Below are 72,089 nucleotides of genomic sequence, written 5' to 3'. Positions count from 1 at the left end.
TGAAGAATCACTCCAAAGTTCCTATCTAGCAGATAACATAAGAATAAATTGTTTGTAGGGTACGAAACCACCTCAAAGCTATTCTTTCCGTTTGATCTATTCAAGAGTTCGTACTAAAATAACACAAAGCTATTCTTTCCGTTCGATCTATCGTAGAGTTCGTACTAAAATAACACCAAAGAAAATTCATATTCATAATACTCAATCCAACACAAAGAACTTCAAAGAGTGCCCCAAGATTTCTACCGAAGAAACAAAGACAAGAACGTGCATCAACCCATGCATAGATTACCCCAATGTCACCACGGGAATCCGCGAAGTTCCAAAACATATATCAAGTAAATCAATACGATACCCCATTGTCACCACGAGTATTCAATTGCAAGACATATATCAAGTGTTCTCAAATCCATAAAAATATTAAATCCGATAACAACGAAATCTCAAAGGGAAAAACTCAATTCATCACAACAAGATAGAGAGGGTAAAACACCATATGATCCGACTATATTAACAAAGACCGCGATACATCAAGATCGTGACATCTCAAGAACACGAGAGAGAGAGAGAGAGAGAGAGAGATTAAACACATAGCTACTGGTACAAACCCTCAGCCCCGGTGGTGGACTACTCCCTCCTCATCGTGGTGGCTGCCAGGATGATGAAGATGGTCACCGGAGATGATCCCCCCTCTGGCAGGGTGCTAGAAAGGGTCTAGATTGGTTTTCGGTGGCAATAGATTCTTGAAGCGGCGGAACTTCTGATCTAGGTTAACCCCGAGGGTTTCTGGAATTTATAGGGTAAAGAGGGGGTGTGGGAGGCCACCGAGGTGGGCACAACCCACCTGGGCATGCCTGGGCCCCCAGGCACGCCCTGGTGCATTGTGCCCCCATCGGGGCACCCCCAGGTGCTGCTCTGGCCCATCGGGAGTCTTCTGGTCCATAAAAAATCTCCAAAAAGTTTCGCGGTGTTTGGACTCTGTTTGATATTGATTTCCTGCGATGTAAAAAACAAGCAACTGGCACTGGGCACTGGATCAATAGGTTAGTCCCAAAAAATGATATAAGGTTGCTATAAAATGATTGTAAAACATCCAAGAATGATAATATAACGGCATGGATATTTCATAAATTAAAGATATGTTGGAGACGTATCATCTACCTACGCCTAGGTTACAAGCAAACTTGGCAATATTATGAGCCTCAAAATTAAAGTTCCTATGCTCAAAAATAAAGGAACTGGAATTGAAACTATTACAACAGCTTAAAATTTCATGTACTATGGTCGCGTTTGGACCTCCCGTACCCTTGGTAATATCATTAACCACTTCTTGGCAATCCGATGCTACACAAATATTTTGGACGACGAGATCATCTGCTAGTGATAACGCTTCACGACATGCAAAAGTCTCTAGAATTAGAGGGTCATTGATGCCTCGAAAGACCACAACCGAAGATCCCAAGTATTGGCCCGTTTGATCTCTGTAGAATGCCGCGATGGCTCCTCCATGTTGTGATCTTACCATAGCAGCATCGACATTAATCTTCACAGAACCATTGGGTGGGGGTAGCCATCGTTTAGGCTGAGCCCGTGGGAGTGCTCTTGCCTCCCTACGTCCCTAACCATTGTCAAGCTGGCCCAGTTCTGAAATAAAGTTGTCCACAAAGCGAATAGTTTGTTGAGGGCTCTGAAATAACGACTCGTACATTACCTTGCATCTTGCGTGCCAAATTGACCACAGGGGTGACAACCATCCGTGTGAAGCTCGCTTGATCAAGTTCATCACTGATCTCAAAAAGCCAAAGTCTTGCATTAGGTTCTGCATTAGCTGTCATGCGTGAGATAAGATCGTCGTCGGTCAGCGCCCATATGCACTTGGACATAGTACAAGAGACTAGGGCATGTCTCCATGAATCTTGACAGCCACAAAGCGGACAAACGTCCTATACTGACATGTTGTGTTTCTTCAAGACATCAGTGGTAGGAAGTGAGTGGTGTGCATGTCGCCATAGGAAGATTCAAACTTTGGACGGTACCTTCAAATTCCATAAAGAGCTCCATGAATTTTCATCCCTATGAGTGTTAGATGATCCACCTTGTCCGTCAAACCACTCCTCCCGTTGTAGTTTCGTCTTGAGTAAAAACTTGTATGCTGAAGACACTAAGAACTTCTGATGTAGGGTGGAACTCTATACGGTCGATCTTTCATGAAACGAGCGGATCCCAACTATGAACACGAAGAACACGAGGGGAAACACGAGGGAAAACACGAGAGAATCACTCAAACCAACAAGATTAGGTCACACATATGCTAGATCCAAGTACACATAGAGATCACACGGTCCAAATCCAACAAGAGACAATACATAGGGTAACCGATTCTTCTCCGTGAGAAGGTCTTGAGGTCTTCCCGTTAGGGGTCTTGAATCCAAGTGGATCTTCTCCGAAGAGGTGTCGGTCCTCACGGTGGAGTAGATCCAGATGGATGAGCGAGGCTCTATCTCACATATGAGCTATCAGAGGGAGGAGGAGTATATATAGTCTAGGTGGGCGATGGGTACATGGGCCTCGACCCTTACACTGTGCGCAGACAAGGAAGGTCGGATGTCCGGGCTTCATGAGATGCCAGATGTCCGGGCTGGCGCCGGATCTCCGGGCGGTCGGGGCTGTCCTTGACGCTCTCTGGATAGGCGGGGTCTGGATGTCCGGGCTAGGGGCCGGATGTCTGGCGGCTCGGGAAGAGCCGGATGTCCGGGCTGACGTGGTTCAGCTTTGGGTGCGTTCGGTGATGGGCGCCGGATTTTTGGGCGAGGGCCGGATGTCCGGGCTGAGGCCGGATGTCCGGGCCCTATAGACTTGGTCGTTGGTCCATTGCTGCAGGCGACACCTCCAGGGGCCGGATGTCTGGGATCATGACCGGATGTCCTGGACCTGGGAGCTGTTCTTGACTCCTTCTGTTGGTTCTCATCTTCCGTGAACTTGGAGACTTGTCCGTCTTCACGTGCATCTTCGGGAGGGTCCTCTTGGTACCTGATCATGCGCAACATTCCGGACTTAGGTAGTAGCCATGTCTCGACTGGATCATATGTGATATCGCTAAGGAAGGAAGTCACCTCGGTCTCGAGAGCTCTAGCTCTAGCTCGTGTCATAGGTCCTCTTGGCACTTGGTGAGACGATGGTAGGTCCATGGGGATGACCATAGGATGCTCCGCATCATCTCCCCTCCCTTGGGAAAGATCCGACCTCGGATCGAAATCTTCAACACCATGGTAGGGAGAGAGATCTTTGACATTGAAGATGTCGCTCACGGAGTACTTGTCGCATGGGATGTCGATCTTGTAGGCGTTGTTGTTGTAGCGTGCAAGCACATTGAAGGGTCCATCGGCTCGTGGTAGAAGTTTGGACTTGCGTTCGTTGGGGAAGCGGTCCTTGCGAAGGTGTAGCCACACAAGATCTCCTATGTTGAATATCATGGGTTGCTTGTTGACGTTGAGCTTGGTCGCGAGTCGTTGTATTTGGCTCTCGATGGTGTGCCTTGTATCTTCATGCATCTTCTTGAGGTAGTTCACTCAGGCACTTGCGTCCATGTTTGTGCGCTCTTGTAGTGGTAGAGGAAGAATGTTCAATGGGGACAGCAGGTTGAAACCGTAGACCACCTCGAAGGGGGACTTGCCGGTAGTTGAATGTCTTGCACGGTTGTAGGCGTACTCGGCGATGGGTAGAAACTCCTCCCACTCTTTGATGTTCTTCTTGATTAACACGCGGAGAAGAGTGGAGAGCGTGCGGTTCGTCACCTCCGTTTGGCCGTCGGTGTGTGGATGGTATGCCGTGGAGAATAGTAGCTTGATTCCGAGCTTTGCACATAAGGTCTTCCAAAAGTAACTCAAGAACTTGACGTTGCGGTCCGAGACAATCATCTTTGGCACTCCATGTAAGCGCAATATTTCTGTAACGCCCCGAGACCGATGTGCCAGGTGTCTTCCAGTTATTCACTATTTTTTCCTTGTCATTTTCTTGCGTGTCATGCATTTCATATCATGTCATCAAGTGCATCGCATTTGCATACATGTTCGTCTCATGCATCCGAGCATTTTCCACGTTGTCCGTTTTGCATTCCGGCGCTCCTATGTCATCCGGTGTCCCTTTTTACCTCTTTTCGTGTGCGGGTGTTAAACGTTTTCGGATTGGACCGAGACTTGACAAGCGGCCTTGTTTTACTACCGGTAGACCGTCTGTCAAGTTTCGTGCCATTTGGACTTCGTTTGATACTCCAACGGTTAACCGAGGAACCGTAAAGGCCTCGTGTGTTTTGCAGCCCAACACCCTTCCAAAGTGGCCCAAAACCCACCTAAACCTCCTCCATCCTCTCGGTCGTTCGATCACGATCGCGTTGCCGAAAACCGCACCTCATTTGGACTCTCCTAACTCCCTCTACCTATAAATATGTGCTCTCCTCTGAAATTCTTGCGCAGACAAAACCCTAGCACCGCTCTTCGCACCGCCGGACAAAACTCCCCACCGCGCCGGACATCTCCGCCGCCCCGCAGCCACCTCACTCCGGCGAATCGCATTGCGCCATGTCAGCCTCGCCGCTGCCTCGCCCAACCACGGCGCGCCACCTCACCGCGCCTCTCTCTCCTCCCCGCCACGGCCCGTGGGGCCCAAGGCAGGCCCGCCCGGGCCCGGATCCGCCCGCCGCCACCCGAGGCATGCGCCGCCGCCTAGCGCCTTGCTCCGCCACCTCGCCGGCGCGGCTCCACGCCGCCTCGTCGTTCGATCGCCATCGCCCCGCCGCCACCGACCCTCGTCGCCGGCGCCGACCATTGCCGCCTTGCTCCACCGGCCTCACCGAGAGGAGTCGCCGAGGCAACGCTGGCAAGCGCGCCGCCGTCCTCCGTCCGGTCGCCATACGCCATCGCCTCCTCCTCGCGCTTCGCCGGAGTGATCCCGGCCGGATCCACCGCGGGGTGGACGAGATCCACCCGCGCGGCCATCCAAACGCCCTGTCTCAGATCTGCACCGAGCCATCCCGTACCACTCCGTCCATTATCCCCGAGAGGTCTAAATTTCACTAAGTCCCCCAGTTTTCAGTATTTTGGGCATCTTCATCGCATCATAACTCTGCATCCGTGGCTCCGTTTTTGGGCGTGTAGCATATCAAATTGTTCGTCTCGATGAGTACTTCATTTCATTCCATTGCACCATGTTCATTTGAGCTCATCTTGATGCCCTAAATGTTGTTGCAAGAGTGCTAGTTTATATTAGTTTCAGATTCTTATCAGTAATTGGACTTCTGTCATTTTTGCCATGATTAATGTGTGCCTCCTATGAACTTGAGCCCTACATGAGTTTTTAAGTATGCCATGCCATCTTTACAGGGGTGTATGCCATGTATTTTTTGTGATCCTTGCGGTGACTAGCACAAGCATGCAAAGTAGCTCTCGTGATGTTGCTGATTTCAGGGACTTAGAAATCTTCTAAGTCTTTGCCCTGTTATTATTTTTATGCCATGTATTCATGTTGCTACAGAGTGATCCAGGCCTCTTTTGAGCATGATCAGTAAGGATGTTTTGTAGATATTGTTGTGCTCTATCCATCCATGTCTTTGTTTGCAATTATGGAGCACTCTAGCTTGACTCAATCGAGCTCTACTTTTGCTATAAAATATTCCTGGCAGATTGTTTACATGTTAAGCAATTTTTGCCGAGGTTGTTGTAGTTGATCCATGCATGCTATGAAGTTGTTATTGCCATGTTTATCTTCTATGCCATGTCTACTTGCTGGGTGTATGCTTAGTTTGTCATGCAATGCCTTGTGGTGAGTGCATCGAGCTCGTAAACATGCCTACTTAATATATGTTTTGCCATGTTCCAGTTTTCTACTAAATCTGAATCTGTTAACGATAATTGCTATGTTCACATGGTTGCCATTGTATTTTCTGATCCCTTCTGGCTTAGGTCAGTAAGGGACTTTTGTTGTATGCTTTGAGTAGCTTAATGCCATGCCTTCTTTGCCATGATATGTTCCTGTAGCATATTGTTATCTTGCTCTTAACATTGCTTCCTGATGTTACATTTCTGCCATGTTGTTTTTTCACTAAGTCTGTAACCTGATGTCTTTTGCACTTTTGCCATGCTTGTTTGAACCTGCTATTGAGTGAATTAGCCGTAGCTCAATGTTCATCTTTTGTCAAACATCTTGAGTGGATCCCTGCAATGTGCTTTGTTGTTATGTTAGAATGTAGTAGCTTGTTGTTCTTGATGCATTTAGATGGCCTCGTGCTGTTAATCGCAGCTTTGTGCCATATTTGTTTTGCTTGCCATTTGCAAACCGTGCATCCGATTCCGGTGATCTTTATATCGATTTCAACCGAAATCAACTCATATTTCCAGCGGCACTCTTGGTTTTCCAAGTTGAGGACTGATTCAATCTTTCCTTTCCGAAGCATGCTTATGCATCGCATATCACATCCCGCATAACATGCCATGTTTTTGCATCATGTTGCTTGCGCATTGCACCGTGGTTGATTGTTGTTCCCTTTGCTTGTGTTCTTGCTTTGGGTAGAGCCGGGAGACGAGTACGTGATCGAGGAACCCATTGAGTACGCTTACGAGGATCAAGCTAACGTCAACTCGGAGAACTTTGCAGGCAAGATGACCATACCCTCGAAATCACTTCTATCTTTGCTTGCTAGATGCTCGCTCTTTTGCTATGCCTATGCTATGATACCTACCACTTGCTTATCATGCCTCCCATATTGCCATGTCTAACCTATAACCCACCTTGTCCTAGCAAACCGTTGTTTGGCTATGTTACCACTTTGCTCAGCCCCTCTTATAGCGTTGCTAGTTGCAGGTGAAGATTGGAGTTTGTTCCTTGTTGGAACATGTTTATTGTTGGGATATCTTATTATATCTTGTCTACTTTAATGCATCTATACACTTGGTAAAGGGTGGAAGGCTCGGCCTTATGCCTGGTGTTTTGTTCCACTCTTGCCGCCCTAGTTTCCGTCATATCGGTGTTATGTTCCTTGATTTTGCGTTCCTTACACGGTTGGGTTATAATGGGAACCCCTTGACAGTTCGCCTTGAATAAAACTCCTCCAGCAAGGCCCTACATTGGTTTTACCTTTTGCCACCTAGCCTTTTCTTCCCTTGGGTCGGCCAACCCAAGGGTCATCTTTATTTTAACCCCCCCCCCCCCCCCCCCGGGCCAGTGCTTCTCTAAGTGTTGGTCCAACCTGAGCGATGTCCGGTGCCCCCTGGGCAACCAGGGTCTATGCCAACCCGACGTCTGGCTCATCCGGTGTGCCCTGAGAACAAGATATGTGCAGCTCCTATCTGGATTTGTCGGCACATCTGGGTGGCTTTGCTGGTCTTGTTTTACCATTGTCGAAATGTCTTGTAACCGGGATTCCGAGCCTGATCGGGTCTCCCTGGGAGAAGGAATATCCTTCGTTGACCGTGAGAGCTTGTGATGGGCTAAGTTGGGACACCCCTGCAGGGTTTTGAACTTTTGAAAGCCGCGCCCGCGGTTATGGGCAGATGGGAATTTGTTAATGTCCGGTTGTAGAAAACCTGAAACTTAACTTAATTAAAATGCATCAACCGCGTGTGTAGCCGTGATGGTCTCTTCTCGGCGGGGTCCGGGAAGTGAACACGGTGTTGGAGTTATGCTTGAACATAAGTAGTCTAGGATCACTTCTTGATCATAGATTCTCGAACGTGCTTTGCCTTCTCTTCTCGCTCTCATTTGCGTAAGTTAGCCACCATATATGCTAGTGCTTGCTGCAGCTCCACCTCATACCTTTTCCCTACCCATAAGCTTAAATAGTCTTGATCGCGAGGGTGTGAGATTGCTGAGTCCCCGTGACTCACAGATTACTTCCAAAACCAGTTGCAGGTGCCGATGATACCGTGCAGGTGACGCAACCGAGCTCAAGGAGGAGCTCAATGAAGATCGTGTTTGTTATGTTGTTCCGTTTCAAGTTGATCAGTAGTGGAGCCCAGTTGGGGCGATCGGGGATCTGTAGCATTAGGGGTAGTCCTCTTTTATTTTGGTTCCGTAGTCGGACCTTGATTGTATCTGGATGTTGTAATGCTTTATTCATGTATTGTGTGAAGTGGCGATTGTAAGCTAACTATGTACCTCTTTTCTTATTCAGTACATGAGATGTGTAAAGATTACCCCTCTTGCGACATTGCCTTCAATGCGGTTATGCCTCTAAGTCGTGCTTTGACACGTGGGAGATATAGCCGCATCGAGGGTGTTACAATTTCCCTACAAAAAGATTTGTAATATGTGAAGCATCGTCTATCTTGTTGCATGGTATGCCATTTTAGAGAATCGGTCCACAAAAACAAAGACGTAATACTTTCCGTTTCTAGTTCTAGGCAAACCAAGGACAAAATCCATGCTAATATCTTCCCATGGTTGATATGGAATTGGAAGGGGCATGTAAAGACCATGGGATTGAGCTTTATACTTAGCTTTGCGACATGTATAGTATCGGTTGGTGAAACGGAAGACGTCGCGGAACATCTTGGGCCAAAAGTAGTTCTTGGAGAGTGTAGAAAATGTCTTGTCGCGTCCAAAGTGTCCCATTAGTCCTCCACCATGAGATTCTTGCAAAAGCAACAAACGAAGAGAACACACGGGGATGCATAGTTTGTTAGCTCTCATAAGATAACTATCTTTGATGTAATAGCATGCCTAAGATGTATGCGTCAAACATTTGGCATATGGAATAGCAAAAGTGGGATCATGCGCATATAAGTCTTTCTATGTGCTCAAAACCAATGACATTCAATTCAAGTTTGGTGACAAGCATGCATATGCGGGAAAGAGCGTCCGCCACAACATTTTCCTTACCTTTAATATACTTGACGACAAAAGGAAATGACTCAATGAACTCACTCCATTTAGCATGATGCTTGTTCAACTTAGTTTGACCCTTAAGGTATTTAAGCGTTTCATGGTCGGTATGGATGACAAATTCATGAGGGCGAAGATAATGTTCCCATTCATGCAAAACTCGCACTAAAGCATATAGCTCTTTGTCATAGATGGGGTAATTGAGTTGCGCTCCGGAAAGTTTCTCACTAAAGTAAGCTATGGGGCGCTTCTCTTGTGTTAACACACCTCCTATGCCATTACCACTAGCATCGCAATGAATTTCAAATGGTTTGTCAAAGTTGGGTAATGCAAGCATGGGAGCACGAGTAAGCAAATTCTTGAGCTCATTGAATGTGTTATCTTGAGATGGTCCCCAAACAAAGGGTGCATTCTTCTTACTCAAAGCATATAAAGGAGATGCAATGGTGCTAAAATCCTTAACAAATCTACGGTAGAAACCGGCTAAACCAAGGAAGCTACGCACTTGTTGCAAGTTGGTTGGTTGGGGCCAAGTTTAAATAGCATTGATCTTAGATTCATCAACATGAACACCCTTAGAGGACACAACAAAACCCAAGAAAACAAGATTATCAACACCAAAAAGGCATTTGTCCATATTAGCATAAAGGAGCACTTTCTTGAGGGTTTGCAATACGGTCTGAAGATGGGTGACATGATCTTTGAGGGATTTGCTAAACACAAGAATATCAGCAGAGTAGACCACAACAAATACACCAATATAGGGTCGAAGAACAAAATGCATGAGTCGCATGAATGTACCGGGTGCTTCGGATAAACCCATTGGCATAACAAGCCATTCATATAAGCCAAATTTGGTCTTAAATGCGGTTTTCCATTAATCACCTTCTTGGATGCGTATTTGATAGTAGCCACTTTTAAGATCAATTTTAGAGAAAATTGTGGCTCCGCTAAGCTCATCTGGCATATCATCTAGGTGTGGAATAGGGTAACGATGATGCACGATAATAGCATTGATAGGATGACAATCGGAACACATGTGAAATGTACCATCTTTCTTGGGAACAAGGATTACCGGGACAGCACTGTTGGGGAACGTAGTAATATCAAAAAAATTCTTATGCACACACAAGAACATGGTGATGCATAGCAACAAGAGGGGAGAGTGTTGTCTACGTACCCTCGTAGACCGTAAGCGGAAGCATTATGACAACGCGGTTGATGTAGTCGTACGTCTTCATGATCCCACCGATCCAAGTACCAAACACACAACACCTCCGAGTTCAGCACACGTTCAGATCGGTGACGTCCCACGAACTCACGATCTAGCAGAGCTTCGAGGGAGAGTTCCGTCAGCACGACGGCGTGATGACGGTGATGATGATGCTACCGACCAGGGCTTCGCCTAAGCACCGCTACGATATGACCGAGGTGGATTATGGTGGAGGGGGGCACCGCACACGGCTAAAAAGATCAACTGATCAACTTGTGTGTCTCTGGGGTGCCCCCCTGTCCATGTATATAAAGGAGTGGAGGAGGGGGGAGGGCCGGCCCTCTATGGCGCGCCCTGGAGGAGTCCTACTCCCATCGGGAGTAGGATTCCCCCCTTCCCTAGTTGGACTAGGAGAGAAGGAAGGCGGAGAGAGGGGGGAAGGAAAGGGGGGCGCCCCCCCCTCCTAGTCCAATTCGGACCAGAGGGAGAGGGGGCGCGCGGCCTGCCCTGGTCTCCTCTCTCTCTCTCCACTATGGACCAATAAGGCCCATACACTTACCAGGGGGTTCCAGTAACCTCCCGATACTCCGGTAAAATCCCGATTTCACCCAGAACTATTCTGATGTCCAAATATAGGCTTCCAATATATTAATATTTATGTCTCAACCATTTCGAGACTCCTTGTCATGTCCGTGATCATATTCGGGACTCCGAACTACCTTTGGGGCATCAAAACACATAAACTCATAATACTGATAGTCACCGAACGTTAAGCGTACGGACCCTACGGGTTCGAGAACTATGTAGACATGACCGAGACACATCTCCGGTTAATAACCAATAGCGGAACCTAGATGCTCATATTGGCTCCCACATATCCTACGAAGATCTTTATCAGTCGAACCGCATAACAACATAAGTTGTTCCCTTTGTCATTGGTATGTTACTTGCCCGAGATTCGATCGTCGGTATCTCAATACCTAGTTCAATCTTGTTACCAGCAAGTCTCTTTACTCGTTCTGTAATGCATCATCGCGCAACTAACTTATTAGTTACATTGCTTGCAAGGCTTATAGTGATGTGCATTACCGAGAGGGCCCAGAGATACCTCTCCGACAATTGGAGTGACAAATCCCAATCTCGATCTATGCCAACTCAACAAGTACCATTGAAGACACCTGTAGAGCACCTTTATAATCACCCAGTTACGTTGTGACGTTTGGTAGCACACAAAGTGTTCCTTCGGTATTCGGGAGTTGCATAATCTCATAGTCATAGGAACATGTATAAGTCATGAAGAAAGCAATAGCAATATACTAAACGATCAAATGCTAAGCTAACGGAATGGGTCAAGTCAATCACATCATTCTCTAATGATGTGATCCCGTTAATCAAATGATAGCTCATGTCTATGGCTAGGAAACTTAACCATCTTTGATTCAACGAGCTAGTCAAGTAGAGGCATGCTAGTAACACTCTGTTTGTCTATGTATTCACACATGTACTAAGTTTCCAGTTAATACAATTCTAGCATGAATAATAAACATTTATCATGATATAAGGAAATATAAATAACAACTTTATTATTGTGTCTAGGTCATATTTCCTTCAGTATCCCACTTGCACTAGAGTCAATAATCTAGATTACACAGTAATGATTCTAACACCCATGGAGTCTTGGTGCTGATCATGTTTTGCTCGTGAGAGAGGCTTAGTCAACGGGTCTGCACCATTCACATCCGTATGTATCTTGCAAATCTCTATGTCTCCCTCCTTGACTTGGTCGATGATGGAATTGAAGCGTCTCTTGATGTGCTTGGTTCTCTTGTGAAATCTGGATTCCTTTGCCAAGGCAATTGCACCAGTATTGTCACAAAAGATTTTCATTGGACCCGATGCACTAGGTATGACACCTAGATCGGATATGAACTCCTTCATCCAGACTCCTTCATTTGCTGCTTCCGAAGCAGCTATGTACTCCGCTTCACACGTAGATCCCGCCACTACGCTTTGCTAAGAACATCACCAACTGGCAGCTCCACCATTCAATATAAATACGTATCTGGTTTGTGACTTAGAGTCATCCAGATCAGTGTCAAAGCTTTCATCAACATAACCATTTACGACGAGTTCTTTGTCACCTCCATAAACGAGAAACATATCCTTAATCCTTTTCAGGTATTTCAGGATGTTCTTGACTGCTATCCAATGATCCATTCCTGGATTACTTTGGTACCTCCCTGCTAAGCTAATATCAAGGCACACATCAGGTCTGGTACACAGCATTGCATACATGATAGAGCCTATGGCTGAAGCATAGGGAACATCTTTCATTTTCTCTCTATCTTCTGTAGTGGTCGGGCATTGAGTCTGACTCAACTTCACACCTTGTAACACAGGCAAGAACCCTTTCTTTGCTTGATCCATTTTGAACTTCTTCAAAACTTTATCAAGGTATGTGCTTTGTGAAAGTCCAATTAAGCGTCTTGGTCTATCTCTATAGATCTTGATGCCCAATATATAAGCAGCTTCACCGAGGTCTTTCATTGAAAAACTCTTATTCAAGTATCCTTTTATGCTATCCAGAAATTCTATATCATTTCCAATCAACAATATGTCATCCACATATAATATTAGAAACGCTACAGAGCTCCCACTCACTTTCTTGTAAATGCAGGCTTCTCCAAAAGTATGTATAAAACTATATGCCTTGATCACACTATCAAAACGTTTATTCCAACTCCGAGATGCTTGCACCAATCCATAGATGGATCGCTGGAGCTTGCATACTTTGTTAGCATCCTTTGGATCGATAAAACCTTCAGGTTGCATCATATACAACTCTTCTTCTAGAAATCCATTCAGGAATGCAGTCTTTACATCCATTTGCCAAATTTCATAATCATAAAATGCGGTAATTGCTAACATGATTTGGGCGGACTTAAGCATCGCTACGGGTGAGAAGGTCTCATCATAGTCAACTCCTTGAACTTGTCGAAAACCTTTTGCAACAAGTCGAGCTTTGTAGACAGTAACATTACCGTCAGCGTCAGTCTTCTTCTTGAAGATCTATTTATTCTCGATGGCTTGTCGATCAACGGGAAAGCCAACCAAAGTCCACACTTTGTTCTCATACATGGATCCTATCTCAGATTTCATGGCCTCAAGCCATTTTGCGGAATCTGGGCTGATCATCGCGTCCTCATAGTTCGTAGGTTCGTCATGGTCAAGTAACATGACTTCCAGAACAGGATTATCGTACTACTCTGGTGCGGATCTTACTCTGGTTGACCTACGAGGTTCGGTAGTAACTTGATCTGAAGTTACATGATCATCATCATTAGCTTCCTCACTAATTGGTGTAGGAGTCAGAGGAACAGATTTCTGTGATGAACTACTTTCCAATAAGGGAGCGGGTATAGTTATGTCATCAAGTTCTACTTTCCTCCCACTCACTTCTTTTGAGAGAAACTCCTTCTTTAGAAAGGATCCATTCTTAGCAACGAATGTCTTGCCTTCGGATTCGTGATAGAAGGTGTACCCAATAGTCTCCTTTGGGTATCCTATGAAGACACATTTCTCCGATTTGGGTTTGAGCTTATCAGGTTGAAGCTTTTTCACATAAGTATCGCAGCCCCAAACTTTAAGAAACGACAACTTTGGTTTCTTGCCAAACCACAGTTCTTAAGGTCGTCTCAACGGATTTAGATGGTGCCCTATTTAACGTGAATGCAACTGTCTCTAAAGTATAACCCCAAAATGATAGCGGTAAATCAGTAAGAGACATCATAGATCGCACCATATCTAGTAAAGTACGATTACGACATTCGGACACACCATTACGTTGTGGTGTTCCAGGTGGCATGAGTTGTGAAACTATTCCGCATTGTTTCAAATGAAGACCAAACTCGTAACTCAAATATTCTCCTCCATGATCTGATCGTAGAAACTTTATTTTCTTGTTACGATGATTTTCCACTTCACTCTGAAATTCTTTGAACTTTTCAAATGTTTCAGACTTATGTTTCATTAAGTAGATATACCCATATCTGCTCAAATCATATGTGAAGGTGAGAAAATAACGATACCCGCTGTGAACCTCAACATTCATTGGACCACATACATCAGTATGTATTATTTCCAATAAACCTGTTGCTCACTCCATTGTTCCGGAGAACGGCGTTTTAGTCATCTTGCCCATGAGGCATGGTTCGCAAGTACCAAGTGATTCATAATCAAGTGATTCCAAAAGTCCATCAGAATGGAGTTTCTTCATGCGCTTTACACCAATATGACCTAAACGGCAGTGCCACAAATAAGTTGCACTATTAATATCAACTCTGCATCTTTTGGCTTCAATATTATGAATATGTGTATCACTACTATCGAGATTCAAAAAGAATAGACCACTCTTCAAGGGTGCATGACCATAGAAGATATTACTCATATAAATAGAACAACCATTATTCTCTGATTTAAATGTATAGCCGTCTCACATCAAACAAGATCCAAATATAATGTTCATGCTTAACGCTGGCACCAAATAACAATTATTCAGGTCTAAAACTAATCCAAAGGTAGATGTAGAGGTAGTGTGCCGATCGCGATCACATCGACTTTGGAACCATTTCCCACGCGCATCGTCACCTCGTCCTTAGCCAATCTTCGCTTAATCTGTAGTCCCTGTTTCGAGTTGCAAATATTAGCAACAGAACCAATATCAAATACCCAGGCACTACTACTAGCATTTGTAAGGTACACATCAATAACATGTATATCACATATACCTTTGTTCACCTTGCCATCCTTCTTATCCGCCAAATACTTGGGGCAGTTCCGTTTCCAGTGACCAGTCCCTTTGCAGTAGAAGCACTCAGTCTCAGGCTTAGGTCCAGACTTGGGCTTCTTCACTTGAGCAACAACTTGCTTGTCGTTCTTCTTGAAGTTCCCCTTCTTCCCTTTACCCTTTTTCTTGAAACTAGTGGTCTTGTTGACCATCAACACTTGATGCTCCTTCTTGATTTCTACATTCGCAGCCTTTAGCATTGCGAAGAGCTCGGGAATTGTCTTATCCATCCCTTGCATGTTATAGTTCATCACGAAGCTCTTGTAGCTTGGTGGCAGTGATTGAAGAATTCTGTCAATGACACTATCATCTGGAAGATTAACTCCTAGTTGAATCAAGTGATTGTTATACCCAGACATTTTGAGTATATGTTCACTAACAGAACTATTCTCCTCCATCTTGCAGCTATAGAACTTATTGGAGACTTCATATCTCTCAATCGAGGCATTTGCTTGAAATATTAACTTCAACTCCTGGAACATCTCATATGCTCCATGATGTTCAAAACGTCGTTGAAGTCCCGGTTCTAAGCCGTAAAGCATGGCACACTGAACTATCGAGTAGTCATCAGCTTTGCTCTGCCAGACGTTCATAACATCTGGCGTTGCTCCTGCAGCGGGTTTGGCACCTAGCGGTGCTTCCACGACGTAATTCTTCTGTGCAACAATGAGGATAATCCTCAAGTTACGGACCCAGTCCATAGTTGCTACGATCATCTTTCTACTTAGCTTTCTCAAGGAACGTATTAAAATTCAACGGAACAATAGCACGGGCCATCTATCTACAACAACATAGACATGCAAAATACTATCAGGTACTAAGTTCATGATAAATTAAAGTTCAATTAATCAAATTACTTAAGAACTTCCACTTAGATAGACATCCCTCTAATAATCTAAGTGATCACGTGATCCATATCAACTAAACCATGTGCAATCATCACGTGAGATGGAGTAGTTTTCAATGGTGAACATCACTATGTTGATCATATCTTCTATATGATTCACGCTCGACCTTTCGGTATCAGTGTTCCGAGGCCATATCTGCATATGCTAGGCTCGTCAAGTTTAACCCGAGTATTTTGCGTGTGCAAAACTGGCTTGCACCTGTTGTATGTGAACGTAGAGCTTATCACACCCAATCATCACTTGGTGTCTCGGCACGACGAACTTTCACAACGGTGCATACTCAGGGAGAACACTTATACCTTGAAATTTAGTGAGAGATCATCTTATAATGCTACCGTCGATCTAAGCAAAATAAGATGCATAAAAGATAAACATCACCTGCAATCAATATAAGTGATATGATATGGCCATCATCATCATGTGCCTTTGATCTTCATCTCCAAAGCACCATCATGATCACCATCGTCACCGGCGCGACACCTTGATCTCCATCGTAGCATTGTTGTTGTCTCGCCAACTATTGCTTCTACGACTATCGCTACCGCTTAGTGATAAAGTAAAGCAATTACATGGCGATTGCATTTCATACAATAAAGCGACAATCATATGGCTCCTGCCATTTGCCGATAACTCGGTTACAAAACATGATCATCTCATACAATAAAATCTAGCATCATGTCTTGACCATATCACATCACAGCATGCCCTGCAAAAACAAGTTAGACGTCCTCTGCTTTGTTGTTGCAAGTTCTACGTGGCTGCTATGGGCTGACAAGAACCGTTCTTACCTACACATCAAAACCACAACGATATTTCATCAAGTATGTGATGTTTTAACCTTCACAAGGACCGGGCGAAGACACACTCGATTCAACTAAAGTTGGAGAAACTGACACCCGCCAGCCACCTGTGTGGGAAGCACGTCGGTAGAACCAGTCTCGCGTAAGCGTACGCGTAATGTCGGTCCGGGCCGCTTCATCCAACAATACCGCCGAATCAAAGTGTGACATGCTGGTAAGCAGTGTGACTAGTATCTCCCACGACTCAATTGTGTTCCACTCGTGCATATAACATCTACGCATAAACCTGGCTCGGATGCCACTGTTGGGGAATGTAGTAATATCAAAAAAAACATCCTACGCACACGCAAGATCATGGTGATGCATAGCAACGATAGGGGAGAGTGTGGTCTACATACCCTCATAGACCGTAAGCGGAAGAGTTATGACAACGCGGTTGATGTAGTCGTACGTCTTCACGATCCGACCGATCCAAGTACCAAACACACGACACCTCTGAGTTCAGCACATGTTCAACTCGGTGACGTCCCACGAACTCATGATCCAGCAGAGCTTCGAGGGAGAGTTCCATCAGCACGACGGTGTGATGATGGTGATGATGATGCTACCGACGCAGGGCTTCTCCTAAGCACCACTACGATATGACCGAGGTGGATTACGATGGAGGGGGGCATCGCACACGGCTAAAAAGATCAACTGATCAACTTGTGTGTCTTTGGGGTGCCCCCTGGCCACGTATATAAAGGAGTGGAGGAGGGGGGAGGGCCGGCCCTCTATGGCGCACCCTGGAGGAGTTCTACTCCCACCAGGAGTAGGATCCCCCCCCTTCCCTAGTTGGACTAGGAGAGAAGGAAGGGGAAGAGAGGGAGGAAGGAAAGGGGGGCGCCGCCCCCCTCCTAGTCCAATTCGGACCAGAGGGAGAGGGAGCGCACAGCCTGCCCAGGTCTCCTCTCTCTCTCTCCACTATGGCCCAATAAGGCCCATACACATAACGGGGGGTTCCGGTAACCTCCCGGTACTCCGGTAAAATCCCGATTTCACCCGAAACTATTCCGATGTCCAAATATAGGCTTCCAATATATCGATCTTAATGTCTCGACCATTTTGAGACTACTCGTCATGTCCTTGATCATATCCGGGACTCCAAACTACCTTCGGTACATCAAAACACATAAACTCATAATACCGATCATCACTGAACATTAAGCGTGCGGACCCTACGGGTTCGAGAACTATGTAGACATGGCCGAGACACGTCTCCGGTCAATAAACAATAGCGGAACCTGGATGCTCATATTGGCTCCCACATATTCTATGAAGATTTTTATCGGTCAAACCGCATAACAACATACGTTGTTCCCTTTGTCATCGGTATGTTACTTGCCCGAGATTCGATCGTCGGTATCTCAATACCTAGTTCAATCTTGTTATTGGCAAGTCTCTTTACTTGTTCTATAATGCATCATCCCGCAACTAACTCATTAGTTGCATTGCTTGCAAGGCTTATGGTGATGTGCATTACCGAGAGGGCCCAGAGATACCTCTCCGACAATCGGAGTGACAAATCCTAATCTCGATCTATGCCAACTCAACAAGTACCATTGGAGACACCTGTAGAGCACGTTTATAATCACCCAGTTACGTTGTGACGTTTGGTAGCACACAAAGTGTTCCTCTGGTATTCAGGAGTTGCATAATCTCATAGTCATAGGAACATGTATAAGTCATGAAGAAAGCAATAGCAATATACTAAATGATCAAATGCTAAGCTAACGGAATGGGTCAAGTCAATCACATCATTCTCTAATGATGTGATCCCGTTAATCAAATGACAACTTGTAAAGGCATATTTATCCCTTAAGTAGTTTTGGTGATTGTTGACAATACGCTTGCGGACTAATCGTGTGCACTAAGTGTTTCAGGTGATCTAATATAAGGGCACTTTGCGATTGTTACCCCTCGAGGTCTTCTCTTTGGACGGATTATTTTCCTTCGTTTCTTTTCGGTGGAATTGAGTCGTAGGGATAACCGTACTATCAAGAGGGGATCCGTTTCGAAAGAGCTTTGGTGGAATCATCATGTACACATTTTCCTTGCACCCACGCTGTCTTCCTGCTTGTTGGAGTTTCCATGTTGTGCAAAACAAGGGGTGCCTTGTGCTAAGCAGTAGTACCGCGGCCAGGGCGGTAGTACCGCCTATTGGCGGTAGTATCGCTTGTTAGTGCCGCTGGTACTACCGCTCTTGCTGTGGTCTTGAATTTTTCGTGTCGGGTTTTCGTATAGGAGCACGCATGGGGCGGTAGTAGGGACGGCAGTAAGGTGCAGTACTACCGCCCTGACCTACTTTTGCTCCACTGTCGCTCTGCTCGCTGCCCTCCCCTGTTTTCCAGTGGCTGTAGGAAGTGGCAGTACTGCCTATAGGCGGTAGTACCGCTCTCAGGGTGGTAGTATCGCCCTAGTGCGTGTACTTCTTCCTCCTGAGTCCTGTTTGCCCGTCTGCCTGCTTGCCATAGCGGTAGTGCCACCGTGGCAGCGGTACTACCGCTCCAGCAACGGTAGTACCGCCCAGATGCGGGTTGCGGGCTGCATAACGGTTGGATGTGTCCCCCACAATATAAAGGGGTCTTCTTCTCCAAGAAGATTCACCTCTTCCATCCCCAAACTCCATTGTTGCTCCAAGCTCCATTTTCGGCCGATCTCTCTCCCTAGCCAATCAAACTAGTTGATTTTCTAGGGATTGGTTGAGAAGGCCCGGATCTACACTTCCACCAAGAGAAATTTGATTCCCCTCACTAATCCCTTGCGGATCTTGTTACTCTTGGGTGTTTGAGCACCCTAGACGGTTGAGGTCACCTCGGATCCATAGTCCATTGTGGTGAAGCTTCATGGTGTCGTTGGGAGCCTCCAATTAAGTTGTGAAGATTGCCCCAACATTGTTGGTAAAGGTTCGGTCGCCGCCTCCAAGGGCACCAATAGTGGAATCATGGCATCTCGCATTGTGTGAGGGCGTGAGGAGAATATGATGGCCCTAGTGGCTTCTTGGGGAGCATTGTCCCTCCACACCGCTCCAACGGAGACGTACTTCCTCTTAAAGGGAAGGAACTTCGGTGACACACCCTCGTCTTCACCGGCTCCACTCTTGGTTACTTCTTACCTTTACTTGTGCAAGCTTATATTGTGTTGCATCTCTTGCTTGCTTGTGTGCTTGTTGTTGTTGCATCATATAGGTTGCTCACCTAGTTGCATATCTAGACAACCTACTTTGATGCAAAGTTTAATTTGAGAAAGAAAAGGCTAAAAATTGTTAGTTGCCTATTCACCCCCCCCCCTCTAGTCAACTATATCGATCCTTTCACAACTCATGTACATGGCTAGGAAACTTAACCATCTTTGATTCAATGAGCTAGTCAAGTAGAGGCATACTAGTGACACTCTGTTTGTCTATGCATTCACACATGTACTAAGTTTCCGGTTAATACAATTCTAGCATGAATAATAACATTTATCATGATATAAGGAAATATAAATAACAACTTTATTATTGCCTCTAGGGCATATTTCCTTCAGGCACAAGGGCTCAGACTTTCTCGTACATGGTTGTTGTTGATGAGTCGTTGTACTTGTTGTTGGATCTCCTTAGTTTCCTCGGGGTTGACGCGGTAGGGAGCCTTGTTAGGAAGGGGTGCGCCGGGGATGAGGTCGATTCGGTGCTCGATCCTCGTAGTGGTGGTAGACCTGGAGGTAGCTCGTCGGGGAATACGTCTTGGAATTCCTGCAATAGAGAAGATAAAACTAAACGTAGATTGTGAGAGGTGTTAGCTTTTGGTGCCTCGTCCTTGCACAAAAGTACATAATGCATGACACTTGATGGGTTCTCACACACTTCTCTCATCTTGCGTTTGGTGGCAAATAGGACTAAGTACTTCTTGTTGCTCATCGTGGAGGCACTCAATTTGGGCTTGTGGCGCTCACTCTCTTTTTGGTGGCTCACTCTCTCACTATTCTCTCCACGATGGGTGGCTTGCTTGTCGGCGATCACTTGGCTTGGAGACATAGGTCGTAGCACATACTCCTTTCCTTTCATCTTGAAGCCATAGTGGTTTGTACGCCCGTTGTCGATGACGCCTCGGTCAAATTGCCATGGTCGTCCAAGGAGGTGGAAAACAGACATCGGAACGACATCACACTCCAACTTGTCTTCGTAAGCTCCGATCTTGAAGGAAACTTGTACCATATGATCGACTTGGATAGTGCTAGAGTCGCTTAGCCATTGAACTTTGTATGGGTGCAGGTGCTTCATCTTGACCAATTGGAGCTTGGAACATAGTTCTTCACTTGCTAGGTTATGGCAACTCCCTCCATCGATGATGACCTTTACGGACCTTCCATTGATGCCGGCCTTGGTGAGGAAGATATGGCATCTTTGGTCTTCTTCTTGTTGATGTTGAAGAGTCAAGACCTTGGAAACAATGAGAGTGGGGCTCGAATCTTCGTCACAAAAGACTTGATCATCTTCATCCTCGTTCACTTGCCGGTGCATGGCCACTTGCTCAAGGGCTTCCATTTCTCCTTCACTCATGGAGTCATAGGTTCCATTGTCATTGAGGATCATGGTGCGCTTGTTTGTACACTTGAAAGACTTGTGGCCTCGGTCACCGCATGTGAAGCATTTGAAGGAACTTGTCTTGATGGTCTCATCGGTTGGGGGTAGATGATGATGAAGCTTAAAAGTGCGTTATATCGACTAGAGGGCGGGTGAATAGGCGATTTTTATGAAAGTCTTCAAAACGTGGAAGTTATGAAGACAAATGATAGAAATAAACCTATTACCCTGCAGCGGAAGGTAGACTACACTAGGCAAGCCATAGTCAAGTATTCAATAGAGTGAAAGAACAATGACTAATAGCAGCAATGTAGTAAGGATCAGGTAGGAAGATATTGTGAAGCCACACAGAACACGCAGTCACTCAATGAAGACAAAAGATAGTGCGAACATACAATGACTTCACAAGGAGTAACAGTAAGTAAAGGGAAGGGAAGATGAAACCAGTGACTCGCTGAAGACAATGATTTGTTGGACCAGTTCCAATTGCTGTGACAACTGTATGTCTGGTTAGGGCGGCTAGGTATTTAAACCTTAGGACACACAGTCCCGGACACCCAGTCCTGAACACGCAGCTCAGGACACCCAGTCCTCACCGTATTCCCCTTGAGCTAAGGTCACACAGACCTCGCCCAATCACTCTGGTAAGTCTTCAAGGTAGACTCCCAAACCTTCACAGACTTTGTTCACCCGCAATCCACAATGTCTCTTGGATGCTCAGAACGCGACGCCTAACCGGCTGGAGGATGCACAGTCCTCAAGTGTAATAAGTCTTCAGATCACACAGACAAGAAGACTTAAGTTATGCCTAATTCTCTTTGGCTCTGGGTGGTTAGGGCTTTATCCTCGCAAGGAATTCTCTCTCAAAGGCTTCGAGGTGGGTTGCTCTCAAACGACAAAAGCCGTACTCTGAATCTGAGTAGCCAACCGTTTATGGTTGTAGGGGGTGGGCTATTTATAGCCACTTGGCAACCTGACCTGATTTGTCCGAAATGACACTGGGTCACTAAGGAACTGACACGTGTTCCAACGGTCAGATTTCAAACTCACACGACAACTTTACTTGGGCTTCAAGCAAAGCTGACTTGCCCGACTCTGGACAAGATTCCTCTCAAAGTCTTCATTCGAAGACATAGGTTTTGTTTAAGCATCACTTCAGTCATTCTGACTGGTTCACTTGGACCCCACTTAACAGTACGGTGGTTCCTATGACTCAACATAGAAGAAAAAGAACTACAAAAGATCTAAGTCTTCGAGCTCCATAGACTTCATGTGGTGTCTTCTCTTGTCATAGTCTTCAATGTGAATATCTTCATATACCACCTTTGACTTCAATGTCTTCATACAATTTTAGGGGTCATCTCTGGTAGGAAAACCGAATCAATGAGGGACTTCTACCTGTGTTATCCTGCAATTCCCACAAACACATTAGTCCCTCAACTAGGTTTGCCGTCAATACTCCAAAACCAACTAGGGGTGGCACTAGATGCACTTACAATCTCCCCCTTTTTGGTGATTGATGAGAAACTAGTTGAAGTTTTCAACGGGGAATATAATCTGTGAAATTGTAAAGGATAAGGAATTGTCTTCATAAGTTGCAAGGGCTCCCCCTAAAGATGTGCATATAAGTAATTTGCTTTTGGAATGCAAATGCACATTGCAGGTTGTACTTGTCGAGATCCACTTCAACTTATGATGACAACCCACTATGCATGTGAAAGTATATGAAGATAATGACATGCATAATGGAAAATGGACGTCTGCAGAATGATCTAAGTGCGGATTTTATCGTCGCACATGCGGAATTTATCATCGCAACACAAGGTGGCAGATAAGTAGCAGACGACCATCGAGTTTAAGTGTTACAACTCAAAGAACCAAATGTAGCAAAACGAGAGTTGTAAGCACGAAGCAAAATATAAAGCACCCGCCCATATGGACCCGCTTAAAGACTATCAACCTCATATGCTTCTCCCCCTTTTGTCAGTAAGGACCAAAAAGGTTTGAATACATAGAGCATCTACTCGTTCCCATGAGGAGTAGGTGAAGCAGCAGGGTCGTTGGTGGTGTTTGGCGGTGCTGAAGAGCTTGGAGCAGAGTCGAAGCATGCTGAGAGAGGTGGCGGTGAAGTAGCATCGTCTTCATCCTCGATCACTCTGGCATTCACAGTTGCAGCAGAGGAAGAGAACTCAGAGTCTTCAAGGGATGGAGTTCATCGCAGCACTGCCCTTCGAGGAGGTGTGGAGTCAAACTTGAATCGCTCAGTGAAGCCATCCTCTTGAAGATCATCTTCAGAACACATCAGCGTTAGCCCTTTCCATGTGCGGCGAGAGGTTTCATGGGAAACAAAAGCATTCTTGGTGGCAAGATTGTGAATGCGATTAACATCCACCAAGAGGCTTTGCATCTAACACTTCAGCCAGTCATGATGCCTATCCTGTTTCTGATGAAGAGCCACAAGAAGCTCTCGGTCGTTGAGAACACGAGTGCGCTTCTTGAGTCGTGGAGCAGTTGTACTGTCAGTGGCTTCAGTGAGAGCAGGATGCGGTGCACGTGTAGTGCCAGCCAAAGGATACACACGAGTTCCAGCTTCCACGCCTTCAACGTTCTGAGTGAAACTTTGATGCTCTGCGTTCTGAAGACTGAGAGGTTCCTTGGCAGGCTCGGGATAGATGGCTTCAATAGACATATCCACATTAGGCAAAAAGATCCGATGGTTGCGGGTCGAGGGCTGATATGAGATAGCGGAGTGAAGTTTGATCAGCCGCATCACCCAAGGGGCATAGAACTTCAAACCAAACAGATCAGAGCCAGATGCAACAAGTTGGCGAATGAAGAAATCTTGTGTATTGAAGCATTTTCCATGAAGAATGTAGAAGACCAAAGTCTTCATTGCACCTTCCAGCTTGGCATGGGGAGAATGTCCTTTGATTGGCCAGAGAGTTCGCCTTATGATGTGATAAATGGTTCTTGGCAGATACTCAAGGTCTTGAACGAAGAACTCCATGGGATAAGCAGCATCTTGGGGCAATGGCTTCATCATACTGAGCATCTGACTCATATTAGGTTCAGTCTTCTGAAAGATGCTCTCAATAGCTTCACTATGAAGCTGACAGCCATGCTCGTAGAGATCGCCAAGTGTGGGCAAACCAGTGAGCTCAATGATGTCAAGGGCTTTGGCTTCATGATGAACGTTTCCTGTCATCCACTCCAGGACCAAAGTCTTCGGATCTCTGCTATACCCGCGGATGTGAAGTGTGGCATAGAATTGGAGCAGCAACTCTTCATTCCAATGCTCTTGGTCAGTGATGAACAGCAGCAGTCCAACCTCTTTGAAGCAATCCAGAGCTTCTTCCAGACAGGGCAGACCAGCTATTGCTTCAATGTCAAGGCGCTTGTGTGGGAAGATGCGACCTTGGTTGTAAAGAACGCATGAGTAATAGCTTCACTGCGGATAACTCCAGAACCAATCAGATGATATTCTTTCCCTGGAGTAGGGGTTCCTGGAGCTGTTGAAGAATGTGTTGTCTGCTCTGAAGCCATTGATATTGAAGGAGCCAGGTGCTGATGCAGGACCTGGGAACCTTGGCAATCTTGGGATTAGCTTCTGTACCTGAGGCCTGTGCTCAACATGATAGTCGAACTGGGGACCAGCAGCAGACTCAGGAACAGAAGTGGCGGGATCAGTGGCTTCGCTGACTTCTGGTGCTTTTGTTGGTGAGGGCTCCACATTAGCTTCAGCCATGACAGCGTCAGTGGCTTCAGTGGTGTTGGTGGTGGCAGCCTCAAGATGTTCAACCTCCACTTGACAAGCAGAAGGATCGTTCACGATCATGTTCTCCTCGAGAACTACTTCTTGGTGTGACAGGGGAGTGGCAACTTGTGGGACTTCTTCTTCCACGGCTGATGCAACCGGATTGTCTTCAGCAGAGACTTGAGGCCTTGGACCTTTGCGAAGCCTGCGCAATGCGGGTGACGCCTGTGGAGTTGGAGTTGGCTGGGCCTCAAAGTCTTCTTCCTCTTGTGGGCGATCAGCCCATGAAGCATCCTGAGCGATTAGCGTCAGAGGACGACCAATGCTGATGAGTTCGCTGTTCTCGAGCTGAGGAAGGACTGCACCATCTTCTACATGGTCATATTGACCAATGTCTTTAGCAGCGATGGGATCAGCTGCTGGAAAGTCTTCAGCTTCATGAGCCTCTGTGAAAGCAGGCTCATGGACAGTCAGTTGACGTTCTTGTGGATCGGCGTTGGGGTGAACCATGGAAATGGGTTCAACAATCAAGGGCTCTGTGGGAGCAGCCCGATCTTTCTTGGTCTTCCTCTTCTTCTTGGAGGGGGCAATAGGAGAAGCTTCAGGATGTTTCCTCTTCCTGGCTTCAGCCTTAGCAGTCCTCGTCTTCTTGATTTCTGAAGCGGTTGAACGGCTTTTTGGCTTCGAGCCAGTCATTCTAGTTGGGAAGACAATGGGATCTGCTTCCTGCCTTGGTGCGTCAGGTTCAGCCGTAGCGGGCTTCTTCATCTTCTTTGCTGCCATCCTGGGGTCGATGCCAGGACGCCCAAGGGCCTTGCACTTCTCAGCCTCATTGTAGGCCTGCACACATTTGTCAGTCAGAACCTTCATGCGCTCACGAGAACCTTGAGCTTCTGCAAGTTTCTTGAGAAAGGCTTCCTTGAGCTCGTGCAGCATAATCTTGAAGTTCTTCACCTCTTGCACGCTGAGCTTGGCCATATGCTTCTTGAACTGAGCCTTTTCATAGTCAATCTTTTGCTTCAGTTCAACAATGCGCTGGGCGATAGCTAACTCTGAAGCAATGGCGCCATGGAAGGCGACACTGAGGCCAATGGGTAGTTGCAGATCTTCGAAGCTGATGTTTGGCGTGTCAAACCATTCATCAATGAAGTTGTGGATGATTGTTACATCAAAGAGAGGCAGATCATTGAAGATTTCTGCTTCTTCTTTGCTCTTTATGAGTTGCTCAAGAGCGTCATCTGCAAGATCTTCATCACTTGACAGATCAATGGCATCATTGGGCAGAATGGCAGCAGCTGTTAGCTCTTGGCCGGTGTGTGGCAGAGGCATCTTGACCTTCTGGGGCTTGGAGATGCGTGATAAATCTTCGGACTGCACACTGTCTTCAGGAGGTGCAGTTGCCAGTGGCTTCGCCCGTGAGATTTTTGGTGAAGGGGCAGGCTTTGAAGCTTTAGGCTTCTTCAACTTCTTTGGCTTCTGCGCTGCAGGCGCTTCATCTGATTCAGCGTCAGCTGCAGGCTCATTCACTGCAGTCCCTTGAACCAAGATATGGGTGATGAGGCCTTCAAGGTTGTAGAAAGGACCGACGACATTGGGTTCTGCATCTCGTGTGCCATCAGCCCTTGGAGCTGAGGGACTAGGGTTGAAGTCTAGTCCCAATGTCTTCTTGTTTTGCTTCACTGAGTTCTGGGCAAACTGGAAGTTGCGCTTGAACAGAATGTCGTCACGACACCATAGTAGTGACGATGGGTGTGCATCAACAGGCTGTGGCCCACGGACCATGCAGGGATAGAAGCCTTGTTCAATGGCTTCATCTCTGGACCTGGGTTGAAGATTCTTGTATAGGATGTCTCCCCACGGTCTCTTGATGGCATTTTTCTCAGCATATTCCTAGGTTACAAATCGGTATTTGAACCATTGTTCTGCCCAATATCTTTGAATCCATTGGATTCGGGTCTTGCGCTGATTGTAATCCTCTTGAGGATCTGTCTTGTACAGTTCTGAGAGGTCATCTGGCAGATCTCTAGATGTTTCTCCATGACGCTTTATACCACCCTTCCTTGCTGATTTCTCTGAAGCCATGAACTTTAAACTGAAAGGCTTCAACACGTTCAAAGGCTTCAAAGATTTTCGCTTGCTGGACAAACAAGAACTTGCTTCGGGAGAATTTATATGATGCTGTAAGAATTCACACTAAGAACTGCTAGACGGAGTGGAACATGAGGCCGAGCAGTTCGATCTTCCGTGCCCTAACTTGGCGACGGAGGACACCTACGGCGACCGCGGAGAGGACGATGTCCGCGGTCAGCGTGAAGACGGCATCGGAGAGGTTGCGGCAGCAAAGCGCTTCGTCGCCGGCGTCGTCGAGGGCTAGTGGTGGTGCTAGGGTTCGTGCGAGAGTGGAAGAAGAGATAATGACTGCCGTGAAGTGTGTATTTATAGGTACAGGGGCGGCACTGCGTTATTACACAGGTGCCCATGGCGATTCGCATCTGAGGAACACATGGCCATTATGCAGAATTTTGGGGTTTGTTCCACGTCCCACGCACGCCTGGATTGTCGGGTGGTCATTCCTACTTCTCCGGGTTTCATGTGGAGGAATGAGCATTGAAAGTGGACTTAAGGTTTGTCTTTGTATCTTCTGCTGACAAGGACGCAGAGAAGACATTCGACAGTTTCGATAGAATGCATATGATTTGGAGAGGTAGAGTTTGAGATAGATAGCATAGAGAGGTTAGGGTCCGATCACATTCACTTAGTTCAAAAGATTCAACAAGAAGACATAGCTATAAGTGAATGCTGTAGAGGACAGAACACTAGTATATATATATATAATCAACATAGTGAAGATAATCATGAAGACATGTTGAGATTGAAGCCAAACCAAATGTGAAGACATAGCAAGGTAACACCATGAGTGAAACACTTCAAAATAGAACATTTGGTGGTGGCGTTACCCACCGTATAGGAAGTATTAGACCCAGACACGGCGCACAATTATCGTGGCGCTCCGAAGTCAAATTCCACATTAATGTATTCACACTTAGAATGTATGTCTTCATTGATTGAAGATATACTTTACTTCGTGTGTTGCACATCTAAGTCATCAATATGCATAAGGGTTAGGATGTGTGCCTGATCACAGGACATTTGAGGATTCCAGGATATTTAGCTCACACCGTAACTTGCAAAATCTCTTCTCATCTAAGGGCTTGGTGAAGATATCTGCCAATTGCTATTCAGTGTTGACGTGTATGATATCAATATCTTCCTTCACAACATGATCTCTGAGAAAGTGATGATGAATTTCAATGTGCTTTGTCTTCGAGTGCTGAACTGGGTTGTTGGCAATCTTGATGGCGCTTTCGTTGTCGCAGTAGAGTGGAACTTACTTCAGATGAATGCCATAGTCTTTGAGCGTTTGCTTCATCCACAGAAGCTGAGCGCAGCAAGATCCAGCAGCAATGTATTCAGATTCAGCAGTGGAGAGAGATACACAGTTCTGCTTCTTTGAAGACCAACATACAAGTGATCGTCCCAGAAAGTGACATGTGCCTGATGTAGACTTGCGATCAACTTTGTCACCAGCATAATCAGCATCCGAGAATCCAACCAGATCAAACTCTGAGCCCTTTGGATACCATAATCCTAGAGTTGGGGTGTGAGCCAAATATCGAAGAATTCGCTTCACAGCTAAGTGATGCGACTCCTTTGGTGCCGCTTGAAATCGAGCACACATGTAAACACTAAGCATAATATCTGGCCTAGATGCACATAGATAAAGTAAAGAACCAATCATGGAGCAGTATACCTTTTGATCGAACTCTTTACCATTGTCGTCAGGACCCAGATGATGCTTGGCTGGCATTGGCGTCGTGAAGCCTTTGCAGTCTTGCATACCGAACTTCTTCAGGCAATCTTTGAGATACTTCTCTTGACATATGAAGATGTCGTTGCGTTGCTGTCATATTTGAAGAGCGAGAAAGAACTTCAGCTCTCCCATCATAGACATTTGATATTGCTCTTGCATCATATATCTAAACTCTTCACTGTACTTCTGATTGGTGCAGCCGAAGATAATGTCATCCACATATATTTGGCACACAAACAGTTCACCATCATATGTCTTCGTGAAGAGAGTGGGGTCGAGACAACCAGGTATGAAGCCTTTGCTCTTCAGGAAGTATTTGAGTGTGTCATACCAGGCCCGAGGGGCTTGTTTGAGGCCATACAGTGCCTTGTTGAGCTTGTATACCATGTCAGGATGTTTTGGATCTTCAAAGCCAGGAGGTTGTGCAACATACACTTCTTCTTCAATCTTTCCATTGAGAAAGGCGCTCTTCACATCCATTTGATAAAGAAGTATGTTGTGATGATTTGCATAGGCCAGCAGTATGCGTATGGCTTCAAGTCTAGCCACAGGAGCAAATGTTTCATCGAAGTCAATGCCTTCCACTTGAGTATATCCTTGAGCAACGAGACAAGCTTTGTTTCTGACAACTTGACCATGCTCATCTTGCTTGTTGTGGTATATCCATTTGGTGCCTATTATGTTGTGCTTCCGAGGATCGGGACGCTTGACCAGTTCCCATACATTATTCATCTCAAACTGTTGAAGCTCGTCTTGCATAGCTTGAATCCATTCAGGTTCCATGAAGGCTTCTTCAACTTTCTTGGGTTCTGTTATTGAGACGAATGCGAAGTGCCCACAGAAATTTGCTAGCTGAGTTGCCCTTGAACGAGTGAGTGGACCGGGTGCATTGATGCTATCAATTATTCTTTCAATCTGCACTTCATTGGCAACGCGAGGATGTACAGGGCGAAGATTTTGCTCTTGCTGATCATTATCATTGTTAGAAGGAATGTCTTCAGGCTGAGCATTGTCTTCATGTTGATCAGGTGCTGAGATGATAAGTTCTTCTTCAGGATGAGCTTCAGAAGGTATAATTTCTCCAGTTCCCATTAGCTTGATTGATTCACTGGATGGAACTTCATCTAGCACATTTGGCAGTTGCTCTCTTTGTGAACCGTTGGTCTCATCGAACCACACATCCACTGTTTCAACCACTTTGTAATGAAAGAGATTGAAGACTCTGTAGGAGTGCGAATCCTTTCCATATCCAAGCATAAAACCCTCATGTGCTTTTGGTGCAAACTTTGAGGTGTGATGTGGGTCCTTGATCCAGCACCTGGCGCCAAATACTCTGAAGTAACTGACATTTGGCTTCTTGCCGGTAAGGAGATCATAAGATGTCTTGTTCAGAAGCTTGTGAAGATAAACACGATTGATTGTATGGCATGCAGTATCAATGGCTTCAGGCCAGAATTTTCTTGGAGTCTTGTATTCATCTAGCATCATTCTGGCCATCTCAATGAGTGTTCTGTTCTTGCGTTCGACGACCCCATTCTGCTGTGGCGTGTACGGGGCTGAGAATTCATGTGTGATGCCCAAGGTATCAAGATATGTATCAAGGCCAGTGTTCTTGAATTCGGTGCCATTGTCACTTCTGATATGCTTTATCTTGGCGCCATAGTTGTTCATTGCTCGATTGGCGAAGCGTCTAAAGACATCCTGCACTTCAGTCTTGTAAAGGATTATGTGCACCCAAGTATATCTAGAATAATCATCAACAATGAAAAAGGCATAGAGACAAGCAGTAGTAGTAAGACTTGAGTAATGAGTGGGACCGAAAAGATCCATGTGAAGCAGTTCGAAGGGTCGAGTAGTGGTCATGATTGTCTTCGAGGGATGTTTGGCTCTCGTCATCTTTCCTGCCTTACAGGCACCGCATAAGTGATCTTTCTTGAACTTGACGCCCTTGATGCCTATGACATGCTTCTTCTTTGCCAGGGTGTGGGGGTTCCTCATGCCAGCATGCCCAAGCCTCCGTTGCCAGAGCCAGTATTCTGAAGCTTTTGCTAGAAGACATACGGCAAGCTGTGGTCCTGCTGAGAAATCTACCACGTACAAATCATCTTTTCGATACCCTTCAAATACTAGAGACTTGTCAGATTCCATTAGAACAAGGCAACGATATTTTCCAAATATTACGATCATGTTTAAATCACAAAGCATTGAGACCGACATTAAGTTGAAGCCAAGGGATTCAACAAGCATGACTTTATCCATGTGTTGATCCCTTGAGATTGCAACTCTACCTAGACCCAATACCTTACTTTTACCAGTGTCAGCAAATGTGATGTAGCTCTTGTCGGATGGACGTATGGTTGAGTCCATAAGAAGGCTTCTTTTGCCAGTCATGTGATTTGTACACCCACTATCAATAATCCATTCTGAAGACGCCGGTGTCGTACCCTACAGTGCAGTTAGGGGGATAGGCTTCACGAAGAGCATTGTGAAGCAAAAACATTTGACGAACCAGTGGGTTATGAAAGCTTAGATCCAGATTAGGACTAATAGGGAGAGTAGCAAGCGATTCAGGAACAAAGTACATAGTAAGACCATTCGGGCAATTGGTCTTGCGCCCTACAAGATGTTTAAGGCCCCCAGCAATAGCGTCAGACGATTTTGGTTTTCTGCTGGAGACCTTTCCCTGCAAAAAGAGAGTTAAGCTTTCTTAGCCACCCACATCTTCAAGGGTGGCTTAGAAGCAATAAGTCTAAGTGCAGCATCTGAGAACTTTGGCTTTGGAGCCCTAGCAAACAGTCTTGCAGGCGGACAATAGTACTCATAAGAATAAGCAGAATAGTTCTTGGTCTTATGAACATGGCGGTTTGATGAACCGCTCTCATATTCATATGCCTGAGTATGGTTTCCCTGCAAAACATTTGCGTTAGTGTGACTCAGGTGAGTCCTCTGTCTATATGAAGCCTTTGGACCGTATGAAGCCTTTGGTCTGAGGTTTGTCTTCTTCACGTGAGGTGTCATGATTACGTTCACAGGAAGATTCTCCAGACACCTTTTCGGAACCCGGATCTTCTTCATAGGCGGTCCATTCCTGCAGTTAGTACCAATGTACCTGGCAAACACTTCACCATTCTGATTCTTAAACAGTTTATAGTTTGCATCAAGGGATTCATCAATGATGATGGGGTTAGCACAAGTGAAGCCAGATAGATTGGATGGATCTGCTGAAGGTTCCTTTGCAGCAACCCACGTGGTTTTGGGGTACTACTCAGGTTTCTAGTAAGAGCCATCAGCATTCATTTTCCTTACGAACCCAACACCCTCTTTCCTCGGGTTTCGGTTCAGAATCTGCTTTCTGAGGACATCACATAGTGTCTGATGCCCTTTAAGACTTTTGTACATCCCTGATTCAAGCAATGTCTTCAACCTAGCATTCTCATCAGCAATAGCAGTGGTATCCTCAGCAGAGGGGTTAGTTACCACATCAACAGTTGAAGATATTGCAACAGTAGTAGCAGTAGAACATTCAGCAACAGAAGTAGCATTATCACGCTCAATGCATTTAAGACATGGTGGTTCAAATCCTTCCTGAGCGGAACTGATCTGTTTGGCGTGAAGTGACTCGTTTTCCTTTTGAAGATCTTCATGAGCCGCTCTCAATTTCTCAAGATCTTGCTTCCTTTGAAGATAATCATAGGAAAGCTTTTCATGAGTTGTTGAGAGAGTTTCATGACAACTTTCACGTTCCTCATACTTAACGTGAAGATTTTTTATGTCTTCAATTAAGGATTCAGATCGAGTCATTTCAGCACCTAACAGATCATCGCTTCTGTCTAACAGTTTTTGAATATGTTCCATAGCTTTCTGTTGTTCAGTTGCAATTTTAGCAAGTGTTTTATAGCTGGGTTTTGAACCACAATCAGAGTCATCGTCACTTGATGTTTGATAGTGAGTAGTGCGTGTGTTTACCTTGGCACCGCGTGCCATGAAGCAGTAGGTAGAAGCGGAGTAGTCCTTATCATTTGCATCGGTGTCAGTGATGAAGTCATTGTCTTCAGTGTTGAAGATGGACTTGGCAACGTATGTTGTAGCCAGACTTGCGACGCCTGAATCGGACTCCTCCTCAGACTCCACCTCCGCCTCCTCAGAAGCGGACTCCTCCTCTGAATCTATTTCCTTGCCAACAAATGCACGTGCCTTGCCAGATGAGCTCTTCTTGTGTGATGAAGACTTTGAGGAAGACTTGGAAGAAGACTTTGAGTATTTCTTCTTCTTCTTGTCGTCAGAGTCATATTCCTTGCTCTTCTTCTTCTTTTTGTTCTCATTGTCCCACTGTGGACACTCAGAGATGAAGTGCCCAGGTTTCTTGCACTTGTGACATGTTTTCTTCTTGTAGTCGTGAGCAGAACCTTCATCATTCCTTGAGCTTGATCGGGAAGAATTTCCGAAACCTTTCTTCTTGGTGAATTTTTGGAACTTCTTCACAAGCATGGCAAGTTCCCTTCCAATGTCTTCAGGATCTTCCGAACTGCTGTCAGATTCTTCTTCAGATGAGGAGATAGCTTTTGCCTTCAAGGCATGAGGTCGCCCATAGTTTGGACCATAGATATCTCTTTTCTCAGAAAGCTAAAACTCATGTGTGTTGAGCCTCTCAAGTATGTCAGACGGATCGAGTGTCTTGAAATCAGGACGTTCTTGAATCATCAGGGCTAGGGTGTCAAACGAACTATCAAGTGATCTCAGTAGTGTCTTGACGACTTCATGTTTGGTGATCTCAGTAGCGCCGAGGGCTTGAAGCTCATTTGTGATGTCAGTGAGTCGGTCAAATGTGAGCTGGGCATTCTCATTGTCATTTCGCTTGAAGCGGTTGAAGAGGTTGCGAAGGACACTGATTCTCTGATCTCTCTGGGTTGAGACGCCTTCATTGACCTTGGAGAGCCAGTCCCAGACCAGCTTAGATGTTTCCAAAGCACTCACACGGCCATACTGTCCTTTGGTCAGATGACCACAGATGATATTCTTGGCAGTAGAGTCTAGTTGAACGAACTTCTTGACATCAGCAGCAGTGACACCTTCTCCAGCCTTGGGAACGCCGTTCTTGACGACATACCATAGGTCGACGTCAATGGCTTCAAGATGCATGCGCATCTTATTCTTCCAGTAGTGATATTCAGTTCCATCGAAGACGGGGCACGCAGTGGAGACTCTAATTATCCCTGCAGTCGACATAGCTAAAACTCCAGGTGGTTAAACCGAATCACACAGAACAAGGGAGCACCTCGCTCTGATACCAATTGAAAGTGCGTTATATCGACTAGAGGGGGGTGAATAGGCGATTTTTATGAAAGTCTTCAAAACGTGGAAGTTATGGAGACAAACGGTAGAAATAAACCTATTACCCTGCAGCGGAAGGTAGACTACACTAGGCAAGCCATAGTCAAGTATTCAATAGAGTGAAAGCACAATGACTAATAGCAGCAATGTAGTAAGGAACGGGTAGGAAGATATTGTGAAGCCACAAAGAACACGCAGTCACTCAGTGAAGACAAAAGATAGTGCAAACATACAATGACTTCACAAGGAGTAACAGTAAGTAAAGGGAAGGGAAGATGAAACCAGTGACTCGCTGAAGACAATGATTTGTTGGATCAGTTCCAGTTGCTGTGACAACTGTACGTATGGTTAGGGCGGCTAGGTATTTAAACCTTAGGACACACAGTCCCTGACACCCAGTCCTGAACACGCAGCTTAGGACACCCAGTCCTCACCGTATTCCCCTTGAGCTAAGGTCACACAGACCTCGCCCAATCACTCTGGTAAGTCTTCAAGGTAGACTCCCAAACCTTCACAGACTTTGTTCACCGGCAATCCACAATGTCTCTTGGATGCTCAGAACGCGACGCCTAACCGGCTGGAGGATGCACAGTCCTCAAGTGTAATAAGTCTTCAGATCACACAGACAAGAAGACTTAAGTGATGCCTAATTCTCTTTGGCTCTGGGTGGTTAGGGCTTTATCCTCGCAAGGAATTCTCTCTCAAAGGCTTCGAGGTGGGTTGCTCTCAAACGACAAAAGCCGTACTCTGAATCTGAGCAGCCAACCATTTATGGTTGTAGGGGGTGGGCTATTTATAGCCACTTGGCAACCCGACCTGATTTGTCCGAAATGACCCTGGGTCACTAAGGAACTGACACGTGTTCCAACGGTCAGATTTCAAACTCACATGGCAACTTTACTTGGGCTTCAAGCAAAGCTGACTTGCCGGACTCTGGACAAGATTCGCTCTCAAAGTCTTCACTCGAAGACATAGGTTTTGTTTAAGCATCACTTCAGTCATTCTGACTGGTTCTCTTGGACCCCACTTAACAGTACGGTGGTTCCTATGACTCAACACAGAAGAAAAAGAACTACGAAAGATCTAAGTCTTCGAGCTCCATAGGCTTCATGTGGTGTCTTCTCTTGTCATAGTCTTCAATGTGAATATCTTCATATACCACCTTTGACTTCAATGTCTTCATACAATTTTAGGGGTCATCTCTGGTAGGAAAACCGAATCAATGAGGGACTTCTACCTGTGTTATCCTGCAATTCTCACAAACACATTAGTCCCTCAACTAGGTTTGTCGTCAATACTCCAAAACCAACTAGGGGTGGCACTAGATGCACTTACAAAGCTCTCGGATTGAAGTTGCTTGTAGTAGGAGGACTACTTGAGGCTGTCGAAGTTTTCTTATAACTTGACTTGTCCCCGTTGCTTGTAGATGGCTTGGTTGAGGTAGAAGGTGTTGGAGTCGTTGAAGCTTGGTTGTTGGAGAAGCCATAGGACTTGGATGAGAACTTGGCATACTTGAAGTAATCTTGCACTTAACGTTCCGCTTTGGTAGCTTGATGCACTAGCTGATGAGGTTCGAGTATGGTTGGAAGTCGACGATCTTCTTGATAGGATGATTGAGTTCATTCAAGAAACGTGCCATAGTTTGCTCATCATCTTCCATGACATTGGCTCATATCATGGCAATCTCCATTTCCTTGTAGTACTCTTCAACGCTCTTGGTTCCTTGCTTGAGGAGTTGGAGTTTCTTGAAGAGTTCGCGGTTGTAGTAGGTCGGTACGAAATGTGCTCTCATGACATCCTTCATTTTCGCCCAAGTTGTGATGGGTGGTTCACCTCTTGCCGCTCTGCGCTCAATGACTTGTTCCCACCAAATGAGAACGTAGTCTGGGAACTCAAGGGATGCCATCGTGATCTTCTTCTCTTCCTCATAGTTGTGCAAGCGAAAGATTTTATCAACCTTCAATGCCCATGAAAGGTACTCTTCTGGATCATTGCTTCTGGAAAACTTGGGCATGGTGAACTTTAGCTTGCCGTAAAGTTGTTCTTCATTGTGTTGGGGTCGGGGATGATGACATCCTTGACGAGGAGGATTGTCTCCCTCAACTTGCTCTTGTCTTGGAGGATTTCCATTATCTTCTTGCTCGTGTTGAACTTGATGTTCTTCTTGACCTTGTCGAGCTTGACGATTCACGCGAGCTTGGTATATTCGTTCTTGAACTTCATCACAAAGCGCTTCTTGTTGCTCATGAGCTTGTCGTTTGCGCGTGGCTACGGCTCGACTTGAATCTCTGAGGGCACGTTGCGCCTCAAGTGCTTGAGCTTCATGTAGTTGTTGTTCTTGGCATTGTGCCTCGGCATCCTGTGCACCTTGGTGTTGTCACGCACGCTCTTCCTCTTGTTGTTGGCGTTGACGTTGTCATTCTTGTGCTTGCGCGAAGGTAGCTTGGTTTTGACGGTGTCGATGTTCTTGCGCGTGAGCTTTCTCTTGAGAGTCGTTGTCGTGTAGAGGCTTGCGGGTTGCTTGACGTTCTTGACGTGCGGCATGACAAAGAGTGTTCGATGTTGGGGTACTTGAGCCGGAGATAGTGTTGTCGGAGTGTCGACTCGATCGACTCCGTCTTGAGTAGGACGAAGTGGTAGAAGAGCGGTTGACCAACAAAGCACGAATCTCATCCATTCTTGCGTCATTCTCTTCTTTGTGGTCGTCGAGCTTGTTGTCAAAGTAGTCTCTTGTATGTTGCTCGGATAGTCGCAAGTTGGTGGCGAGGTTGTCGATGCATTCGTTCATTGCTTGTTGCTCTTGATGCAAAGCTCGTTGTACACCAAAGAGGTGGCTCTTTGTGACGTAGGAGGACATGTCGTCATCTTGCTCGATGAAGAGTGGGTTGGTAGAAGTACTTGGCCTATCCATCATTCCAAGCAAAATATGTGAGTGGTAGAAAGATAAGAACTTATACCAAATGTACCTTGACCGATGTTGAAGATGGATCAATGATCACTCAAATGTGTAACAAGGAAATATCACAATTGGTACCAATTCTTGTTGGTTTCTCACACCTACACAAATAAAAGCTTATGGTGGAGCTTGGTTAGGATGGTGGCACAAAATTTGATGCAATTGTTAGTGAGCCTCAATAATGTTGGAAAAGATTCACAAATTTGCAAATGCAACAAGTAGACCAATAGCAAGATATGGTACACGGAAACACACACGCAAATAGATAAGTGGGGTCGTGCAACCAAAGAATGAGCCAAAATGTGGAATCCATGAAAATGCTCTTGTTGCACAACACTAGAGAGATGCTAGCACGATTGCACAATAGGAGGATACAAAACTTGTGCACAACCTACTAAGCAAAAATGCAACGACTTCTATCCCAAGTATGCTATATGTATGGTATTCCGATGATATGATCCAAGATGATCGAGTATGACAATCTTAATGTAGTATGATGCTATGGTTCTTGCTTATAAGCTCTTTGCTTATCTTTCCCTCTTGCTTAAAAGCTTGTTTGGCTCTTTGTCTTTCGAGCTCTTTTCTCATGCAAAACTTCAGAAACCAAAATAGCAATTGTGTATGCGATGACAACTTTGTGACACAAAAGATGATACCAAGATATGTACCAAGATGATATGGCAAGTATGCAATGTAAAGTATGACCACTAATGTGCACAAGTGAATTGCCGGCAATACTCAAAGGCTAGTCTCGATGGGTAAGATACGCAAAATTGGGCTATGGTGGTTATCAATGCAATGGCAAGAATGTATGATGATATCATGATACAAAGATGAGGTTACCGTTGATGTTGGTTGTAAGTAAGCAAGAGCGGTAATGGTGTTGATGACGAGTCCATTGCGAAGATGAGCGGTGGTGATGTTGATGTCGAACCGTACCTAAATAGCCTAAACACAATAGGACACGGGAACCACAACTCAAATTTCTCAAAGCAAAAACGTGCCAAAATTGTCAGAATTGGTAGTGGGTAAGCGATGGTGGTGCTATGCGGAAAGAGGTGGTGCCATGCGGAAATGATGGTGGTATGCAAAAGTGTACGTGGGCGCCGGAGCAAAATTTGGCGAGAGTTAGGCGGGAAACGGGGTGGTGGATGGAAGAGATGTTGTCAGGGGCCGGATGTCCGAGGGTCAGGCCAGATGTCTGGGCGCTGGATTCGTGGATGAACTTGAAGAACTGCGCATGGAAGAGGCAAAATTCGAGGGATTTTGTGGATGGAAATTGGGGAAAAGATGGGGGAAAGCTAGATCTACCTGCAACACACGAAATCCGCAGATCAAATCCAACAAATTTTCATCACACCGACAAATCACAAAAAAATTGGGGGGCTATTTTTGTGGGGAATTTTTGAATTTGGGATAAAATCAACAAAACTAGGCTAGAAAACAAAGAGGGGGGCTCCGAAATCATGATCAACCTTGCTCTGATCCAAGATGATGTAGGGTGGAACCCTATACGGCCGATCTTTCATGAAAGGAGCGGATACCAACTATGAACACGAAGAACACGAGGGGAAGCACAAGGGAAAACACGAGAGAATCACTCAAACGAACAAGATTAGGTCACACATATGCTAGATCCAAGTACACATAGAGATTACACGGTCCAAATCCAACAAGAGACGATACATAGGGTAACCGGTTCTTCTCTATGAGGAGGTCTTGAGGTCTTCCCGTTAGGGGTCTTGAATCCAAGTGGATCTTCTCCGAAGACGTGTCGGTCTCTCACAGTGGAGTAGATCCGGATGGATGAGCGAGGCTCTATCTCACATATGAGCTATCACAACGCTGACCCTAGAAAGAGGGAGGAGGAGGAGTATATATAGTCTAGGTGGGCGAAGGGGTACATGGGCCTTGGCCCTTACACTATGCGTAGACAGGGAAGGCCGGATGTTCGGGCGTCGGGCCGGATGTCCGGGCCTTCACAAGGTGCTGGATGTCCGGGCTGGCGCTGGATGTCCGGGCGATCGGGGCGGGCCTTGACACTCTCTGGATAGGCGGGGTCCGGATGTCCGGGCTGGGAGCCGGATGTCCGACGGCTCGGGAAGAGCCGGATGTCCGGGCCTCTGGCCGGATGTCCGGGCTGACGTGGTTCAGCTTCGGGTGCGTTCGGTGATGGGCGCCGAATTTCCAGGAGGGGGCCCGATATCCAGGCTATCGGGCCAGATGTCTGGGCTGAGGCCGGATGTTCGGGCCCTATAGACTTGGCCGTTGGTCCGTTGCTGCAAGCGACACCTCCAGGGGCCGGATGTCCGGGACCTGGGAGCTATTCTTGACTCCTTCCATCGGTTCTCCTCTTCCGTGAACTTGGGGACTTGTCCATCTTCACGTGCATCTTCAGGAGGGTCCTCTTGGTACCTGATCATCCACAACATTCCAGACTTAGGTAGTAGCCATGTCTCGAGTGGATCATATGTGATATCGCTAAGGAAGGAAGTCACCTCGGTCTCGAGAGCTCTAGCTCTAGCTCGTGCATATGCCCTTGTGGCACTTGGTGAGACGATGGTAGGTCCATGGGGATGACCATAGGATGCTCTGCATCAACTTCCCTTCCTTATCCGTGTACCAAGCCCAAAAGTCCTCGGTGTTATTAGTGCATGTGGGTATTGATACGTCCCCAATGTATCTATAATTTTTGCTTGTTCCATGTTGTTATATTATCAATCTTGGATGTTTTATAATCATTTTATATCATTTTTTGGTATTAACCTATTGACATAGTGCCAAGTGCCAGTTGCTATTTTCTGCATGTTTTTTACATCCCAGGAAATCAATATCATATGGAGTCCAAATGCAACGAAACTTTACGGAGATTTTTTCGCACCAAAAGGAACGTAATGGGCCCTGGCTGCGCCTAGGGGTTCCCCGAGGGAGGCACAACCCACCAGGGCGCGCCAGGAGGCCCAGGCGCCCCCTGGTGGGTTGTGCCCACCTCGGGTGCCCCTGGACCGCCTCTTTGCTCTATAAATACCCCAATATTTCCAGAACCCTAGGGGCACCGACAAAATATTCATCCAGCCGCTGCAGAGTCCAGAACCACTAGATCCAATCTAGACACCATCTCGGATGGGGTTCACCACCTCCATTGGTGCCTCTCCGATGATGCGTGAGTAGTTCTTTGTAGACCTTCGGGTCCGTAGTTAGTAGCTAGATGGCTTCACCTCTCTCTCTCTGAATTCTCAATACAATAGTCTCTTGGTGATCCATGTGATGTATCTCTTTTGCGGTGTGTTTGTTGGGATCGATGAACTTTGAGTTTATGATCAGATCTATCTTTTTATATCCATGAAAGTATTTGAGTTGATTTGATCTCTTTTATGCATGATCTCTTATAGCCTCGTATTTCTTCTCCGATATTTGGGTTTTGTTTGTCCAACTTGATCTATTTATCTTGCAATGGGAAGAGGTGCTTTGTAGTGGGTTCAATCTTACGGTGCTTGAACCCAGTGACAGAAAGGGAACCGACACGTATGTATCGTTGCTACTAAGGATAAAATGATGGGGGTCTATCTCTACATAGATAGATCTTGTCTACATCATGTCATCGTTCTTATTGCATTACTCTATTTCTCCATGAACTTAATACACTAGATTCGTGCTGGATAGCGGTCGATGTGTGGAGTAATAGTAGTAGATGCAGGCAGGAGTCGGTCTAATAATCTTGGACGTGATGCCTATATAATGATCATTACCTTGATATCGTCATGAGTATTTGAAGTTTTGTCAATTACCCAACAGTAATTTGTTCACCCACCGTTTGCTATTTTTCTCGAGAGAAGCCACTAGTGAAACCTACGGCCCCGGGTCTCTTTCTCATATATTTGCCTTTGCGATCTACTTTTTCCTTGCATTTATTTTCAGATCTATTAAACCAAAAATACAAAAATACCTTGCTATAATTTATTCTTATTTATTTTATTTGGCGTTTGATCTATCAATCTCCTACAAATTTATCTCATGTATGTTTGCCTACTTGAGGCGTCGTACCCCGGAAGGGATTGACAACCCCTTTAACACGTCGGGTTGCGAGGGTTTGTTATCTATGTGCAGGGGCTGTTTATGTTGTGTTGCTTGGTTCTCCTACTGGTTCGATAACCTTGGTTTCATATCTGAGGGAAATACCTACCGCCGCTGTGTTGCATCATCCCTTCATCTTTGGGGAAATACCGACATAGCTTCAAGCGACATCAAAAGGAGTTTCTGGCGCCGTTGCCGGGGAGGATCTTCAACATATACCAGGTTCCTAATCACAAATCTCATCTCCTTGCAATTTACATTATTTGCCATTTGCCTCTCGTTTCCTCTCCCCCACTTCCCAAAAGTTTGTCATTTTATTCGCCTCTCTTTTTCGTTCGTCGTTTTCTTGCCAGATCTGTTCTTGTGTGCGTTCTTGTTTGCGTAGTCATGATGCCTCAAAGAAAATATTATGATGTTCCCTACCCTAATATTTTGCTTGAAATTGAGAAAAGTACTAAGGAATATATGACTACACAATTTGAGCATAATAAATATTTTACTGAAGAACTTAAGGAGCACTCCGTTGTGCTTGATGCTATTACAAAACAACTTGATGATATTAGTAGAGAAGTTTGCAATCTCCAATCTAAGTATGCTTTTGCTGAAAGTTTGCTAGGAAAAAATATCCGATGCACAAGCTACCTTAGTAAATTAAATGGCCGCTAAACCAATCTCGTTAGAGGACAAAAGTGATGAAGATCTTAAAATGATTGGTGTTTCTTCTATTTATTCCTTGTTTAGTAAAGTTAAGATTGATGAAAAAGGGACTGGAGAAGAGTCAACTTTAGGTAGAAGGCGTCCCAATATTTCGGAGGGTGAAAATCTTGTTGAGAAAATTGATGAAAGTGGGTTTGAGAGGTCAAAACTTTAACTAGTGATGTGCCCACTCTTTTGGATTACAAAGACTTTAATTATGCTAGTTGCTCTTTGATTGATTGTATTTCTTTGTTGCAATCTATTATAAATTCACCCCATGCTTATGAACAAAATAAAGCTTTTACTAAACATATTGTTGATGCCATGATGAAAGCTTTTGAAGAAAAGTTGGAATTAGAAGTTTCAATTCCTAGAAAATTGCATGATGAATGGGAACCTACTATCAAAGTCAAGATTAAAAATTATGAGTGTTTTGCTTTATGTGACTTGGGTGCTAGTGTTTCTACAATTCCGAAATCTTTATGTGATGTGCTTGGTCTTACCGATCTTGAAGAATGCTCTTTAAATTTGCACTTGGCGGATTCTACTATTAAAAAGCCTATGGGAATAATTAATGATGTTCTTATTCTTGCAAATAGGAATTATGTGCCCATAGATTTTATTGTTCTTGATATTCATTGCAATCCGTCTTGTCCAATTATTCTTGGTAGACCGTTTTTACGCACTATCGGTGCCGTGATTGATATGAAAGAAGGCAATATTAAGTTCTAATTTCCTTTGAGGAAGTGTATGTAACACTTCCCTAGAACAAGAATTAGGCCACCATATGAATCAATCATGAGGGCATCTTATGGATCTCGAAACAAAGATGACAAAACTTAGCTCCTCGCTTTATGCCTAGCTAAGGGTGTAAAACTATAACACTTGTTGGGAGGCAACCCAATGAATAAAATTTGTTTTTTCCTTTTGCTTTCTATTCTTGAGTGTTAACGCAGTTATGCTATTGTTATGATTGTGCTTTTGTGTTTTAATTAGTGTTTGTGCCAAGTAAAGCCTTTAGGATCTTCTTGGGTGATAGTTGTTTGATCTTGCTGAAAAACAGAAACTTTTGCGCTCACGAAAACAATTCTTATTTTTTAGCAGAGCGTGATAAAATGCCAATTCTTTCTGTAGAAGATTAATATACTAATTTCTCAGGTCTTCCTAATTTTTTAGAATTTTTGGAGTTCCAGAAGTTTTCGAAATAGTCAGATTGCTACAGACTGTTATGTTTTGACAGATTCTGTTTTTCTTTGCGTTGTGTGCTTATTTTGATGGCTCTATGGTTTTCTTTGATGAGTTTTTGCCATAAAAAAGTTGAAATACAGTAGATATAATGCAAAAACAAAATATGAATTGGTTTGGTACAGTACTTATAGTAGTGATTTGCTCTCTTTTACTAACGGTTCTCACGAAGGTTTTGTTGAGTTTTGTGTGATTGAAGTTTTCAAGTTTTGGGTTATCTTACGATGGATGAAGGAATAAAAGATAGAAGAGCCTAAGATTGGGGATGCCCTGACATCCCAAGCTATTATCCAAAAATGAGCAACCAACTAAGCTTGGGGATGGCCCCGAGTGGCATCCCCTCTTTCTTCTAATGACCACTCGAAACAATATTTTTATTCGTCACATAATATGTGTTTTGCTTGGAGCGTCTTGTATGATATGAGTATTTGCTTGTTTTATTTTGTGTTTTAAGTCTTGATCATTTGCTGGACACACTTATTTGAGACAACCAAAATTATGTCATGACTTGTTAGAATTGCTCTCTATGCTTCACTTAAATTTTTATGAGCAATGGACTTGATCTAGTGCTTCACTTATATCTTTTTGAGCATGGTGTGCTTAGTATTTTTTGAAGAAATGCTCTCTTTGCTTCACTTAGATTTATTTGAGAGTTAGTAAAATTTTCAAGAAATTCTCTCTTGCTTCACTTAAATTAATTTGAGAGAAAGAAAAATTATGCTCATGATCTTCACTTATATTTGTTTGAGCTTATGAAAAGCAACACATGAAAATTAGTCCCAAAGTGATAGATATCGAGGAATGATATAATAAAAACTTTCATGAAGATCATTGGACAAAATAAACTTGATTCTTAGTAATAGTTTTGAGATATGATGATGTGATATGTGAGTTATGTTGATGAGTAATTATGCTTTAGTAAGAATATTGGTGTTAAGGTTTGTGATTCCCTATGCTACGAAAGTCAATAGTCATGCAATGAAATTATATCCTACTTGTGGTGCATTATTCGGTGTTACTTATGCTTAATGCTTGCTTATGAGATTATCCGTTTCTTGGTTGGTCGCTTCTCAATCTTTTGCTAGCCTTCATTTTGCACTAAGTATGATCTCTACTTGTGTATACAAAAACCTTTAAACCAGTTTTGCTACATGATTCCACTATATCTATCTATATGCGGCATTCTTTTGCCGTTCTACGCAAATTTGCATGTGCCATCTCTAATTTTCAAAATAAACTTTTCTTTTGTGTGTTTGCTTCGCTCGCGGAGCGGTGAAGGGTGGCTAATATTTTCCATGCTAGATGTGTTATTCTCAAGATGAGTGTTTATTCACTTGTCATTGCATGAGAGTAAGGCAAAGGTATTAGGGATGCCTAGTCCCGAAATGAAAAATGAATTTACTTTACGTTGTCAAATAATAAATTCCTTGGAAAGTGTTGGTATGGAGGGCAACCGTGGATACGGCTAGCCATGGAAAGCGAAAGTATGGTTGAAAAAGGAATAAACTTCATTTTCTGTTTGGGAACCGCCTATGATATATCTAGCATGGAAAGTGTTGGGAACTCTAAGTCGTTTTCGTTGGTGGGATGGATACACCTCCCAAAACGTTTTTATTCAAAGTTTTTCGCTTTGAGCTCTGGCACCTCTACAAAACCCTACTTCCCTCTGCGAAGGGCCTTTCTTTTACTTTATGCAATTTTTATTTTTGAATTTGAGTCTCCATCTTCTCTTACAAAAGCACCAACTAGGAGGCAATGTGATCGTACTTAAGTATTGGGTGTAACTAATATGCGAGTGTGTTTCATGAATGGATCAATGTTTGAGCATGATGGGCTAGGGATAACTTATTTTAGCGTTGATATTTTGAAAGACATGGTTGCTTGTTGATATGCTTGAGTATTTAAATTATCATGTCAAAACTAGTCTATTGCTTTGAACAATATAAAAGTCCAAATGTCTATGCTATAAAGAAAAGAATATGATATGACATGTTAGGCAGCATTCCACATCAAAAAAATCTGTTTTTATCACCTCCCTACTCGAGGACAAGTAGGAGTTAAGCTTGGGGATGCTGATACGTCTCCAACGTATCTATAATTTTTGCTTGTTCCATGATGTTATATTATCAATCTTGGATGTTTTATAATCATTTTATAGTCATTTCATATCATTTTTTGGTACTAACCTATTGACATAGTGCGAGTTGTTGTTTTCTGCATGTTTTTTACATTGCAGGAAATCAATATCAGACGGAGTCCAAACACAACGAGACTTTACGGAGATTCTTTTGGACCAGAAGGAACGTAATTGTCCCTGGCTGCGCCCGGGGGTGCCCCGAGGGAGGCACAACCCACCAGGGCACGCCAGGAGGCCCAGGCGTGCCCTGGTGGGTTGTGCCCACCTCGGGTGCCCCCCGGACCGGCTCTTTGCTCTATAAATACCCCAATATTTCCAAAACCCTAGGGGCATCGACGAAATATTCATCCAGCCACCACAGAGTCCAGAACCACCAGATCCAATCTAGACACCATCTCGGATGAGGTTCACCACCTCCATTGGTGCCTCTCCGATGATGTGTGAGTAGTTCTTTGTAGACCTTCGGGTCCGTAGTTAGTAGCTAGATGGCTTCATCTCTCTCTCTATCTCTGAATTCTCCATACAATAGTCTCTTGGAGATCCATATGATGTATCTCTTTTGCGGTGTGTTTGTCGGGATCGATGAACTTTGAGTTTGTGATCAAATCTATCTTTTTATATCCATGAAACTATTTGAGTTTCTTTGATCTCTTTTATGCATGATATCTTATAGCCTCGTATTTCTTCTCCGATATTTGGGTTTTGTTTGGCCAACTTGATCTATTTATCTTGCAATGGAAAGTGGTGCTTTGTAGTGGGTTCGATCTTACGGTGCTTGATCCCAGTGACAAAAAGGGAACCGACACGTATGTATCGTTGCTACTAAGGATAAAACGATGGGCTCTATCTCTACATAGATAGATCTTGTCTACATCATGTCATCGTTCTTCTTGCATTACTCCGTTTCTCCATGAACTTAATACACTAGATGCATGTTGGATAGGGGTCGATGTGTGGAGTAATAGTAGTAGATGCAGGTAGGAGTCGGTCTACTAATCTTGGACATGATGCCTATATAATGATTATTGACTGGATATCATCATGAGTATTTGAAGTTTTTTCAATTGCCCAACAGTAATTTGTTCACCCACTGTTTACTATTTTTCTCGAGAGAAGCCACTAGTGAAACCTACGGCCCCCGGGTCTCTTTCTCATATATTTGCCTTTGCGATATACTTTTTCCTTGCATTTATTTTTAGATCTATTAAACCAAAAATACAAAAATACCTTGCTGTAATTTATTCATATTTATTTTATTTGGTGTTCGATCTATCAATCTCCTACAAATTTATCTCATGTCTGTTTGCCTACTTGAGGCGTCGTACCCCGGAAGGGATCGACAACCCCTTTAACACGTCGGGTTGTGAGGATTTGTTATCTATGTGCAAGGGTTGTTTACGTTGTGTTGCTTGGTTCTCCTACTGGATCGATAACCTTGGTTTCATATCTGAGGGAAATACCTACCGCCGCTGTGCTGCATCATCCCTTCCTCTTTGGGGAAATACCGACGTAGCTTCAAGCGACATCAAAATGAATTTCTGGCACCGTTGCCGGGGTGGATCTTCAACATATACCAGGTTCCTAATCACAAATCTCATCTCCTTGCAATTTACATTATTTGCCATTTGCCTCTCATTTTCCTCTCCCCCACTTCACAAAAATTTGCCGTTTTATTCGCCTCTCTTTTTCGTTCGCCGTTTTCTTGCCGGATCTGTTCTTGTGTGCGTTCTTGTTTGCGTAGTCTCTATTAAATATTGAGGACTTATCTCTGTTAATCCGTTGCTCCGAGGCCATGCAATATCTATCCAATAGGTTTGAAACCTCTTCCGCTCCATTAACACTCGCCCTGAAAAACAATAGGCCATCGTCCGCGAATAAAAGGTGGTTCACTGCCGGGGCCGATGGTGCCACCCTAATGCCGCTGAGCTGGGACGACTGGTTCTGAGATTTTAAGAGGCACGAAAGGCCCTCCGCTGCTAACAGGAAAGGTATGGAGAGATAGGATCTCCCTGTCGGATACCTCGTGTTGGGTGAAACACTTCTGACTTAACTCCATTAAACATAACTAAAAAGGATACTGAGCTCACCATATTCATGATTACCGGAACCCACATTGCAGCAAAGCCCAACTTCTCCATGACTGATCTAAGATAACTCCATTCCACACGATCATATTCCTTCATCATATCTAGTTTTAGTGCAGCGAAACTATTGCTTTTGGCTCTGTTTCGCTTCATAAAATGCAGGCATTCATACACTGAAATTATGTTGTCGGTGATTAACCTCCCTGGTACGAACGTTGATTGCTCCCCAGAGATGATGTCTGGAAGAATCTTCTTTAGACGGTTTGAAAGTACCTTCGAGGCAATCTTGTAGAACACGTTACATAAACTAATAGGGGAAATTAAGAAATCAAAGTGGGGTTGGATACCTTAGGAATAAGTACCAACAACGTGTCATTTATGCAAGCTGGATTCTCATCACCCTTCACAATACCTAGTACTGCCAACTGCATCTTCGCAAATGTCCCAATGCCTCTGAAAAAAATGTGCGCGGAACCCATCTGGGCCCGGAGCTTTAGTTGGGAACATCTGGAAGAGTGTCGTTTTTACCTCCTTGGCATCATAAGGGGCCAAGAGTATGTCATTCATTGCCGGTGTTACCTTGACAGGAACATGTTCTAACACTTCTGCCATGCCTTGGACTCCCTCCGATGTATATAAGTTCTCATAATACTCCAGTGCGAGCTGTTGCATCTCGGTCAAGTCTTCCGTTAGATGCCCATCTGCACGTTGTAGGGCCTTGATCAATTTTTTATGGCGTCTCATCGAGGCTCTCATATGGAAGAAGTGTGAATTGCGATCGCCCCCAGCGAGCCATTGTACACGAGATCATTGCCTCCACATTAGTTCCTCACACAAATATAGCTCGATTAGGCGATCATTGATTTTTGTTTCTGCATGGGATTGACCCACTCTCGCTGGATCACCTCGCATGCGATCCAGTTCTTTCTTCAAACTCCGTATCTCGCCTCTGACACTCCCAAAAGTAGACTTTGACCACTCGCCAAGATTATTTGCTAGAGCATCTAGCTTGGCTCGGACTTCAGTAGCTGACAAATTATGGCCCTCGGCTTCCCAAGAATTCTGAATGGTGCCTTTGAGATCTTGATGTGTATCCCACATAACCTCATAACGAAACAGCTTCTCATGCCTCTTCCCAGTTGGTGGCTGGGTTAGCTGTAGCAGTAATGGGGAATGATCCGAGGTTACCGCTGTGACGTGCTCGATAATCGCAGCAGGGAATCTTGCACACCACTCAGCCGTACCAAGTGCTCTGTCTAGCCAGACTCGGGTAAAAGTACCTCCAGTGACTTTCTTTTCAAAGGTCCACCATGTTCCCTTAAAATTGAGATCAACCAAATCACAGACATCGGCTGCATCTCTAAAACCTTGAATTTGAGCTTGGCTTCTAGTGCCAATGTCGTCATGCTCGTCATGCCTCAAAACTTCATTGAAGTCTCCCATGCACAACCACGGTTAGTTACTCAACGTGGATAACTTTTTCATTGTATCCCAAGTATGCTGAAGAAGGTGAGTTTGAGCCTCACCATAAAAACAGGAAAAATGCCACGGGTCACCACCCAGATCACTGATTTTCGCATCGATGTGATACTTCAAGTAACCCAAAATCTCGATCTTTATTTCATTATTCCAAAACAAAACTAAACCTCCACTCCTACCGGAGGAATCAACAGCAAAATAATTATCATATCCTAGAGTACTTTTCAGATTTTCAGCTCTAACACTACCAACCTGTGTTTCAACTATGCCAAGTACTCTAGGGGCAAATTTTTTTCGCGAGTTTGCGTAGCTCTTGAATTGTCAGGGCGTTGCCAATCCCATGACAATTCCAGCACATCAGATTCATTGCGCCCGACAGTCCTCCCCCGAGGAGGCCGCCGATTTTGCGTCTAAGCTTTTCCCCCTGGTGGGGTCTTCCTGAGTCCCCCATTGCCATTCTTCTCATTTTGTAGAGCAAATTTTGACCTTCTTGGGGTCCTGCTTTGGTGGGGGGCTGAGGGGAACAACACCGCCACTTGACTTTGGTACTAGAGCGAGCTCCTGCCCGGTTACAGCTATGTGTTTCGGTGCCTCCAACACCTGATCAAAAGACCTCTTGTGGTTGGCGTCAGCAGCTTTCATGTCCACGTCGTTATCCTTGTGTTTTGAATGGCTTGCAACAGCCGATCCCCCAACTCCCTTCTCATTAGCCTGCCATTCTTGCTTTTCCCATTTCCGATTGCTATTGCGACGACGGGGACCCCAAGCAGTAGTTGCCGGTGCACGGAGGTTTTTGAAAGTCAGAGTAGAAGGAGGACGCACCCCATCCCCGTGCTCCTTGAACTCGTGTCCAATCATTTCGTAGTCTTGGCACCAGTCTGGCAAGCGCTCGTATTTTCACGACGAAGATTTCCCTCTCACCTCCTCGTATCAGTGCTATAGCTTTTTTGAGAGGATTGGGCACATCCAGATGCACTCTGACCCGGTAGAAGTTTCCCTTGAAATCGAAGGAAGAAGGCTCCGAGTCCACAAACTCTCCCATTTTTTAGGCCAAGGCCTTAACCTTGCCATGGTAAGCTATAGAGAGATCAATTATGCGTGCCCAAATCTCAAACTTGTAGAGCTCTATGAACGACGGCTTGGAATATCCATCATAGGGTGTGATGATCACCGAGTTGCCCTGGAAGTGCCATGGGCCACCCTGGAGAAGGGAGCATTTGAGGAGAGAGCTCAGGGAGAAATGGGGATCCGACTCAACCTCGTTCATGCCTTTGACCCAGACTTCCACAACTACTTAAGTAGTACTGGCCCAAGGCCACACTTGCACACACACGCTTACATGGCCGCAGCCCAACACTACAATTGGACCGAGTGCCTGGCTGTATGCTTCAGGGTTCAGTTAACTGTTGCATAGTTCAGTAGGAAGAACTTAGCGTCGTAGAGATAGGATTCCCTCTCGCTAGGGTGCTTCTCCTCCCGGGGTGATTTCCGCTGCCATCGAGACCATTGTTCCCTACCTCCATCTCTACCCCTTGCCCATCGTTCCTTGGACGGGGGGCACGCTTTGCAGCACCTACTGTTCCCTGGTGTGGCGGGGCAAGACTGAGGGTTAGGGTTTCGTCTACAAAAGACCCAATCTAGTTTCAATCGAGTTAGGGTTTGAAGATGTCGTCAAACAAACTTCGGGGTCTGCTTCGGCTGGACCAACAGAGATCGATGATGTGCAGCTGCTGATGAAGGAACTCGGTCTGCGAGAGGAAAACCTGGATGATGTGGTTTTTGATGAAAAGGAAGCGCCGGCGGAGGCGACTCGGTGGATCACGCTAGCAAGGGTGCACACTACCCAAACCTACTCTCAATATTGTTTCTTTCGGAATATGAGATCAATTTGGGATCTTGCCGGTGAGGTGATTTTTAAGCCACTTGAGGAAAACCTATACATGGTGCAATTCTCCTGTTTAGGAGATTGGGAGAGAGTTACTCAAGAAGGGCATTGGCACTTTAGGGGTGACGCCATCAATACTCAAGCCATACGATGGTTTGGCGAAATCCTTGACTGGTCAGCTGGATACTGTTGAGATTTGGGCTCAAATTCATGATGTTCCACCCCTATATGCTCATCTCGTTCCATCCCTGGCTGCAAAGGTGGGCGGAATTCTTTTCACGGAACCGCAATCTCAGGACTTTGCGGGAAATTTTCACCGTGTCTGGGTCAGGATTAACGTCACAAAACCCCTGAAGAATGTAGCATCTATGATTCGAGAAGGCAAGCGCCAGATATACAGGGTTAGATATGAGAAACTCCCGGACTGGTGCGCCATTTGTGGTATGCTTGGACATCTTTTCAAAGAGCATGGCAATGGAATCCATCCTTCGTCGGCCCTGATTTTCAAAAACCTAAGGGCATCATGGACCATGCATACTGGACATGGACCAGGAGGTGGGCGCGGTAGAAGAGGAGGACGATGGGGAGGCCGAACTGGAGAGCGTACAAGAGGAGTTGAACCGGACATTAACGAACAAATGGACAATCTGGCAGCAGATCATGACGCTGTGATGGAGGACGCTGACAGCAGGATGAGGGCGTCGGAGCAAACCACTCTGCTCCTTCGGTAGTTCCATCAATCACAGGGAAGGGCAATCTTCTAGCCCTTCCTCCACCTTCAATTCCAGCGAGCCCGAGTGCCAAGCAGGAAACCAAAAGAGCTAAGGTGGGAAGCGAAGCTGATAATATTTTGGGCAAGAGTGGGAATCAGAGGAAGACTGATGCAACTTTGGCGGGCTCCGGCGAGGGGCGCTGCCGGGCCCAATGAGTGTTTTCTGCTGGAATTGCCGTGGTGCGGGTAAAGCCGCGGCAGTTCGCGAACTTCGCAATTTCGCGAGGAAGTTTACCCCTACCCTACTTTGCATTGTTGAAACTAAAATTGAAGGTGCTAGGGTAGAATCTTTGGCTAGTTCTATTGGCTTTGATAAGTCTTATGCAGTTGATAGTAATGGTAGAAGTGGTGGAATCGGTCTTTTTGGAACAATTCAATAAAGGTTGAAATTCTTGGTTATTCTGTATATCACCTAGATGTCTCTGTTGAGGAGCAGGGGCAAGATAAGTGGAGGATGACTTGTGTGTATGGAGAAGCCCAGACACACTTGCACCATCAAACTTGGACGATCTTAAAAACATCAGTACTTTGAGCAGCTTGCCATGGTTATGCATAGGGGATTTTAATGAAGTTCTACGTCCAGAAGAACACGAGGGAGTTGGGCAATGCAGCAATGCCCAAATTCAAGCGTTTCGAGATGCCACTGATATTTGCATGTTGCTAGACATTGGCTATAAAGGTTGGTTCTGGACTTTTGAAAGGAAGATAGTCGACGGAAGTTACACAAGGTGTAGGCTTGATAGAGCGCTGGTTAGCGCGGATTGGTTAACAAGGTTTCCATCTGCTTCCTTAACACACCTCACGGCGGCCTGTTCTGACCACGCCCCGCTGCTGCTGGAACTTGGAACCCACCAAGAGCCAAAAATAAAACGTACTTTTAAGTACGAGCTAATGTGGGAAACACATGATGGGCTCAAGGAAATTATCATGGCGGGATGGGACCTGGGTGCGCCCTGTACTACGGTGGAAGAGATGAGAACGAAGCTCCAGAACTTGTCCCAAAATCTGAGTAGATGGGGTAATGACACTTTTGGAAGTGTTCGTAAGGAGATTAAGAACTTGAAACAAATGCTAGAAGAGCTCCGAAGTGATCCTTTGCGGTCGGCGTCGTCCCATGTTGAACTGAAAATCAACGAGAAATTAATAGAAATGTATCATCACGAAGAGATCATGTGGGAACAAAGGGCTCAATTGGAATGGCTCTCAGCGGGGGATAAAAACACAAAAATTTTCCATCTCCGTGCCAGCCTTAGGAGAAAAAAGAACATGATAAAAGCTCTCCAGAATTCTCTGGGTGTCGAGATAACTGATCCAGGAGAGTTGAGGGCGTTCGCAAATGCTTTTTACCAGAATCTTTATGAGTCAGAGGGAGTCCAGAACATGGAGGATGTGCTTGTTCACGTACCAAGAAAGGTAACAGAGGAGATGAATGCGTCGCTTTGTGCGCCTTACACAAGAGATGAAGTTAAAACTACCTTGTTCCAGATGTTTCCCACAAAGGCACCGGGACCGGACAGATTTCCATCTCACTTTTATCAGCGCCGCTGGGACATTTGTGGAGAGGAAGTCACACAGATAGTATTGAGGATTATCAGAGGGGAGAAGAGCCATGAATGCATAAATGGTACGATTCTTGTTCTTATTCCCAAGGTAATGAATCCCACAAATTTATCTCAGTTCAGACCTATCAGTTTGTGCAATGTCTTATATAAGATTGCATCTAAAGTGGTTCCAAATAGACTAGAAATTATCTTGCCTGACATCATTTCGGAGGAGCAATCTGCGTTTGTTCCAGGAAGAATGATTATGGATAATATCATCTCTTCTTATGAATGTTTGCATTTCATGAAACAGACCAAATCAAAAACTAATAGTTTCTGTGCTCTGAAGCTACACATGATGAAAGCCTATGATAGGCTAGAGTGGCCCTACCTGAGGGCTATAATGGCAAAGCTTGATTTTTCCAAACAGTGGATTGATATAGTTATGAGCATGGTTGCCTCAATCTCTTTTTCGGTGTTGTTCAATGGTGAGAAACTCGAATCTTTTAAACCACCCAGAGGGATCCGACAGGGAGACCCAATATCCCCTTACTTGTTCTTGATTGCAGCAGAGGGCCTTTCATGCCTCCTGAAATCCAGTTCTCAGTCATCAACCTTAACAGGTATTAAGGTGGCCCCATCGGCGCCCACCATTAATCACCTTTTATTTGCAGATGACAGCATGTTGCTTTTTAAGGCCAGTGTGGAGGGGGCAGTTGCGGTGTCAAACCTATTGGACATATATTGTAGTGCATCAGGGTAGAGAGTTAATCATGATAAATCTTCAATTTTCTTCAGCAAGGGATGCCCAGTCCCGGTGAGAGAAGCGGTGAAAAACTCTTTATAGGTCCATAATGAAACTCTTAGTGATCGCTATTTGGGGATGCCTACTGATGTTGGACACTCCAAGAATGGAACTTTTAAATACCTCAGAGATCGTGTGTGGGAGAAGATCAAAGGGTGGATGGAGAAGCTTTTGTCCGCGACAGGGAATGAAATCTTGATTAAGTCAGTGGCACAAGCTAAACCAGTTTTATCTATGTCTTGCTTCAGGCTCCCAAGGGGTTTATGTGAGAATATTAGTTAGATCATTCGACAGTTTTGGTGGGGTTCCAAGCAAGGCAGAAGGAAGCCCTGTTGGGTTGCACGGGACATAATGATGAGGCCAAAGCACCTTGGGGGTTTGGGATTTCGGAACCTGGAGATCTTCAATTTAGCTCTATTGGCAAGACAAGCTTGGCGCGTAATGCTGAATGATACATCGCTGAGCGCCCGGATGCTAAAAGCAATTTATTTTCCTAGCTGTAATTTGCTAGAGGCGGATCTGGGATCCCATCCTTCTCAGATTTGGCGGGCAATTTTGGATGGTCGAGATATTTCGCCGCAAGGGATTATTCGAAGGATTGGGGACGGGGCAAGTACATGTATTTGGACACATAACTGGATACCACGGGACAAATTCAAACGGCCTATCACCTCCCTGGTATCTAACCCTCCAAACACGGTTGCTCAACTCATAGATACGACGAATGCCTCCTGGAATAAGAACTTGGTCAGGACGGTCTTTACACATTTTGATGCAGAGGAGATCCTCAAGATACCGCTGTGTACGCGTACAGTATCAAATTTTTGGGCTTGGCACGAGGAAAGCAAGGGGAACTTCACTGTCCGATCGACATATCACATGATCTTGCGCACAAAAATTAGTAGAGAGAGTTGGATCGATGAGGAGGCTGACACGTCGGTGAACCAGTCGGAGAACAATCAGTGGACATCTATTTGGAACATCAAGGTTCCCTCAAAACTTCGGGTGTTCGTCTGGAGACTGGCAAGACAATCCATCCCATGCAGTGTTCTGCTACAACACCAGAATATGGTGACAACCGAGACCTGTGCTCTCTGCGGGGCTCAGGATACATGGCGACACGCACTACTATCGTGCCCAATGGCAGGTAGTGTTTGGGTGCTTGCACCTAGTCATATAGTGGAGATAATGAGTGATCACATGGAGGATAGTGCCAAGGATTGGATCTTTGCTTTACATGAAACAATGGCTGAGGATGACTTTGTACGACTTGTGGTAACTCTGTGGGCAATCTGGGGAGCAAGGAGGAAGGCCATTCATGAGGATATTTTTTAGTCGCCGGCAACAATACACGGTTTCATCAATTCATACCTAATGGAATTGCAGGAGATCAAGGTAAAAGCTACTACTGTTCCTCCTAGTACTACGCCACAAAACATATCACGTTGGATCCCACCAGTCCCAGGTTATGCGAAGTACAATTCTGATGGAGCGGTCTCCAGGCATGGAATTGGGTCTATTGGTGTGATTTGTAGGGACCAGGGAGGCACATTCCTGGGAGCCTCGGCACTTGTTTTCAGATTTATTTCAGATCCACCTACATTGGAGGCATTGGCAATACGGGAAGCTATGTCGTTGGCGAAGGATTTATACACCCAACGGATACAGGTTGCCTCGGATTGCAAGGTAGTGGTGGACGACATACAGAAGCGTTGTTTGGCCAGCTATGGTGCGATAGTTCAAGGAATCATAGACATTTCTGGTTTTTTTATTTCATGTAATATAGTTCATAAACATAGGAGCTCAAACTTTGAAGCTCACAATTTAGCGATGCTATTACCCTGGGTGATGGCCGCCATGTTTGGTTAGGTCATCTGGGAAATCTTTCATCCGCCTCTCTAAACATTGTGACGAATTAATAAAGCTTTGTGGAATTGTCTCAAAAAAAAGTTAACTGCTGGACTTTCTTAAAAGAAGAAGAAAAGAAGTTAACTGCTGGACTGAACCCGAAGGCGTTACAATCACTCACCTGGGCGATGCAAATCTTCTCAAGATCAGCTGCTTGACACGGATGGGCTGTGATCGGACGGTGGCCGACCCGGCTGATCCTGGAGTGGGATCAGCCGGATGACACCTAGCGCGTCCCCCCTAGCCAAAACGCAACCTCTATTCACGCTGCGATTTTTTTTTGGCGAGTAATTCACACTGCCATCGGGAGTACAAGGGTTTCCGGCTCCATCCTCTCCGGCGGCTCGTCCCGGCCAGCCGCGCACCGTTTCATCTCTCCACGCCCCATCCCACCCAGCTATTTCTGTGTAGCTCCTCTACTGCTCCCATGCCGAGCAAGCCAAGCAGCGCCATGGCAGTGGCCGCGGCCTCTCCGGCGGGTGGCGGCGGAGTCGCACGCCTGGAAGCCCTGGCCATGGACAAGGTGGCGGAGGCGGCCGACGCAGTCGCCATAGCGTCGAGCGCCGGCGAGGTGGTCCGCGCGATCCACGCCGTTGCTGTCCTCCTCTTCCCCGTGGACTCCGCCACTGTCGCTGGTGAGGCTCTGAATCCTAGCCCCACTCACCCCCACCATCATCTCTCCTTCGCGTCCTTGGAGGTCTCTGACGCGCTCTCCTCTGTGTGCGCTCTCCTGCAGGCACCTTGGACGAGCCCATCAAAAGCCAGGTGAGAGTTGAAGCCTTATTTCCATGCATTCGATCATAACAATGAGGTTTCCATGCCTAGAATACTCCAGGAGGCTACTGCAAGTCAAAACACAAACTGGAGTAATTGCAAGTCCCATTTCTGCACAGTCCAGATTCTCCAGGAGGCTAGAATAATTATCTCAAATTTACAACCTAGATTGGACTTTGGGGAAATTACTCAAGAATTGCCCCCTAACTATACTACAGTTATTCATAAGCTGTTTCAATAAATAAGCATAAACAAACCTTGGAGCATGAACGATCACATAAAACGCCAGCAGATTGCAATACCTCGGAGCGCTGAGGTCCTAGTTTTATGCGCTATATGTTTAGCAACCTTGTTCTTTGTATTTGTTGTCGATGTATTTTGGGTCGTGCAGGTTTTTGGTGTGTATAACTTTTCATTGAAGTACAGTAATCCACTTTAAATCATACACCTTTAATCCTTTATAGACCTGAGTCCTTGGTAATGCACTCGTTACAGAAGACCAAGTTGCACATTTGAGAGATATAAAGTTGGAGTTCTAGCCCTTTTGGCCAATACAGAGCAGGGATGATGCATGTATTTCCTCTGTTTTCAGATTATCAGTGTTCTGAGCCTCAGCCATGATGAAAGGGAGTCTTGGAGGCGTGCCTTTTATCATGGTCCAGCATTTCCTACCATGTCTAAGATATTACTTGGCAGTAAGTGCACTTGCCAAACTTCTCACTCCGCGCATGCATAATATTGCTGGGGTATTTGATCACCATCTGCACATAAGTATTCATTACACATACACCATCAACATGATCTGGGAACGGCAATGCCATACAATCATTCTTCTGTTGCATCACTCATTAATCTCATGGATTTATGCAGTCCTTGTATTGAATAGGGGTTTCTGTATATTTTGCTCCCATGAACAATTAGAGTGCTCAGTACACTTAGTTCATTTACTAAGCTTGTTGCACTTTGCTAATACCAGGTATATGGTTTCTGTTTACGATCCCACTTTCATGCTTTGGTTGTCCAGATATTGCTTTGAAGTGGCTACGGCAGATTCACAACACTGTGAGGAAGGAAGTCTATGATTCCTTTTTTGTCAGAGGACCTCCTACTGAAGTGATTCAGGCTCTTGTTCCAGCTTTATCTCAAAATGAAAACTCTAAGGAGGATCATAACATTTTTTGTTTGAACATTGAAAGGTGTTATTCTGAAGCAGCCCTCTACTTAGGCTATGCCATCACACTTGAGTCTTTGTGTCAGTTCAACTTTTTCGATCTCGAATCAATTAAGTCTCTTGTTTCTTAGGCAATTGACAACCCCCAAAACTTATATTTTAGCACACACAAATATTGTATGACAGTTCAACACTTGAACTATGCAAGTCTTAACTAGTGTCATGCCCTTTTCCCCTGATAGGTTATTTTTTCACTGCATGCTATACTTGAGCCACGTGGTGCCAAACAATTAAGCACGTGGATTTTTGTGCAGATCCTAGCACGTACTTCTGGGTATCTTATTTATCTAGCAGTAGCAGAAGCAACGTGGACACATTTTCTGATAACCATCGCTGATGGTTGCTGAAGAAACAGGAGATAGTACAATATAACGAAAATAATGAGTATGCAGATGCAGATCACTTGATACTCTTCTACTTGTCATTTCGGAACCACTGCAACTACAGATGGACATAAAGTATTTGGACTTGTGAGATGAAAAATATTCTGTTAGATTTTTTCATCAGAAGCATGTTATGTTGATATTGGTTAATTTTGCTAGCAATAATTGGAAAAACAATGGTCACAGATGTGTGTTGGAGACTATTGATGTCCAGCATTGACAAATAAAAAAGAAAGGCGGAAGTAGTTGATACAATCTCATAACATATTTAGTTAGCCTTTTCTGGATTGTTGGTGAAAGGCTGAAAGCTATTGAATGATTTAGTGGAATTAACGCATATGTGGAAAGGGTGGTCGCATTGTGCAACATCTGGCATGGAAGCAATATAGCATTATGAGGAGCAATTGATTTGCACAATTCAACAATTTGTTCCTATGGTATTTCTTATCATTTTAAGCAAAGAAAATAATTTAAAAGTAGAAACCGAGGCCACTTGAAATCTCTTTGACTACCCATGTAGGCGTCTACTCCATCAGCTCATACTCTGATGCATTACCGTTAGTTATTTTTTCTTGTTATTAATAATTTTATGTTCTTTCCTTCGCTGTAGGCTATTAATATTATGCTTGCTTGAGAATAAGGGGGTGGGCCAGATTGTTGCAGAGTTTATGTTTCTCAATAAGCATAATGATCGCGTTCTCAACCCAGATAGAACAACTTTCATCTCAAGGCTTGCACAACTACTTGCATCTGTTCCAGATAAAGCAAGAATGGGAGCCTCATCTGCGCTTACAGCGTCGTATCCTTTTTCTGTACAGTATATCTTCCATCCCAAATTATTCAGAATACATCTTTGTGGCCTGTTGTGGTGTGAGTGGGCCGCAGTTTAAACAGTGGGTTTGGTAGGGAGAGAGTGGAGATTGCTCACTTAATTATTTTCCCCATTATTTGCACAATATTTACCACTTGGATTTTAAGTCCTTAACATAAGACAAGGTCATTCTTCAAGAGTGTTGTCAGCCAACTTCTTGTTCGAGCGGAAGAAGCAGCTATCGAGTCGTCTGCTAACAAAGAGTTTAACGAACAGGATGCACTAAGTTCTGTGTTGCTCTTTGTGGGTGAAGTGTTATCCCGTGTTAGCCGTCGTGGATCTACTGGTAAGTTTTAATATCTCAGAATGCAAGTTTATGTGTGCTGTTGACTTGCTTGTTCTGAAATATACATTTACGAATGACAAAATCAATTAAGAAACTGTGTGCCCGATTCTAGTTGGTGCAGTATGATATCGTGCTGTAGTTATGTTTGGTAGGACACAATAATTGCAGTACATTCAACCCTTTATGCTTCAGTTTGGCATGCTGATTTTCCTTTTGTATTATCTGCTACTATAGCTTGGGTGACGTAGCAGTTTCCTTCCCCCCTTTCTAATCCTTTTGGTATGGATATGATAACCAGCACAAAAAAATAAATAGTACCCCCTCTGTCCCATAATATAAGAGCGTTTTGACACTACACTAGTATAAAAAACGCTCTTATATTATGGGACGGAGGGAGTAAAACGTATCCGTATTGGCACTTTTTCAAAATGATGAATTTACGTATCCGTATTGGCCCGATACTGATACCCATATCCGTATCGGTGCATTCGAGCTGTTTAGGCATCAAATCATTTCTTTCATTCTTTGTATGTATGATAAGATGCATTGGTCTTTTCAGGCATTTTAGTTGCTGAATTGATCCCTATGATCCGCAATCACTTACAAAGATGTGTAGCACCAGACTGTAAGACGATAATTCCTGACATGATCAAGCATGTTCCTCAGTCTCGGTTTTGGTTCAATGTGGTTGAAGCATTGAGAGATCAGCATTCTATTGAAAGATTGACTGAAGAGATGTTGCGCCAACTTGCATCACACCATTTAAATGATGAAGAAGCGTACTGGATTTTGTGGACTCTGTTTAATCAGAGTATCATGCATATTGCTGTTATGAGGTGAGATAGTACCTATGCGCACTTTAATTCTGCTAAACATTGTATGTGCTTGTTCTTGCTTAGCTACTTCCTTATTTCACTTTGTATTTGGCATGCTACATTACTTTGCATAGGAAACTTATACGTGAAAGGCTTCCTTGGCCAGGATTTAGTTCAAAATATCCAATTTGACAACTATGCAAAACAGTATTTCAATGATTACCTTTTTCTTTCTGTGAAGATTGTTCTGGGGATGTTGACTACTACCACCTCTGTTCCAAAATACTTGAAGTTTTATGTTTGTCCTAAGTCATATAAGTTTGACCAAGTCTATAGAAAAATATCCAATATCTACAACATCATATTAGTTTCACCATAAAATATATTTTGAAATTATATATTGTATGATGCTGTAGGTATTAATATATTTTTCTGTAGAGTCGGTCAAACATAAAGATGTTTTACTTAGGACAAACCTAAAACTTAAGTATTTTGGAATGGAGGAAGTACATGTTAATCTGCCTGCTGTGTGTTCATTAAATCTTTGGCTGTTTTTTGTGTGTCTTAGTTATTAATGGATAGCGATTATTTTGTGGTGGCATATTATGCATGCCATCATTATTATATAGTTCTGTGTTGCCATGTTCAGAAACATCCAATAAGCTTGTCCCTTGTCTGTTTGATGATGGCCTTGACGGTCCTTCATGGAATAGTGAATCTATAAGACATTGACACAGAAGACAGATATCTGGGCAAAACATGATGCATAAGCATAAAGTAGTACTGTATTTGCTCATGGACCTAATATTTTCTGGGATTGAAAAGCTAGGTTTTGTTAATACAGTCATGTCTAAGGCTTTTAAGCTCTTTTTTTTCTTAGTCAGCATGTTAGGTGATAAGGTAAGAAATATCGTTCAGGCCCTTTTCTTGGACAATTTGCTGTTTCTATTTTACTATGAAGGACAAATGCATGGATTGGAGGGAGTATGTTTAACTATATTCAGTATGTCCTAACTAGCAATTTATTAAATAGCTTTTTTCTTATATGTTTTCTTTACAATGCTTTCTCCAGGGCAATGTTTATTGACAAATTTTTGCTTTGGAAAACATTTCCATTATGCTGCCTGAGATGGATTCTTCATTATGCTGTCTTTGAATTCCCACCAAATTCAGTCGCAGAAGCTCAAATGCGAAGGCCATCAAACTTCCTGGTTACATTGCAAAGTTTAGTTACTGTTTGGTCCAAGAAAGAGTTTGTTCAGTCATATTCAGTGGAGCAACAAGCTTGTATCCTTCGATGCACTTAAAACTATATTGTTCATTTCTCAATGCAAGTTATCATTTGGCATTGTTCTCCTTAATCAGTATGTAGATATCACTGCAGCAATAGGGTTATGTTTGGAGAACATGTCAAAAGAAGAATTAGAAATGAATAGAGATGTATTAAATTGTATTCTTCAAGGAGTAAGCTGTAAGTACTTCTCTTCCCTTGTGTTTGTTTACCAGGATACGGTAAGCACAATCATAATATCTACTCACCGAATATTGTTTTGACTATAGGTAGGTTAGAGAGCCCAATTGATTTAGTCCGGAAGATGGCAAGTGCTGTTGCATTGACATTTTCTAAAGTTGTTGATCCAAAAAATCCTCTTTACCTTGATGATGACTGTTCTGAGAATGTTGACTGGGAGTTCGGGGTTCTCTCTCCAAAGGAGATCACAGCTCCTTCACATGATGTAGAGTTTGGAAGCAAATCAAAACCATGTCCACGTAAGAACAGGAAACATGCTGGTGACAAAAAGGGAAAGACCATCAAGCATGATATTTCAGATAACAGAGTAAAAATCGTAGAGATCAAGTCAAAACTAGATTCTGATGAAATGTCTGGCGCTGCTATAAATTTTGAGGAACATTATGACGAGGAAAGCATTAACATTGATGCTTCCAGTGATTCATCCCTGGAGCCGTATGATCTGTCAGATGATGATACTGATTTGCAGAAGAATTTCACACATCTAAGTGATCTTGCAGCTGCACTACGAAAACCTGACGATCTAGATGGTGTAAGTTTCCATTTAGTGTTTTGAATACCTTCCAGACAAAACTACTGCATGATCCTGACCTTTCTTTCTTTTGTCTTCACAAGGTTGAAAGCGCTCTTAGTTCTGCCGAAAAGCTTGTGAGAGCATCACCTGATGAGCTGCGCCACTGCTCGGGTGATCTTGTTCAAGCACTGGTACATGTTCGTTGTTCTGATGTTGCGATGGAAGGCGAGGAAGATTCTGCTGAAGAAAAGCGACAGAAGGCATTAGTCGCTTTGCTGGTAACCAGCCCATTTGAATCATTAGATGTTCTTACCAAATTGCTATATTCATCGAGTGTGGATACAAGTCAGCGTATTTTAGTTATTGATGTTATGACTGAGGCAGCACAGGAGCTTGCTGAAACTAAAATTGTAAAGAGTGAACAGCGGCATGGGAACTTGATATCTGATACTTCTCCGTCTTGGCTGGTTCCTAGGGACAGCGGACCTGTTGGGGCAAGCCCTTGGAGAGAGGTATCAGAAGCAGGATCACTTCTGAAAAATTGGTCACACCGGTATGAAAGAGAAGTTCCATCTAGGGTTAAATCAGGAAAATCTCGCAAATGGGGTCTTGGGAAAGCAAAAGATTCGCAGGTGGAGCGGTCAAAAAACAGATTTCCTTTGTATGCTGCTGCATTTATGCTCCCGGTTATGGAAGGATATGACAAGAGAAGACATGGGGTGGACTTGCTCAATCGGGATTTTGTTGTCCTAGGTAAATTGATATACATGCTTGGTGTCTGTATGAAGTGCATGGCAATGCATCCGGAAGCATCAGCCATTGCCCCAGCTTTTTTGGATATGATAAGAGCCAGGTATTCTGTGTCAGGATAAACATTTCATATATTCTTATTTGGCAACCAAATGGCGTGATTTGACATGAAATTTTATTCTACAGGGAGGTCTCGCAACATGCTGAAGCATATGTGCGAAGGTCTGTGTTATTTGCAGCTTCTTGTGTATTGATAGCCTTGCACCCGTCATATGTTGCATCAGTTCTTATAGAAGGCAACCAGGACATTTCTACTGGTTTAGAATGGATACGTACATGGGCCTTGCGTATTGCTGAAGCTGATCCTGATACAGAGTGCACATCGGTGAGTAGAACAATCATTTTTATTTTTCGGTCATAAATATCAGCTCTCAGTACCTATTGTACGCCTTCTATACAGCCTAAGGAGTTAATATGAAATAGTTTATCGTCAGTGGGTAGGATGTATGGTTTTATCGTCAGTAAAATTCACAGTTCTTAGTTGCTAAGTAGCTAACCATCTTTTATGTTCATTGGGCGACTGTAAAGAGAAACGAATTACTAAGATGTTGGATATGCAGTCTCTCTATCCACATTTTACTAAATAATATCTATGCCCCATGTTTGTTTCCTAGATGGCCATGAACTGCCTGCGGCTCCATTCAGAGATGGTGCTCCAGACATCCCGCGCCCTGGAATCTGCGGAACATTCCAAGGCCGGCACCAGGGCACTACCTTCTAAGCTCGACAACATTATAATACCATTTGCAAACATGATGTTATCTGATGTAGTCTTGAAGTTGTAAAGGGTATTTTCTTTCTCATTTGTGTTCCTGTATTATAGATTCTTTTTAGTTGTGCTATAGAATTGCTTTAGTGTATACTGCAGTAGCTAATTCAGCTACTAATTGTTTTAGTGTAATTGTTGTCCTATTGCTCCGGGCTGAGGCCCATGTGTGGATTTACAAGTTAAAAGGACGTTAGGGCTGCCTGCCTCGTTGCCCTGCCCTCGCCCGACATCCTCCTTCACGGCCTTGCCGCGCTTGTCGCGGTGGCGACGCAGGTTCGTCCTTGACGTGACACCTGATTTGGACGCCACGGTTGCGTTGGGGGGACGCTGGCTGCGCTTTCATGTGGTGGAGAGGCGGCAAGGGCTGATCCCACTTCACACGGTAGTGCGCCATTGAGGGCGGCTCCTACACGAGGGCTGGCGGGGGCGAGGGTGACATCGGATCACGGTTGCGGAGCGGCCACTCCGTCAAGGACTCAATCTGCTGCATGAACGCATCGTTCCTGATTGTCGCGGAGGCATGGTTGCTGCGGGTGATTGTGGCCTCCGCGAGAAGGCACGGTTGCTGCGGGCGCCTCGTGCGGCGAGGAAGATCTCCTTCTTGGAGAAGCTGAGGCCGTGAAGGACGAGGGCCTTGGAGAGTGACGGCGCCAGCGCCAAGATCTGAACCCCGAAGATTCGGAGTTGCTGCCGCCTGTCGCTGCGGCCACGACTTTGGCATGGAGATGATGGTCTGGCCGGCACCGAAGAGAGGGGCGGAGAGGGTGGGGGTGGAGAGGATCAGAGAATGGTGTGGTGTGGACGGCGGAGCCCTGCTTATATAGGCGTGGCCAGACCATGCGAAGGGGCGAGAAGCTGAGCCATGTCTGTTCTGGAGTAGCACTGATCGGCATGAATGCGCGACAACCACTTCATGCAGAAAGGGTTTTTTGGGCGAAAGGGTTTTGGGTGGGTCCAGGGTGGCAGACACGTACCTGACAGTGGTCTGGGAAACGGACGCCCGGACCGCTCCGCGGACCAATGGTGTACCACGTTAATGGCAAAATGGGTTTGGACCGTTCGGCCCGAACAGTTGCGGGCAATTCGAGGTTTCGGTTGAAGATGCCCTTATACTTATTTCATGGCAAATGAAGTTCATATATGACACGCATATGGAAATTGTGTGGATCACTGATTTAATATGAAAATGAGCTTCATATACAATGCATAAACCCGGCTTATTTTTATTCATTTCATTAACACGCAAATGCACAAAAATTTAGCGAGACCTCCTTTTGTCCATACTATGTATTTGTGTATGGTCGTGTGTAGACACGTCCTCTTTACTGAAATAAGGCATCTCCAATCACGGATCACCAACCGACCAATGATTTGGACTATGCAAACACGTTCGGACATGTCCGCGGATAGCTCGGTCCTTCGACTATATGCCTCATTTCTAGGACTATGGGCTATGGTTGACAGTATGCCAGAGAGACCAAGAGGATCTTGGACATCCGGACCGGTCCGGTTTGATTTGGTGAGCCATGTTGGATGCCTAAAAGTGTTCGGGCTGTCAGCTCCGGTCAATTGAGGCCAATTTGGTGAGCCGCTCAAGGTGTCCTAATGAAGCAAACATCACGTCCTAATGGAGCAAACATCACGGAACTCGTAAGACATAGCTTGCTAATAAACCATGTATCTGCCCGCAAGAGCGACCGCGTCTCCAACAGTGGCGAGCGTGTCGCTAATTGGGCGGCGCGGCGCGCTGCGGCCAGGGATCTACCCCCTTCAGGTATGCCTCCATGTTCCCCTTCCCCCTGTATTCCTGCACTTTCCCCTGTTCGTCTAGTGCTTCCTTCACAGTCCAATGATCATCTTTTACATATCTTAGAGGATGTAGGCATTACTTGTGATCCTAGTTTCGGTTCCCCCTCCTCATTGCTAGATATTATCAGGGCAAATGAAATTGCTCAGGCGGACATCGCTAAAGCCAAGGAGGCTGTGTCTGGGTCTGTCGCCCCACTGGTTGTGGCCGGTGGGGGCGTGGAGGGACCTGATAGGGTTCAGGTGCCCTCGGCTGTGCCTAGGCGTGGGGTTGGTAAACGATCCAAATCCTGCTTGGCCCCAAGCAGGTCAAGTCTTCGCATTAAAAACCTATCTCATAGATGAAGGCTTTATTCTGGAACATTAGGGGTTTCGGCGCTAGGGGGCGACGGGACCAGCTAAAAGACATGGTTCGTTATGAGAATATTGATATTATTGGTCTTGTTGAAACTCTGAAACCTTCCTTCTCCCTGAATGAACTATCCGTTGTCGCTGGGATCGATAGGTTTGACTGGAATTATGTGGCTTCGTCCGGTCATTCGGGTGGCATCCTTATTGGAACAAAAAAAGATTTGTTTGATTTCGTTGCTTTTGACCATGGGATTTTCTAGGCTAGTACGGTGGTATCTCATTGCTCCCTCAATTCTTTATTGGAAACCATGGTGGTATATGGTTCGGCTGATCATTCCCTTTCTTATTTTTTTTGGATGAACTGCGAAATAAAATTGAGTCCTGTGATCTACCTGTACTTATTGGTGGGGATTTCAACCTGTTGCCCTCACCTACGGACAAAAGTTCGTCTAATTTCTCGTGGACGCTTGCCGACGCGTTTAATGCTTTCATTCGGGACACTGCTATTCGTGAAATTCCTAGGGTCGGTGCCCGGTACACTTGGACGAATCGCCAATCTAACCCCATTCGGTCTGTCCTGGATCGTATCTTCTTTTGTTCTAGGTGGGATACTTTGTTTCCCCGAGCCGCCCTCAGGGCTCTGTCCATCGTGGGTTCTGATCACCCCCCCTGATTCTTGATGACGGGACTCATTCTGTCTCCTTCCCTCGGTTCCAGTTCGACGCATCTTGGATCATGGTAGAGGGTTTTGTTGACTTGATAGCGCAAAAGATTTCTACCTTCCTATCTTCTAATCGTCGTTCCTTTGGCCCGATGAACGACTGGCATCAGTGCTCCTATTTTCTTCGTAGATTCCTTCGTGGGTGGGCCAAGAATCATTCGGCTGAGTCAAGGCGTGACAAAGTTCGGCTGGTTGCCCAAATCGGCTCCCTAGATGCTCGTGCTGACGGTCCGGGCCTTTCCCTCGCTGAATGGCAGGTGCGTTATGATTTAGAAGAGGCCCTTTTGGCTCTGCATCGTCAGGAGGAACTGTACTGGAGGCAAAGAGGCACCATCAATTGGACTTTAAAAGGCGATTCGCCCACTTCGTACTTCTTCGCCATTGCTAATGGCAGGCGTCATCGCTGTCTGATCGACAACCTTCTTATCAATGGTGTCAGGGTCTCTGACCAGTCTGAGATTATGCGGCATGTGGTTAATTTTTTCTCCTCTCTCCTCTCCGCTAAACCTGAGGTGGGATTTAGACTGGCTAGTGCTTTTTGGACCTCCCATGACCAGATTTCGAGTGTTGAGAACGAGGACTTGCTGATTCCCCTCTCTGAAGATGAGATTTTCGATACGATCCGATCAGCCAACTCTAATCCGGCTTCTGGGCCTGATGGCTTCTCCATTCCCTTCTTTAGGCAGTTTTGGCCTCAGCTAAGGGGCCTTGTCCAGGCGATAATCCAAGGTTTCTGGCTGGGGACCATCGACATTTCTAGGCTGAATTACGCGGTGCTCACTCTCATTCCTAAAGTTAAAGGGGCAGACTTGTTTTCTCAACTTAGGCCTATTGCCTTGATCAACAACTTTGCGAAGCTGCCGGCTAAAGGCTTTGCCTCTAGGCTCTCTCCGATCGCTCATCATGCCATTAGCCCTTTTCAATCTGCGTTCATAAAGGGCAGGTTTATTTTGGATGGCGTTCTCTGTCTGCATGAGATTGTCCATGATTTGCGGATAAGGGGACTAAAGTTGTGGTTCTCAAGCTCAATTTCGAGAAAGCATACGACTCGGTTAGCTGGAATTTCCTTCGTCAAGTCCTTCTTGCTAAGGGTTTTGATGGTGCGGTGGTTCACCGGCTGATGCAGCTGGTCATGGGTGGACACACAGCTGTTTCGGTCAACGGGCATATTAGTAATTTTTTCGCTAACGGTAGGGGCCTAAGACAAGGTGACTCGGCTTCCCCCTTCTCTTCAATTTTGTCACAGACGCCCTCTCCCATATTCTGTCTCGGGCAGCTCTTGCCGGCCACATCACCCCTGTCAGCTCTCACCTTATCCCCAATGGCATCACTCATCTTCAATATGCGGATGATACCATCATTATGGTTGAGCTTAACGAGGCCAGTAGTACTCATTTGAAATTCCTGCTTCTCTGCTTCGAAGCACTCTCTGGTCTTAAAATCATTTTTTCTAAGAGCGAAGTCATTGTTACTGGGGTCGCTGATACCGAGGCTCAGAGAGTTGCGCATCTCCTTAACTGTTCTCTAGGATCCTTCCCTTTCAAATATTTGGGCCTTTCGATCTCTCCCCGTAAACTATTGGCTAAGGATTTCGCTCCGGCTGTTACCAAGGTGGGCAATAGGGTCTTACCATGGAGAGGTCGCTACAATACCAAGCGGGCAAGGTTGCTCTCACCAATGCCTGTTTGTCTTCTCTCCCAATGTTCTTAATGGGCTTCTACCTTCTTTCTGGAGGGATCCACGCGGGCTTTGACAAACACAGGGGGTGCATTTTACTGGAATTCTTCTAACAACAAGCGCAAATATAGGCTGGTGAAATGGAAATTCATATGTAGGCCAAAGAACATGGGGGGTTTAGGGATCATTAATACGTCGGTTATGAACAAGTGCCTCATTCTAAAATGGTGGTGGAAAATCATGTTCCTCGAGGAGCACCCCCTCTGGCTATCCTTTCTCAAGGCTAAATACTTTCCGGACTCGAGCCCCATGTTTGCTTCTTCTACTGGTGGTTCTCAGTTCTGGCTTCATCTCATTAAAGTTTGTCCGATTTTTCAGTCTTTGGTCAAGTTTGTAGTTAGGAATGGTAAGTCCACTCGTTTTTGGTTAGAGTGGTGGGTTGGGGATTCCACCCTCGCGGTGGCGTTCCCGGCATTATTTTCTTACTGCTCTGATCCGGAGATCTCTATCTTTGAGCTCTCGGTTAATAATTGGGACCTAGCCCTTCGTTGATCCCTCTCTCCTGTAGAGTTGGAAGACTGGCATCATCTTATTGCCTGCTTCCCTGTGCTCTCGGATGAAGAAGACACGGTTGTCTGGCCTCACTCCTCTTCTGGTCGCTTCTCGGTTAAATCTGCCTACGCTAAGCTTATATCCGGCTCCCATACGTCAAAATTCAAGTGCATTTAGAAGGCCCGTATCCCTCCTAAGATCAAAATATTCATGTGGCAAACTTTCCATGGGAATCTCCCCGCAGCTGATCAAATCCGGAAAAGGAACGACCCGGGCTATGATAGATGCGTTTTATGTGGGGCCATTGAAAATACTGAGCATATTTTCTTTCACTGCTCTTTGGCCAAGTTTCTTTGGAGCTGTATTCGGCATTGGCTTCACGTTGATTGGAATCCCTCCTCCTTTGAGGACCTGCGGCGTTACGCTAGTGGTTTATCTGGGTTGGCTAAAAGGGTGTTCTGGGTTGGTTTTGCAGCGATTTGTTGGTCATTGTGGACTACTAGGAACAAGTTTACTATTGAACATATCTTTCCGGCTAACCTTGTGAGCTTCTTATTTAAATCTAGTGTCTTCTTGTAGCAGTGGAGATTATTGAGTAAGGAGGCGGACCTCGAGGCTTTTGATGTTATATTATCCAAGATGCGGTCTACGGCTTCCTCCCTGTTGCAATGATCCCAAATGATGGCTTAGTCTCCCCTCCCTTATGGTTTCGTTGCTGGCCTGCATGCCATGATTGGCTAGGTAGCCATGTATCCATACTATGTTAGCTGTCAGCTATTGCTGTGATTCTTGTTGGCTTGGTGCTTGCTCTGTGACTCTGCCTGGTGGCTTTATTTATAAAGTCGGGCGTATGCCTTTTATCTAAAAAAATAAACCATGTATTTAGCTGCTTTTTAGCGGAAAGCCTTCTTGATGGACTATATTACGTTTGAGAATAGAGATACACCATCTATGATTACATAACCTTGAAAATCCGGATCATCCACATTCCAAAAATATTTTGTGCATCCACCTATTTGCTAGCTAGAACACAAGCTACCCTATTAGACTCTCTAGGACAATGATTGATCATTACCTAATCAACATTTGTGACATAAAAAAGAATACTCCTCGTAAATCATGCCATGGAGCTGTTGGGAAACGTTGCATGGAAAACAAAAAAAATTCTATGCACACGCGATGATCTATCCATGGAGATGCATAGCAATGAGGGGGAGAGTGTGTCTACGTACCCTCGTAGACCATAAGCGGAAGCGTTTCGCAACGCGGTTGATGTAGTCGAACTTCTTTGCGCTTCAACCGATCAAGTATCGAACACACGGCACCTCTGCGTTCTGCAGACGTTCAACTCAGTGACGTCCCTCGCCTTCTTGATCCAGCAAGACATCGAGGTAGTAGATGAGTTCCGTCAGCACGACGGCCTGGTGACGGTGATGGTGAAGTGGTCTCCGTAGGGCTTCGCCTAAGCACTACAAAAATATGACCGGGGGTGTAAACGGTGGAGGGGGGCACCGCACACAGTTAGGCAATTGTCTGGTGTGTGCTAGACGCCCCCTCCCACATATATATAGGTGGGAGGGGGAAGGAAGAGGCCAGGGCGCGCCCTAGGGCTGGCCGCGGCCCCCCTAGGGGTTTGCCTTGCCCTGCGCCCCCCTGCCATGTTTGTTGGAGGGGGAAGGAAAGAGGGGGGGGGGAAGGAAGGGGAATCCTATTCCACTCTTTCCTTTCCCTTCTCCTCCTAGGTCGGCCCATATGGGGGGCGCACCAGCCCCTTGTGGCTGGTGTGTTTCACCTCTTGGCATATCACCTTGAAACAAAGCAGAGATATGATAGGTTTTGCACGTGTATAAACAAAGATGATAACTGTGCTATCAATTCCATCCAACTTCAAATTAGAAAATAAAGAGTAAGTTCAAAATATCAATGGCATAATTTGGCATTGTTCATAATGCGGGGAGCTTCACCACACTACTGGATTACCATGTCAACATAACAAGCATAGATGAAGGGCAAAGAAAATCATTGTATCTATTTTGGTTAATGTGCATGGCATGTTGTTCATATCATCAGCCACATCAGTAAGATAAAATAGGAGATGACAAGGTGCAAACGTGGGCTGCTTCACCACACACTAGATTATAGATCCACAAAAACAAGCATACATATAGGGAGTATTGAGTAATGTGCATGATATGAATAAGGAATTTGGTTTTACAAGTAAAACTTAGAACTTACGGTTCTTGCGAACATGCATTTTGGTAGAAACAACAAACCAAACAGCAGTAAACGATAGGGAGTATGAGCAAATTAAACAGCAGTTGAGGATAAAGGCTTTAGAAGGACTGACTTACATTAACAGTTAACATCGGCTTTATAATGCCCTTCTCCATGTCAAGGGAAGGATAACTCAAGAATTTCAGCACAGAATCTTCTTCATAAGCATCACCTGTACTCTACATTTTGTAGAGAGTAATTATAGATATGATAATACTGGAAGGGATAGAAGATAATGAATATAAGATGCAGATTGATGCTACATAATCAACTACCAATCCCTGGAAGTACAAGCATTACAGGACAAAATGTAATGACAAGAGCAATGGGCTACACTTCTGCACTGGCATTGTCTGTGTATTCTACTTTTTGGTAAGATTAAATATAGATATGATCTTTTTTAGTAAATGGTGGGCGAGGGAGATAAGATGCAGAATGCTACACAATGAACCAATCCCTCTTCCCATAATACAAGAGTGTTTTGAACACTGGTGTACTGTACAAAACATTCTTATATTATGGGACGGAGGGAGTAGCTATTAATGTAAGTACAGTGATAGATGACGTCCAGTCCTTACAAGAGGATTGCAGAGCTAAACCTCTTCAAAAGCATTGGGTTGATTCTAAATTTATGTAAGAGTCCATACGGATCTTATAATGTCCACCAAATGGACGATAACGAGGCTAACATGTGCAGTTATGCTACATAATCAAACAACTATGAAAGTAAGTATGGTCATACAGGGAAAGAGGTACTCACAAGAGCAATGCAGTGTGCAGTATAGTTGTGAGATTCTTGGTCCCTTGAGAACGAATGTTCTTCTGCTAACAGTTTTCGTACAAGTGAGACGTTAAGGCAAATGCAGAAATGTAGTTCAAATTGTGATGTGATATCATAGATAGTACCTTACGCTGCAGCTGAGACCAGTCACCGTCGGATAA

At 44.9% G+C, this 72,089-nt stretch overlaps 1 protein-coding gene across 1 annotated transcript; it reads left to right on the top strand.

The window, feature by feature from the left end:
* Nucleotides 1-56,049: 56,049 nt before the first annotated feature.
* On the top strand, nucleotides 56,050-63,911 carry LOC123127614 (telomere length regulation protein TEL2 homolog). The gene is made up of 13 exons (XM_044547368.1): nucleotides 56,050-56,417; nucleotides 56,519-56,547; nucleotides 57,149-57,251; nucleotides 57,581-57,752; nucleotides 58,781-58,969; nucleotides 59,167-59,327; nucleotides 59,887-60,163; nucleotides 61,215-61,429; nucleotides 61,515-61,613; nucleotides 61,703-62,205; nucleotides 62,289-63,040; nucleotides 63,124-63,322; nucleotides 63,612-63,911. Exons 1-13 carry the CDS (start codon nucleotides 56,210-56,212, stop codon nucleotides 63,780-63,782), a joined length of 3,078 nt encoding a protein of 1,025 aa, XP_044403303.1. The 5' UTR covers nucleotides 56,050-56,209; the 3' UTR covers nucleotides 63,783-63,911.
* Nucleotides 63,912-72,089: the final 8,178 nt, after the last annotated feature.

This window comes from Triticum aestivum, chromosome 6A, assembly GCF_018294505.1.
Source record: "Triticum aestivum cultivar Chinese Spring chromosome 6A, IWGSC CS RefSeq v2.1, whole genome shotgun sequence".
Lineage (NCBI taxonomy): Eukaryota > Viridiplantae > Streptophyta > Magnoliopsida > Poales > Poaceae > Triticum > Triticum aestivum.
Note: the sequence above shows the minus strand (reverse complement) of the source record. Positions and strands in the feature narration are given on the sequence as shown.

Bases quoted from the DNA above. Each gene is read 5' to 3' on its own strand.
- LOC123127614 (XM_044547368.1), top strand. From the start codon at position 56,210: ATGCCGAGCAAGCCAAGCAGCGCCATGGCAGTGGCCGCGGCCTCTCCG. The intron at 57,252-57,580 runs GTAAGTGCACTT...TTGGTTGTCCAG, and splicing joins GTCTAAGATATTACTTGGCA to ATATTGCTTTGAAGTGGCTA. The intron at 61,430-61,514 runs GTATCCTTCGAT...ATCAGTATGTAG, and splicing joins TTCAGTGGAGCAACAAGCTT to ATATCACTGCAGCAATAGGG.